The sequence below is a fragment of the Astatotilapia calliptera genome, chromosome 20 (assembly GCF_900246225.1).
Source record: "Astatotilapia calliptera chromosome 20, fAstCal1.2, whole genome shotgun sequence".
Classification (NCBI taxonomy): Eukaryota; Metazoa; Chordata; class Actinopteri; order Cichliformes; family Cichlidae; genus Astatotilapia; species Astatotilapia calliptera.
The window spans coordinates 4886953-4959041 of NC_039321.1; the positions used below are offsets into that span (position 1 = coordinate 4886953).

Here is a 72089-nt window from a genome sequence, read left to right on the forward strand (position 1 = left end):
AATATCTCTAGAAGTAGAAGAAGTATCTCATAATATTTGCAAAGAAATAAATCATAAGAACAGAACAGGCTCAGTGATCCATCACCGTTGGCTTGTGTGTCAACATTAAACAACTCATTAAAAGTCAGGGTCCATCTGCAGATAGGATCGTGTGTGTTATTGTGCCTCCATGAGTGTGGAAAAGGTCCAGTCCTTGTCCTTCAGGTTGCACCAAGAGTAAGGTAAGTTCAGCCTTCACATCTGGAGGTTGGAGAAGTGTCATCATAAAGAACCATCTGAGGGGGGAAATAAATAAATAATTTAGCAGAAGCTGTCAACAGACAGCAGATTTTCACTTCAAGTTGTTTTGTTCATATTTTTTTATCTATCTACTGTATATCTATATATAGTTTTATATTGTATATATATATATTGATTCCTTTTTCTGTGAAAGCTTTCAAAGTTTATGTAGGTTGTGTGGGTATTGTTGAGAGTCCATATCATAGCTGGTATGCTCTTTGCAGGGCCGATATTTAAACTGCCACAGATTTAAGTAGAAATATTTGATTTACAAAACCAGTGGTTCTTCATCATTGTCATTTTTATGTTTTTTTTTTTATTTAGTTTGCCTTTCTATTTGAAATTCAATTTAGTTTTAATTTCCAGGTTGAGTCAGTTCAAGTGTGAATAAAAATTTGTTTTAGTTATACGTAACTGTGATTGCCAGTGACAACACTGTATACAGATATTCTAAAACATTATATTATGAAACAACTTCAGAAGAGCATTCAGCTTTTTAACAGGTTAATTCTTTTATTCAACAGAAAATCACTGACTGTGTCTGTCTGTGCATTGTACTGGGGGTTCACTGAGCTTTGCTCTTTTTTGTACTCAAAAGGCTTAACAAAAGCACAGACTCTAAACCAAAACAAACACCAACACCATGAACAATAAAACCAAAAGACTGCAATCACAGAACTGAACAATTATGAGGTGTAAAAATTCTGATATTACTGGTTTTAACATTACGTAAAGATATTTGATTGACTGTTAATATAATTGCAGATTAGTGAAATTTTCAGTGAAAAGAAAACTTTAAATAGAAACAGATGAATGATTGATCTTGGACTGAAATAATTTTCTCATGAACATTAACCACAAAGATGACCATGAAGTTAATCACTGCCCTTAAAACACGGCTCTGAATTGGTAGCATAATGATGATTTAACTTTATAGTCTTTGTGTTTTTGAATGTAAAATCCTTGACTGCAGTTTTAGTGGATTTAGCAAACCGTGAAATCACTCCTTGGTTCCTTCTTTTTATTAAGTAGTACTTAATACTAAAGTACTTAAACTTACAGAGAGAATAAACAAAGATAAGTCACCTCAGTCTGGTTGTGGTCTGAGCTTCTCCTGTTTAAATCTGTAGAAAACACATTGCCATTGTCTAATCAGTCATGGCACTGTTGAACCACCGAACTACTGTCCCACTTTTTAATAAATTTAATTTGAATAAATTGCTCTTAAGGGTGCAGAAAGAATCGTTTGGACTCACCATTAGAATGAACTGCCCTTTTTTTATAGATGAGCAGCAGAACAACAGGCAGGAGAAACACAGCCAATACCACTATTATAACCACAGGCAAGAGGATACCTGTAGGAAAGAAGATGCAATTAAAGAAGCCAGAATAACCTCCACTATATGCACTGCAGAGTAGTTAGGAAAGGAACTCTGTTCCTGTCCATTCAATTCAATTCAATTCAATTCAATTCAATTTTATTTATATAGCGCCAAATCACAACAAAAGTCGCCTCAAGGCGCTTCATAGATACAGAGAAAAACCCAACAATCATATGACCCCCTATGAGCAAGCACTTTGGCGACAGTGGGAAGGAAAAACTCCCTTTTAACAGGAAGAAACCTCCGGCAGAACCAGGCTCAGGGAGGGGCGGCCATCTGCTGCGACCGGTTGGGGTGAGAGAAGGAAGACAGGATAAAGACATGCTGTGGAAGAGAGACAGAGGTTAATAACAGATATGATTCAATGCAGAGAGGTCTATTAATACATAGTGAGTGAGAAAGGTGACTGGAAAGGAAAAACTCAATGCATCATGGGAATCCCCCGGCAGCCTACATCTATTGCAGCATAACAAAGGGAGGATTCAGGGTCACCTGGTCCAGCCCTAACTATATGCTTTAGAAAAAAGGAAAGTTTTAAGCCTAATCTTAAAAGTAGAGATAGTGTCTGTCTCCCGAATCCAAACTGGAAGCTGGTTCCACAGAAGAGGGGCCTGAAAACTGAAGGCTCTCCCTCCCATTCTACTTTTAAATACTCTAGGAACAACAAGTAGGCCTGCAGAGCGAGAGCGGAGCGCTCTAATAGGGTGATATGGTACTACAAGGTCATTAAGATAAGATGGGGCCTGATTATTTAAGACCTTGTATGTGAGGAGCAGGATTTTGAATTCAATTCTGGATTTAACAGGAAGCCAATGAAGGGAAGCCAAAACAGGAGAAATATGCTCTCTCTTTCTAGTCCCTGTCAGGACTCTTGCTGCAGCATTTTGGATTAGCTGAAGGCTTTTCAGTGAGTTTTTTGGACATCCTGATAATAATGAATTACAGTAGTCCAGCCTGGAAGTAATAAATGCATGAACTAGTTTTTCCGCGTCACTCTGAGACAGGATATTTCTAATTTTAGAGATGTTGCGCAAATGGAAGAAAGCAGTCTTACATATTTGTTTAATATGTGCGTTGAAGGACATGTCCTGGTCAAAAATGACTCCAAGGTTCCTCACCGCGTTACTGGAGGCCAAGGTAATGCCATCCAGAGTAAGAATCTGATTAGATACCATATTTCTAAGATTTTCAGGGCCGAGTACAATAACCTCAGTTTTATCTGAATTAAGAAGCAGAAAGTTAGCGGCCATCCAGGTCTTTATGTCTTTAAGACATTCCTGCAGTTTAACTAATTGGTGTGTGTTATCTGGCTTCATGGACAGATAGAGCTGGGTGTCATCTGCATAGCAGTGAAAATGTATGCTATGTCTTCTAATGATACTGCCTAAGGGAAGCATGTATAGTGTAAACAGAATTGGTCCTAGCACTGAACCCTGTGGAACTCCATAATTAACCTCAGTGTGTGAAGAGGACTCTCCATTTACATGCACAAACTGGAGTCTATTAGATAGATATGATACAAACCACTGCAGCGCAGTACTTGTAATACCTACAGCATGTTCTAATCGCTCTAATAGGATATTATGATCAACAGTATCGAACGCTGCACTGAGGTCTAGCAGGACAAGCACAGAGATGAGTCCACTGTCAGAGGCCATAAGAAGATCATTTGTAACCTTCACTAAAGCTGTTTCTGTGCTGTGCTGAGCTCTGAAACCTGACTGAAACTCTTCAAATAAACCATTCCTCTGCAGATGATCTGTTAGCTGTTTGACAACTACTCTTTCAAGGATTTTTGATATGAAAGGAAGGTTGGAGATTGGCCTATAATTAGCTAAGACTGCTGGGTCTAGAGATGGCTTTTTGAGTAAAGGTTTAACTACAGCCAGCTTGAAGGCCTGTGGTACATAGCCGATTATTAGAGATAGGTTGATCATATTTAAGATCGAAGAATTAATTAATGGCAGGACTTCTTTGAGCAGTTTTGTAGGAATGGGGTCTAAAAGACACGTTGATGGTTTGGAGGAAGTAATTATTGAAGTTAACTCAGAAAGATCAATTGGAGAAAAAGAGTCTAACTTAATATCAATGGTACTAAGAGTAGCTGTAGATAATATTACATCTGTGGGATGATTATTGGTAATTTTTTCTCTAATGATAAAAATTTTATCATTGGCTGAGAGAAAATCTTATAAAATGTAGAATAATGAACCTGTAGAATAATGAACCTGAACTTGCAGGTGATGTTTTAGGCTGCTTGGTGCTTTCACTGAAGGCTGATAAAGGTAAGGTGCTTCCTGAAGTAAAACTCCATGTTAGTGGTCGTGGTGATGAAGGGAGATGTGCTGACGATGAAATAGGTTTCACATGGGATTTAGTCTTGAAAGTTGAAGCTGAGAACAAAGAAACAATCAGAACAACACTTACTGCTCAAAGCAGTCTCTAACCAAAGAAAGTTCACTAATATTCTAACAACACAGTTGTTCTCAATCTACGATAAACTAAATACACATATAATCCTCAGAGACATGAAGGTTTTCGTGACTTTCTGTAGAAACTCACCTTCTGTGACAACAACTTCAAAATCCCAGTTTAAAGATAAGTGATCTGAAGGTGTTCTGTCCAAAGAGCACCTGTACCGCCCTGAGTCCGACTTTTCCAGCTCAGTGATGCTCACATAGACAACTGTATGAATGAGAAAAAATCCTTCTATATATTTAATACTATATCTGCCACTCTGGGCTGAATCATCTGTTGTTTCAATGAGAATATTTCCTTTTTCACATTTTTCTTTACAGAAGAGCTTCCTGCTTCCAGACAGAGTAAATGAGCATCCAACTGTGATGGTTCCTCCTTCCATTCCAGTGCGGATGGGAATGACTGCACCGACAACACCAGTGTTTCCATCCTGCAGAGCCGCTGAAAACACGAAAAATCATTATTTACTGTCTTCATGTAAGACAAGACTGCTTTATATTTAAAGATACACATGTTGCTTTGATTTTAAACTATTTAAAATGTTCTAATCAATTCTGTTTACAGATACTCTACATAAAAAGGTCAATCATGATCGCAAAGATCTAGATTGCTGAGAATTGTTTAAAAAAAACCGACACGAAAAATCATACAACGATTTTTGATACATTAGTTCTGAATTTAAAATTTACCAGTAGCCCAAAGTAAAACTCCATACTGTGTTGCAGTTGTCTTAGAGAATTACTACAACTTACACATATGAAAAAGAATATTTTCACATGACCCTGTGTACTTCTGTGATTGAGTAGCTTGCTGAACCACCATAGCAGTGGTACCCTGAAATCATTGCTTCTAACATAAAAAGTGTTTGTTTTATCAGTCTTTCATATCTTTGTGGACACAAAGATATGGCCCACTCTTATTTACAGTGTAGGCTCAGTTCAGTCGAGGCTTGCAGGTATTCATTTGTGCACTGCTCTCTTAAGTCCCACCAAAGCATTTTAATCAGGTTGAGGTTTGGACTTTAACAGGGCCATTGCAATATCTTTATTCTTATATTCTCCCTCAAAGGGAGGCAGTATCAAATTGGTTCCATTTGTTTGTCTGTTTTTTAGAAATCCATCCATCCATTCATCTTCTTCCGCTTATTGTGGCCGGGTCGCAGGGGCAGCAGCCTAAACAGAGAGAACCCAGACCTCCCTCTCCCCAGCCACCTCCTCCAGTTTCTCCGGGGGGACACTAAGGTGTTCCCAGGCCAGTCAGGAGCGTGTCCTTCGTCTGCCCCGTGGCCTCCTCCCAGTGGGACATGCTTGTTACACTTCACCCAGGAGGCACCAAGGAGGCATCCTTATCAGATGCCCAAACCACCTCAACTGGCTCCTTTCGATGTGGAGGAGTAGCAGCTCCATTGAACTCCTCACCGTATCTCCAAGGAAGAGGCCAGCCACCATTTGGAGGAAGCCCACTTCTGCCACTTGTATCTGCGATTCTTGTATCTTTCGCTCTGTCTTCACCACAGTGGACTGATAGAGTGTCCGCATCACTGCAGCAACAGCACCAATCTGTCTGTCGATCTCCGGCTCCCTTCTCCCGTCACCAAGACCCCGAGATACTTGAACTCCTCCACTATGGGCATGAATTCGTTCCTGACCTGGAGTGGGCACCCCACCCTTTTCTTGCTGAGGACCATTTGCCTCAGAGTTGGAGTGGCTGATTCTCATTCCTACTGCTTCACTCTTGGCTGTGAGTGCTAGTTAGAAATCTATCCTTCAAATTCTTATCATATTCTTAAGATTTAGATTCTTAAGATATCATGTTTTGTGTGAAGACAGACAACAACAACAACTCAAGCTGATTTAAGTTTGGTGAAAATCGGGTCAAGGTCAAGGTCACACCGTTTTGGGGGAGTCTAATTTTTAGGCTTCTGTTGTGATTTAGGTTTTGAGTGCTCAGATGAGTAGAAAAGCGCTATATAAGAACCAGTCCATTTACCATCAGCTCATCACAGCGGTTGATAGGGGGGATAAGGTAATAGCTAAAGCTGATGCTAAAGAGGATGATGAGACAGACAAAGGGTTATTTAACCTCACATTTCAGCCTATCAATCTCAGGCTATGTTGGCTGATTAGTTTTGTCCTAATCATAAAGTGAAGCATCTGATCCACTGATGTCATTTCAGTTGCTGTGTAGAAGATGCTTAAAAAAGATTGTTCTAACTTATTCACAACAATAAAAGGAGACATTGAAGAGAAGCCTGGAGCCTGTGAAACTGCATCAGTGTCAGACAAGCTGCCCACTGTTCATGTCTTTGAGCGTGAAATTAGATTTTTGATGTGTTGCTCAATAAGCAGTTTACTGCCGCACTGCTGTTCCTCTTTAACATTAGTCTAAAAAACAAACAAACATGTTTTTCGTCACCAGCTCTACAAGGCATGTACTATTTACAACACACTTTGTGTAGAATGAAAGGTACACTCTGTGAGTGGGTGGGGATGTTTCAGGCTATTTGTTGATTATAGTTGAATAACCCACAGATCACCTATAAATAAATGAATAAAGCAACAGGAAACAAAGAGGTGGATGTACTTACTGAGGAAGATAAAGGCGATAAAAGTGTGGCAGACTTTCATTTTGATGCTTTGATCGTTTGTCGCTACCTCCTCGTCCTTCTTCACTGGCAAACCCGAAGCGTCTCGTTCTTTTTATGTTTGGGTTCTTCTTCTAAACACAGGACACACTCAGCCCTACTCTCCTCCCCATCTCTCTTTACTCAAGGTTCAAGGTTCAAGGTTCTTTATTTGTCACATGCATAGTTATACAAGTATAACACACAGTGAAATGTAGCCTGACACGCTCCTCGACATGTGCAAATTTGGGGGGGGGGGGGGGGGGGGGGGTGTAGAGGAAGAACATTATATATATATATACATATACATACATATAGTATGTACATTGGGTGAATGTGCAGTAGTAGCAGCAAGCAGGTGAATTCTGTACATTAATATGAATAGACATCTGACTATTTTACAGGATAGACAATATAAACATATTTAAAATTAAAGGAATTGAAATGTACATTGTGCCTTGGTTTAGTGTCTGGAAGAGAGTCCTGTCTCAGTCAATTATAGATGATGTGAGAGGGCGGGTGTGTGTGTTTAGGGCACGGATGGCTTGGGGATAGAAGCTCCTCTTGAGTCTCTTTGTCCTTGCCCGGAAGATGCGGAACCTTCTACCAGATTGCAGAAGTTGGAACAGTTTGTTGCCAGGATGGGACGGGTCCTTCAGTATCTGCGCTGCTCTAGTCCGGCATCTCCTGGTGTAGGTGTCCTGAAGCGGGGGGAGAGCAAACCTGCAACAGCGTTCTCCTGCATGTGGGATTTTTTTTTTTTTTTTGAGGGGGGGGGGGGGTGTAGAAATGACTGAAAGATTAATAGGCTCTGTTTTGAGTTTTGTTCAAAAAAGAATGACTTCATATAGGGAAATATATATATCACACATGCAGGACACCTTAAACTAGTTTTTTAATTGAGCAGCAAGACAGAACGAAGTCGGGGCTGTATCAAGACACAGGGACTAAACCCCAATTCAACCAGACCCAGAACTGATCCAGAATTAAAACAGGACTACAACAGTTCAAAAGCAGGATTACTGAGGACTTAACCAAGACAGAACCAGAATCAGAACTAGATGATAGTAGCACTAAAAATCATCATAGACCTGCACTACACTTATTTATTTAATTCTACCAAAGTACAATATTTAGATTGAGAAAAGTTTATATAATTATTTAGCCTTGTTGTGCAAACAAGCCTGCAGAACTTAATAAATATAGAATTTGAAAAATAGCAAACCTAAAAAGAAACACTAGGTACGAGATACATGAGTACCTATGATACAGTGATACTTTTGGTAAGCAACCATTTGACTAACATGTGTGTCTCACCTGCTCTTGTTCATCTCTGTTCTGTCCTCATTCTCCATCTCAATCTCTGCTCCTCTCTCTCCCTCTTTGTGCTGACAATCATCAAATATACAGTTGAAACCAGATATTTACAAACTCTTCAGATCAAAACACAAACACTTTTTTAATTGTAACATCAAATCAGACTAAATGTTTATTTTTTTAGATTGATAAATATAAAAACATATTTGTTAACTTTAAGAGTAAAGAGAGAAACTGTCTGTGTTTTTTAATTGCAAATGGCACCAAATTGTATTCAAATTGAGCCACACTTATGGAGCTCCACGATTCTTTTCCTGGTGTTTTGGTTGATATCTCTTGATTTTCCCATGTCAAAGAAACAGGCTCTGTGTTTTGCCTTATATGCATCCACAGCTGTGCCACCAATTTACTCACATGGACTCTACTAACCTATCAGAAGCTTCTTCAGCTCAGAATGGAATCGTCTGGAGTTTTCTTATTAATTAACAATAAACTTAGTGTACATGTACTCCTAAATTTAATGAAAGTGATAAAAAATAGACAGCTCTGTCTCTCTTTATTCTGACATTTAACTAATTCAAAATATATTTCAATATTTATCTAAAACAAAAGTTTACTCTAAATTGATGTTGTACAGTAAAAATGTTTTATGTTTTCTCCCTAAAGTGTAAATATCTGGTTACAAATGTGAATATCCTGCTGTGTACTGAAATCCCTCTTGTTTTGCATAGAAATATACTGAACAACATACAAAGCATAATATATAAAATAACATTTACCTGAGTTTTTTCTTTGAAAGAACCCTCTAATGTCCATTCTTATATTTCAGTACATAACTGAAACCGAATTAGTCGGGGAGGGTAAGAAAACGTAAGCTAAGACTCTCTAAAAAATAGCATTTGTTCGGCTTTTCATTTCGCCATTTGTTGATTCACTTGAAGAGCAAGTAAAATAATATTGGTCAAGTGATCAGTTTCATATCAATCTTTCGTGATTCACCGTCATATTTACATTATTTGTACGGTACGAATGATTTTCTTTGGTACCTGCTCAAACTTAAGCTCTCCTTAGTATGGCTGGCTCCGTCTCTCCAACAGCGCACTCACGGGCAGCAGCTCCCCCCGCCCCCTCGCTCAGTCGCTTAGTGCCTGAGCTTGGATCATACCAATATCAGGGGGGGATTCACGCACAGTCGTAAATTCCCACAGTGTGCACTATGTGCTTCGAATATTGTGTGTACTTTTTGTTTTATACAGTTGTCAGCCAGGCATCAAACTATGAAAAAATTACACTCCAAAATACCCCGGGCTTCTGACAAAACAACCCGGGCTTAAGCCCCGTAAGCCACCCCCCACGCTCCGCCCCTGTCCTTCACACAGCTGTTCCCAAACCACGATGTCATGTCCTGTGTGAGGATGCTCTCCACAGCGCCTGTATAGAAAATCCTGAGGATCTTTGGAGAGACCCTGAACTTCCTCAGTTGTCGTAGGTGGTACAGGCGCTGCCTAGCCTTTTTGGTCTGGACCTGAATGTGGGCAGACCATGTCAGGTCTGAGGAGATGTGGACACCAAGATACTTGAAGGACTGCACCCTCTCCACTGGAGCTCCATTGATGATGATGGGCTTGTAGTCTCTGTGCTGACCCCTTCTGAAGTCCACCACCAGCTCCTTGGTCTTGCTGACGTTCAGCTGGAGGTGGTTGTCCTGGCACCACGATGCCAGATTCTTCACTTCATCCATGTAGGCCGCCTCATCGTTGTTGGAGATGGCACCCAACACCACTGTGTCGTCAGCAAACTTCACAATGGTGTTGGAGCCGTGGGTGGCCACACAGTCTGAAGTGTAGAGGGAGTAGAGCAGTGGCGAGAGGACACATCCCTGAGGTGCTCCTGTGTTGATGGTGATGCTGTTGGAGAAGCACCTGCCCACCCTCACCACCTGAGTCCCTGCATTTGATCGTATTAACTGATATAATACAATGAAAGGATAAAAAATTAAAGCCCCATCTAAATGTTCAAATATGTAGAATTCATGTGGTGACAAATGATCCAGTATAATTCCTGGAGCAATTTCTTCACAAATTTCAGAAGTGGAGTTTTTGGTGTAAATTCGGATCTTTTACTCAGTAAAATCATTTTTTTTAGTAGTAATGAAAGACTTACAAGAGCTTAAAACCATTAACAACAACCAATTAACTAAAGAAGAAGTTAAACATAAAGAAAAAGAAAATAATGTTTAAATACAGTTTTTGTCATGGATCCTGTGTTAGCACATGATACAGAATATAGCGGTGCTTCAAAAACAGATGTCAAGTCATGATTCTGCCTAAATCTTTTTATGAAGTTTTGTCTTCTGCTGGGAGTCATTCCACAGCAACATCAGACATATTTACTTTATTAAAAAGTCAGACCAGATTTTGGGGCAATTTTATACTTCTCTTTTCGACCCATTATCACAGATCAAAAATAAATAAATAAACATAACTAAAAATCCCCCCTCCATGAATCGGGGTTTGTGTCTCCCACAGGTTCCAGGGTGTGTGCTGACAGTTAGCTTTTGTTCCCTGGTAGGGTCTCCCATGGCAAATTGGTCTGGGTGAAGGACCCGACAAAGGCACTTATCAGTGTAAGCTCAAGGGAACAGTTCACCCTGCCTGGGATAGGGTTACCAGGGCCCTGCCCAGGAGACAGGCCTGGAAGAGGGGGGGGCCAAGGGAGAGATCTTGGTGGCCAGGTTGGACCGGAAGAAAATGGGTGGATGACAAAAAAAAAAAATCCCCCCAAATAAATAAATGAAATTGCAATTATTTTTTCTTTTTCTGTTGTAACCATCTCCAAGTAGGTTATGTTTCTGGTAGTTTTAACATGCATGTGTGTCATTCTTTCTGTGTGTAAACACAATAACTCAAAAAGGTTTGTGTGAATTCTAATAAAACTTTGGTGGATGTTTGCACTCTCAGAGTGCTTCGTGGTTTTTAGGGTAGGAGGGTTTGTTTTCCCCTCTGGTTCTCAGATGTTCTCAGAGTTTGGAAAACCTGTTTGGAAAGAAGACATACCAATATACAAATGTTTATTATTGCTTTGCAACTTTACAGATCAGTTTGATGAGCTGTTATTTAATCCTGATATTTGTCACTACTCCTACAGCACCCCCAGGTGGTGCCTTTGAATATAAGATGAGCTCTAATTTTGCACCAGAATGAGAAGAGAAATTATTTTAAACCAAAATATTATAATGATCATAATGCTCAATCTGTAAAATCGTTATCTTTTAGTAAAGTGAAGAATAAAGAAGTGTTTAAAGATGTTGTCTGTTGTATCAATCTGTGTCTGTTGTGACACATAAATTCAGGCCTGAATGCTGGATTATTTGTGCTTTCATGTCTGTTTAAGTGTAAGGTACACTTGGTCTTCATCCCTGCTGGCTGGATCCAGGCTCTGGTATACTGACTCTTCAGGTGGCAACGTCAGAAGATTGTCATAGAGAACAATCTGGAAAAGACAGAATGATGAAAGTAACCCTGTTAAATCAGAAGCTCTTGAGGTTTGAGATAAGCACCTTTAGGTGGGGGAACTCCAGGCCTCAAGGGCTGATGTCCTATCTCCTCAACATGTCTTGAAGTTCTCCAGAGGCATGGTAATGAACTAATCATTTGATTCAGGTGCGTTAACTCACGGTGATATCAGAATCAGAATCAGAATACTTTATTCATCCCGAGGGAAATTAGGGTTACAGCAGGCAGCACACTAATGGCGCATGCGCACTTACAATGTCAGAACGATACCGGTACCCATCCCTAATTAGGAATAGTGCCATCATTATTGTTGTTCTGGCTGAGTATAAAACTTTTGGGCCAAGTCAGTGTACTATAAGCGCTGCTCTATGCTGTTCATAAAAGATGCAAAACAAGATTCCTCCCCCTGCCTTCATTGGTATTCGTCATGTTGACATCATAAACAATAGATTCTGTACAAATTACCTCGCTCTTTTCATAATTCATAATTTTCTGTTTCTTCAAACCTGAAAACGGTAAAACACAGAAAAGTATTAGACAAACATGAAATATTCTTAGATGTAAGGCTGGTTGGAGACTGTACACTCTGTGCGCTCCACAAATGTCAGCAGTCGGTTACAGGGTTAAAAATCCACACATTAGAATCACTAATCAGCTTATCATAAAGGTGCCAAAGAGGTGAAACATAACTCACAAGAGTCCGTAGTCTTCTTTTTGCAGATGAGATGCACAACAACAAACAACACCAAAAACACCATGACTACAGCTATAACCACAGGCCAGAGAAAACCTGCAGAGAGAAAAGAGAAGACCAAAATATGGGAGAATATAATCTTTGTATAAAAACTACTGTTCTTATATATGTATGTACGTATGTATTTATGTATAGAAAAACTACCCCTTCATGTTTCTGGATTGAGAGAAATAACTTGTGAAATATATTTCACTGCACCTGAATTTACAAATGTTATTTCAGGCTGTTTAGTGATTGCTGTGGAAGTTGAAAAAGATTGCGGGCCCAATGCTGGTGTTGAAGCTGTTGATGCTGCAAACAGGGACACAATCAGAAACATTACTGATGTAAAGAAGTTATCAGTGAGCAATGAAAATATTGCATGTTAATGATGACTAGTAAAAACTCACCTTCTGTCACCGTGAGCTGAAAGCTATCAAACAAATATGGATCCAAGTCTCTGTCCAAATAGCACCGGTACAGCCCCGAGTCAGATTTTTCCAGCTGTGTGATGCTGACATAAAAAACTGCATGACGTGTTGGAAACTCTTCTTCTTTGTATTTAATAAAGTATCTGCCTCTTTGAGCTACAAGGTCGGCTGTTTCAATGAGAATGTTTCCCCTTTCACATTGGTCCTTACATAAGAGCTTCCACTTTCCAAAGATATAAAATGAACATTTAACTGTGATGTTTCCTCCTTCCACTCCTGTGTGCATGGCAATCTTTGCATTGTAAGGAACAGTGTTTCCATCCTGCAGTGCTATGGAAAAGATTAGTAAATCATTACTATCACTCAAATAGATATTCGGGTCTGATGATAATTTGAAGATCAACAAATTGATTTAACAATAATTCTCTGTACAAATATCCACATTTCCTAACACCTGAAATACTATATTAACGTTTTATCAGCTGTAATTAATATTTAGAATCTCTCTATGTTCACCTAGGTTGATTTTCTTGCTTAATTTTATCCTTTAACCATCAACTAAATGCTGATGTTCTTTCAGTGGATACTGAAGCTGAAGACGTACTTACTTGTGAAAGTCTGCTTTGTTTTCACAAGTATTTAAGCCTCAGCTCCACCAAGAGACTCATTCTGCTTTTATGAACTTTATAAAGTGCATTGGCAAAATTCAAGTGGCGCTGTGGGAGTGTTGAGGGTGCCACAGCACCCCCTGTGTAAAGCTAAGATCACTGCATTCCCAGTCAAGTGCAAAAATAAATAAATAAATGCACAATGTAATAATTTAGTAAAATAAACAAAGGTGTTAAAACACTTAAAATATTATTTATCTAAGAAATACATGAGTTGGACAGCTGTGGTAAATAAATCAGTAAGGATTTTTCAAACATATGGTCTTATGATTTTACACGTAGCCTCTTCGTCACCATTAACACGAAATTATGCAAAATGAGCTGACAGATCATTTTGCATAATTTCCGGCTGGTTCAAATGGGCTGGTATCTGATAATTACCACAGCTGTGGTAACGAGCTTGCAGCTGCTGCTGTGTTTACCCATGTCAGTGGCCTCATCCAAGTGAGCATTACTGACAGACCACCATAATGCAAAAGTGACTCACGCACTGTTGTTTTATTAATGTCTTCACAGACATTTTGAACACATCAGTGCCCCTCATGAAGAAATTTATCACCAAGTCACATTATAAGTCACAATATCATAACTGTGCACCCAAATCAAGGTAAGTCTTTGGCTAATTATGAGCAGCACAAGACCCGTTTAACATTAAGCAGTAGTTCACCACTGCTGCGAAAGGGTGTTTGATTATGTTATAATATGTTGATTATGTTACTCAACCTCACGACTATTCCTGAGGCTCTGAATGCAAGTTAACAAAAAAAAGTTTGGTTTAGAAAATGCTAATATAGTTGGAAAAGGCTCTTTGGTTAATCAGAATAAATGTGTTCCTGTGTTGATGTATAAACTATTCTGAGAAATACATGAAATGCAAGAAAGAGACAAGTGGTGTCAGAATGATGAAGGTAAATTCTACATAGTGACTAATGAATCTTAAAAATTAAATCAAATAACAAAAAACTTTAGAAATAATACAGGTAAATGTACTTACTGAGGAAGATGAAGCAGATAACAATGTGACGGACTTTCATGTTGAGACTTTATCACTCGAATCCTTGAATTTCACTGTCATATCAGAAACTCCTTATTTCTAAATGAAGAAGTTGTTCTGCTAAACAAACAGTCAGCCCTACTCTCCACCCAAATTTTTGCATCATTTCTCTTAATACAGTCACAGCAGGACACTTGATTTAGCTAAGTCACGGTCAGATGACTTTGAAAGAAAGCTGTTATTGGTATTTTTTTCTTATAAAGATATGAAATAAGAACGTTTTTTTTTTGTTTAGTTTTTTTTTAATTATAAGATTAACTGTATGCTCTTTCATGAACCCTCACTGACCTTTAAGGTGTTGTAATTACTTTAAGATTTCACAAGAGAGATTGCAGGAAAACAGCTGCTATGAGGAAGCACGCTCAATGAGTATATCATTTTGAAATTTCTAAAAATGCAAGAACATGAACATGCTGGTGGCAGAACTGCATTTTTCTTTTTCAAAAAAAGAGGGGGAAAGGACATATTTTTCTCTTCCGGGTACTGGTTGTTTTTTCATTTGTTTGTTTTGAAATAGAAATGAATACCTAAATTTAAAAATGTGCATTCTGAAACTAGATGAAAAAGTAGCTGATATAAACGCATCTGAAGCGCTATTATTTTGAAATCCAAAGTTCCATAAAGTAACGCTGAGTGTGTACCCTGTCATCTACTCTTCCACTGGTCTGTGGAAACAAAAACTTTCCTTGCAATAGATTCTGAATTCACACACAAACAAGATCATGGTAGCGATTTCACAAGGCTATTATTATGAAATCCAAAATCAGACTGACGTGTGATATTGACTGAGTAACAATATGAGGGCGTATTCTGTTGATCTACGTATAAACTGGTCTGTGGAAACAGGAAGTTTCCTTATAACAGCCTTCTAGTTTCAGAGAAAAATTGCGCATATAAGACATTTCTGAGGGCTTTCAATTTGAAATTAAAATTCATGTTTCTTTTTTTACAAACAAAATATGATATTGGCACAATAAAGGATTTTCTTTTTACCACACAAATACAAAATTAATTGGTATTTTGTAATGAAATCGAAATTCAACTGTAGACAGGCTCATTTGTGTTATTGTGTCTGTGTGTGTTAAAACAGAATGATAATGATATTTATTATGACACTGATGTTTACACTCTGTGAAACAAAGTAAGCATAAACAGACCGGTGGAAGTTTGGAAAGTTTCCTTAAACGTTTTTCTTCCACTTTCTCTTTGAGAAACCTGTCACGCTGTCACTTTTTTTAATGTGTAAATAACTTTGAGACTATGGGGTAAATAGTTTAATTTTATCAGAAGCATAATGACCATGCTGAGGCAAAATCAGGTTTGAAAACTGTAACAAACTCTAATCAATAAAGATGTGCCTATCCTCACCTATGGTCACAAGCTGTGGGTAGTGACCAAAAGATCAAGATCGCGGATACAAGCGGCAGAAATGATCTATCATGTAGATCGACTTCTTTCCATAGTAGAACTTTTGGAAGTATTAGAAGCAGGTGTTACTGGTAGGGACTCAAGCCAATACCATCATTTGCAATAGTTAATATCATTGTATGTATTATGTAGAGACAAAAGTAGTAGTTTTCATCAGGAACGGGTTCTTTAAAGTGTAAAAGAAGGTTCTGGAGAGCTGCTAAGTCTGCAAAGTTTTTGAAAACTTTATTGAGTTGAATGAACTCATTAAGTAAAAAGAAGACAGAGTCATTCAAATGAAAAGACTGAAAATGCTGAGATCAATTAATTAATAAAACTTCCATACTTAGTAAGGAAAAAACAGGTAATTTCAATTTCAATAAATGTAGTGAAGGAATAATAGCGGTGCTATATTAGGCTTAAATGTGGCTCAGCAGTGCACATTCTTGACTCACTACTTCCTCATTTTAAAATGCACTAAACGTACAAATAATTGTTTTCTATATTTATCTATATTGTTTTGGGTTTCAGACATTTTTAAGACATGTACCACAGCTATTTAAATGCAAGTATATCCTTTATAATATTACTGACTGCATCTCATTTTCACTGTATTTTATTTCATTTTTACAGCTCAGTATCCAGAGAAAAGCAAAGAGCTGCCTGAGGTGTCAACACCTGAAGACACAAGCGATCCAATTTCAGGTAAAACACACCTTACAAAGTAAGTCTCCCACTTCTATGGGAGTTTCCCTGTGTGAGATTCAGGGAGTGTAAGTGTGAATATGTTAAGGCAACATTGAGTCAGTTCAGTTCGACTTTCTATGACTATTTCATACAGTTTCATCTCCTGTGTTTAATAAAACAAAATTAAGAAAAAGCTAAAGTGACTGTGGAAAATTACAGTATGTAATTTTCACTGTTCACAGCGTCAACCACGTTCCCTACAACCACCAAACTGTATGAACGGGAGCTGGCTGAGAAATCAACTACAGGTATTAATCCACCTTCTTGGCTTTAATTACCTTGCAGTCCTACAGCTGATCATTTTATTAAAGATGAAAGACTTTAGACAGTTTTTCAACTCTCAGTAATGCCATAGTGATCGTTTGATATATGGACCTGCAGCGGAGTTTAGGTCCAGACACGGCTAGTGACGTCAGACTGAACAACCGGATATACGCGGAATTCTGAGGACTCTCCTTATCAATCTTGCACCTTCCGCAATGGGTGGCTCGCGTATACGGACAGGACATGGCTGCGACAGACTTCCCAAATCCACCTTCGCTTTTATAGCCGTGGTCTCTCATCTTGCTTACATGAAGTAATTTACTATTACTACTCTGAACTGTGAATTACATCTGAAATAATCAAATACATGAAATAGAATGATTAATAGTACATTTCCCTTTTTTTAGGAAATGACCTGTATGTATCTGTATGAAATCAATAAAAGGATCAAGTGCTGCATTATCTTTAGTTACATTGATAATATTTATTTATGGTGAAACAGTGGTAAAATATCGCTGTTGCTTTCGTATAAATGAAGCGGACATACCTGAGTGGCCGCGATCTAATCTTGTTTACATAAAGTAAACCTGCTCCCGAGCAGGTTTACGCTTACGGATCTGTTGCTATGACAGCAAGTCCCGGATGAGCTTCGGAGAACCGAACGATCCAAGATCACGCGAAATCATCAGCAATCAAATCCAGCTAACTTACTTAGCGAGGTACGAAGAACGGACCCCAGGTTATTCTCCTGCTTGTCTTTTTAGTAGACCACATATTGTAGTTATGGCTACAATATGTAATAATACATATGATTTATGTACTACATATTGTCGTATGTAGTACATAAATCAGTTGACACCAAATACTGTACTCAGACCACTTAACCACCTGCAGTATTTAAGTGTTCATGATCTTTTCAACTTTTTAGCGTCCATCAACAGAGTCTGAACAAAACAAGAACAATCAGTAGCAACTTGGATACTTTAATTGGATTGAGAGAGAAAGCATTGTATTGTGCTTAAACAGCACAGCTGCTTTGAAAAGTTCAATAGGTAAACGCTCTACAGCAGGGGTGCCCAATCCCGGTCCTTGAGAGCTACCGTCCTGCAGCTTTTAGATGCATCCTTGTTCCCACACACCCGAATCAAATGAATGGCTTGTTATCAGGCCTTTGCCAAACATGATGGCATGCTGAAGAGGTAATCAAACCATTTGATTCAGCTGTGTTGGAGTAGGGATGCATCTAAAAGTGTTCCGTTATTTGAGGTTATGGATGTTATTTGACTGGAGGCATAACTCACAGACACACGAGACGCGCCATTACTCCAATGAGTGTCCTTTATTATTTTTCATCCCCCCCCACAACAACAACCCAGCAGAAACGTTCCTACCACTTAACATTTACCTGATACTACAAAAAGCTGCAGGATAGTAGCTCTTGAGGACAGGGATTGGGCAGCCCTGCTCTACAGTATTTAATGAAAATTATTACCACAAGGGGGCAGTGTTTTCATCAGGTTTTAGTCAGGCAGCCGCAGTGGATTCAGCTCTGTTCTTCTGTACTGTTATTTTCATGAATGACTTTCCAACGATTCTAGTGCTTCTGTGCTCTTCTAGCTACCAAAATAACTGTGAAATTATTTCTGATCAAAAGTTGAGCTAAAAGTAGCTTTAGGGATTGTAGAACAGCTCATGTTGGGCAGATTTTACTTTACTTTTTAAAAAAAAAAATCATCCAAAACCTACATTAAATGAATAAAATGAAGAGATAAGGTGCTATGTGGAATGGCAGAGCTTGGTCACTGTCTTAAATAGACACTACCGGTATGAAGAAAAGTGTATTTATCATGTTTATTCAACACCAAATCTTGCAGGTATTCGTTAAAATGCAAACCACACCTGATCAACTTCCTAATTTCTTGCTTTGTCTCTTATAGTTTACACCCTGATTGTCATATTTACTGCGGTTTGTGCTACGATGGTTGTCATTGTGGTGCAGGTGGTTTTACTACTACTGTTTTATAAATGGAAGTCAAAGGTGGAAACTGCTGGTGAGTTACCTGCTCAGGATTTTATTTATTTATTTATTTATTTATTTTTAGTTTATTTAAATATACCACTGGGGATGGGAACTGATAAGATAAGTTCTCATTGGCTCATTGTCACCTTGATCTCTAATCAGCATACCAAAGACATTACATTCATGCAAATGAATCACATGCTACTAAGTCAAATGTTTGTGAATGTTGGCGGTATTGGCCGTCTTTGTTGTGATTGGTGTTGAATTCATTGCTCAAAAAAAGTAAAGTAAAAAAAGTTATTACACATATTGCACACAACACTTTTCTTAAAAGTAATGGAGTACTTTATATAATTACACCCAGTAGAAAGACATTCATTATACTACTTGTTACATTACTTTCATGTCAACAATACAACCCTACAGGCTACAGCCCTGCACACCAACACACACCAGCACAAAGAGACTTTAAAGCATCACTGTGATTCTACTGCAGAAACATAAACAGGTAGAAACGGAGGCAGCAGCATAACTGCTCATCAGTTTGATACCTGTTAAAGTGACTTCTTGACTAGCTTATTGTTAGCATACTGTCTGTGCAGGTGCTTGCTAAGAGCCGAAGTTGCGTTAACAGTATAATGCAGTTGTTTCTGTCTTTGAGCATTGTCCACTTTACCATTTGTGCAACAAAAATAAACGTAATGTCCATAGTAGGGTTGCCAACTATCCGGCTTAGTCCCTTATGAAATGTCCCGCATATTGACCGGTACCTGCAATGTCCCTTTCTGACCAACAGATGGCACTGTGATACATACCAAATCTGATTTGATCGTGATTATATCAGATAAGCGCTTGTGTCCAGTCAGTGATGGCCCATCATGCACACCAGATGTAAGGTGTGATACGTGATTCGTAAAAATATGGCGAGGTTTGGTCTGCGTAGCATAATAACATGAGTCATTAAAGCCGGTATTTACAGTATTTTAAAATTTTTGTCTTGCTTATTTTTCAAAGGAAATGCCCAGATATGACGCAAATAACAAGAAACTGCATGCAGTCATGACGCAGTCTGACCCAAGACAGTACAAATTTCCTGCGAGTAATTCTTCCTCCCTGTGTTTATTTCAGGAGTTAGAGCTCGATATAAGGGTTGAGTCTAAAGTCTGCACATTTAACCTCATTGCATAATACTCACCACGTTATCATTTACAATTTTTGATGTCATAAAAAGCATTTATATAATAAAACAAGTGAACAGATGTTTTTTCACATTTTTACACCTGTAATTTTCTGTTCAATAAACGAACGTTTTGATCTCATATTGCTGGAATTTGCTCACTTGGGAAAAAATATAAACTGATTAAAAATAAAAACCACATCCTAAAATTGTTGCACTTTAAATGTTTTTATTTTAATGAACACATTCTTCAATCTAAATGAAGCAGCCATCTGATGCTAATAAGAAAAAGAATACAGCAATAAATGCGAAATATGCTGTCACAGCTTCATAAGTTAAATTACACACACAAATAAAAAGCAATTTTATGTGGCAAAATGTGATTATTATTCTTACTACTCATCTGAATCACCTAATTAATCTAGTTACTAATTGATCTAGTTACTTGTCCTCTGAAATGTGCCAGGACAAAATGTATAGAAGTAGTACAAAATAAGCTACAGCCAGATTTCCAACCACTTGATTGGTCTGTTTTTAATAAATCAGCATGGACTAACAATGCCATATGTGAAAAATAATCAGATAAACTGAAGACACGTATGTGAGGATGCTGTTTGTAGATTACAGCTCAGCATTCAATACCATCGTTCCCTCGAAGCTGGACAGGAAACTGCAGGATCTAGGACTGAGCAGCTCCCTCTGCAGCTGGATCCTTAGCTTCCTGTCTGACAGACGCCAGGTGGTCAGACTGGGCAGCATCACCTCATCCCCCATCACACTGAACACTGGTGCTCCACAGGGGTGTGTACTGAGCCCTCTCCTGTACTCACTCTACACCTACGACTGCACAGCCACTAACAGCTCCAACATCATTGTGAAGTTTGCGGACGACACTACAGTGGTGGGTCTTATCACCAACGGTGATGAGACGGCTTACAGGGAGGAGGTCAGCGCCCTGACCCACTGGTGTCAAGACAACCATCTCACCCTCAACGTCGCAAAGACAAAGGAGTTGATAGTGGACTTCCGGAGGTGCAGAGAAGTACACACCCCCATCACCATCAACGGCGCTGCTGTGGAGAGAGTGAGCAGCTTCCGGTTCCTTGGAGTACATCTGGCTGAGGATCTTACGTGGTCAGTACACACAAACAAAACAGTGAAGAAGGCGCAGCAGCGCCTCTTCTTTCTCAGGAGACTGAAAAGATTCGGCATGAGCCCCCGCATCCTCAGGACCTTCTATCACTGTGCCATTGAGAGCATCCTCACTGGATGCATCACCACCTGGTATGGCAACAGCACCGCCTACAACTGCAAAGCTCTCCAGCGAGTAGTGCGGTGCTCTGAACGGATAATTGGAGGTGAGCTTCCCTCCCTCCAAGACATCTACAGGAAGCGCTGCCTGAGGAAAGCGGGGAGGATCATCAAGGACTCCAGTCACCCCAGCCATAAACTGTTCAGACTACTTCCATCAGGAAAGAGGTTCTGCAGCATCCGGTCCCGAACCAGCAGACTGAGAGACAGCTTCTTCCATCAGGCCATCAGACTGCTGAACACTTCATAGACACCTCAGCTTCACTACTGGAACTTTAACATTATGCACTCCACACTGTATATAAATGCCACTTGTTTTGCACATATTCAACTCTGTATATTTTATATATTTTATTATTATTATTATTATTATTATTTTATTTTATTTTTTTACTATTTAATTTGTAAAAATGTGTGTATACACACACACACACACACACACACACACACACACGTAGGAAAATATTTAGTATACACATCCAGAAATGCATACACTATTATATATTGTACATATATTTATTAGTTTCAGGTTGGCCATTCTTGTATTTTGCTCGTTTGTGTTGTTGTGTTTGCACATCTCTGTTGCTTGTGGGGCTCGCACACAAGAATTTCACTCGCATGTGCTGTGCCAGTGTGCCTGCACATGTGATGTGACAATAAAAAGTGATTTGATTTGATTTGATTTGATTTGATGTCCAATGCATCTCACCTGTTAACCAGTACCACCACAAAGAGATCAACAGCCTCATGTATGAAAACTTTTTGCACCTGAATTTGTTTGTACTTTATGAACAAATAGGCCAGTAGCATATTTACTGAAAACAAGTAAGAAAAATTCTGTATCTGATAAAACTAGACAAATGTTTACAGACGTTTTTTCCTTTAAGACACTTTGCCAACAGAAATTCTGTATTTTAACTAGCATCATTAAAAGAAGATAATCCCTGTTAGCTAAAATCAGAGGTTTCAAACTCCTCTGTCTCTGGTTTAAACAGTTCTCTCTACGAGGCTCCATAAGGGGTCAAAGGAACTAGAGATCCTTAATATGGTCTACCCACCAACCAACTGTTCCAAACATCTGTTTACAAGAGATAGCCAATTAGAGAAAAAATAGCTTAAAAGAGGTTAGCTTTAATGCTACAGAAGCTGATTTCAAAAAGAAGATTAACTACAGGGCTGCACCAAGAACCAGTATAAGATAAAGGAGGATTACCTTGCTGACTGAGGTTAGCGAAACGAGATTAGCATAGCAGATTCAGGTGGGGGATTCAAAACATTATTTGATTTAAAAAATTTATGTCATTGTCATTAAATTCATTTTCAATGTGAGATCTTTATATTTAGAATCTTAACACTTTCTTTAACAGTATATTACTTGAGCTAATTCATACTCTTTGAACCATCAAATATACAATATAATCAAAGTTGTTCTATTTTTTCCTACTAGATACATGTTAAGAAATTTCTGTTTAATTCTATTCTTTTTTTTGATGATCACTTCCACTTTCATTTATATCAATTTAAGAAATCTGTATTACCACAGGCTTTCGGACCCCTGAGGAGAAAGGGACTCTTGAGATGCAGATATCTCTAAATATCACAACCTGTTATGTACGGAAATAGACACAATATATTATCTAATGTGACTCCACAAAGTACTGATTAATTCTGATCATTTTTATTTTTTACAGAAAATCTAATCGGTCTTTCTCAGATCTGTCTCCACCACAATAAGGAAGTAGTCACTTCCTTATTGTGGCACCTGGCATCTATTATTATGTTTAAATTATGCTGCATACCTTCTATGAGTAACAGCCAATCGAATTCAACTGAAATTTGTCAGATGTCCTATAAAATAGAAATTGTATGTTTGGAGGTTAAACTGAGACATGTGTTTATACAAAAAGAGAAATTTCAGGGTGGCACATTTTTCTCAGTTTAGAATCTAAAGTGAAACTTGAAATAAGTTTTTTCTTTTTCTTTGTCATATATAATCCCTGTAAATACAATTCAGAGGGACCAGGGGCTTTAGAGACTCATAAGACTTTATCATTGCATTGACTAAACAAGTCAAATTTATATAGCTCAGTTTAAACCACCAATATACAAATCATTTCAAAATTATTTAATAAACAGACTTCAGTTTGAATTAAGTTCTGGAGGTGGAAGTTTAAAATAGACTTTGGTAAAAGAACGATAATCATAAAAACAAGTGTGCAAAAATTACTGAGGATGCAAGAGTGTGTGGGTGCAGGAAAATATGTTGTAATGAAAACTTTTCAGAAAAGGGAACTAGAAAAAGAATGTATGTGTCACACAGGCAGAAACAGAAAGTGTTTTTTCCTTTACACTTAAAAGAAATGTCCAATCTGTCTCATGTGCTGAATGCTGGGTGGGGACTCATCACCTTAATTTATCTTAAATGCTTTTCTTTGTGTAACATTTGTTCTTTAGTTGTGCTCAGATGGAAAGTTCTGACTACTCTAATTATTATCACCATAGTCTTCCTGAACATGCTCTTCATCATCATCCACACAATCATCATCATGTTTATTAATATAAATCCTTAATTTATAAAACCTGGAGTGTTTCTGTGGACGTAAGATCTAGGCGTAACCAGGTGGTGGAGTGTGTCCACTTTGGTGGCCTCAGGATTTCATGTTTGCTTTTTGACAGACAGATTGAGGAGATGTCCGCAGTGATGTGGAAGCTTTACTAATATGTTGTGTTAGAGAGAGACCTGAGCATAAAAGTGAAGCTGTCGATTTATCAGTCAGTCTATCTTCCTACCCTCACCTATGGTCACGAGCTCTGAGTAGTACCCGAAAGAATGAAGTCGTGGATACAAGCAGCAGAAATTAGTTTCCTCTAAGGAAGAGTGGCTGGGCTGTCCCTTGGAGATAGGGCAAGGAGCTGGGTCATTCAAGAGGGACTCAAAATAAAGCCACTGCTCCTCCACATCAAAAGAAGCCAGCTGAGGTGGTTTGGGCACCTGACAAGGATTCTTCCTGGGCGCCTTCACGGTGAGGAAGTCCAGGCATGTTGTACCGGGAGTTGCCCCGGAGCAGACCCAGGAGTTGCCTTGGAGATTATGTCTCCCGGCTGGCTGTCTCAGTGTCCCCCTGGATGAGCTGGAAGAGGATGCTGGGGTGAGGGAAGACTGCGTTTCTCTGCTCAGACTGTTACCCCCGTGACCTGAACCCTGTTAGGCACAAAAATCACACAGAAGTGTAAGAATCAGTCTCAGCACTTAAAAAATGATGCTGCAGTTTTTTTTGACACATCTGCCAGTTTGACCTTTTCAAGAAAAGAATATGTTTAAATATCTAAGGTGTTTGTTTAGTCAGTTTGTAGAGAATCATCCTTGTCAGTTGTATTCAACCGGGAGAAAGATCTGTCAACACCTGAGACGTAAATGCCAAATAGATACCAGTGAGGAAGAGTGAAGTGGTTTAACTGGAGGAAAGGGGTGACAGGCATCATCTAAAAATGTTCAACATTTATCTCAGGTTATTATTTCCAAATGAGGTCACAGTCAAAACAAAAATAAGGAAGACTGAGTGGGAAATTGAGTAAAAGCTCAGTTTTGGAGAAGGCGGCAGGGGGGTGACATAACAGTTTAGTGGAGTAACTTAACTCAGGAAGTTGGTAAAGGTTAAACTGAGAAGTTGCAAGGATTTATTTAAACACCAGACAGAGGCAGTTCTCCAGCCATTTGTTGATTGTCTGACTGTCAAACCAACAGGCTCAAGATTCAGAATGAATATCCACCATGTTCTGTTCTTCTGTGTCTTATCAGGTGAGTATCCGTCACCAGAATGACTCTTAAATACAGCAGCTCACATTTTGTGAAGTTTTCATTATCATTATTACCAGTTTCTGGGCAAAAAAAGTTAAATTCATACTAATTTATCTCTGAACACACAGAGACTATGAATTTGCAAATTTTGAATGTTTTTTTATTGATATTGATATCATTGTTTGTCAATAAAATAGTCCAAAATATTTCTTACTGTCCAGGGTTTAAATCCAAAACCCAGAAATGTCAAATTTGGATGACAAAAGCAAGAAAAACACACCTGCAAATTTCATAAATTAGAGACATTAGAGAAAATAATCAAAATACAAGAAGGTATTAAATTAGCTAAATACTCACAACTCTTGAGTTGAGTCACAAACAAGAGTTTTATATTGACCAAGGGTGTTGTTCTTTATATCACAGCAGGACTATTTGACAAAAATACTCATCTCATCAACGCACAAACAAACCTTTATACAAAAGTGGAAGGCGAAGACTTCAGAATTGAACTTGACCATGAAGTGCCTGCAGGAAGTAGAAAATATATCTGCAGGAATGATACTGAAAAGGAAGACATCCTCATTGAAACTACTGAAAACAGAGCTGAGAGTGGCAGATACATAATACGATATGACATAAGTGACAAGAGAGTGCATGCAGTCATCAAAGAGCTGACCCAGTCTGACTCTGGACGGTACAAAATTGGTGTGAGCAATTCTTCATCCCTGAATTTATTTCAGGTAGTAGAGCTCAAAGTTAGAGGTGAGTTTCTTCCAAAGTCAAGGATTTTATATTGATTGCTTCAGGTAGTTCTCTATGTCAATCTATATTTTTATATCTCAACAGAACTCTGTGAAGAAGATATCACCAATGGTAAACCCAAAGTCTACAGTGCTACTGTGGGAGGGGAGGTTACAATCAGATGCCTCTTGCCTTTACATTCACGAAACATAAAGTTCCTCTGTAAAGATGAATGTAAAACAACGATCATCAACACAAATAATCTCACAATTATGAATGGCAGACATGAAATTGAGTATTGGAGTAACACGGTGTTTAACGTGACCATCACAAACCTAATCAAGTCGGACTCTGGGCGGTACAAGTGTGGCGTGCGAAAAAAAGATGCAAAAAATACATGCCTGGAATTTGAGATCTCAGTAACAGATGGTGAGTTTCTACTGGAAAATGTACCTGCATGTCTCCGGGTCTGATGAACGACTTTACTGATACATGCAATGGTCCATAGTAGTCCTTCCATTTGCTTTCATTGTGTTTTCAAGATGAAGAATGAACTTTTCCAGTCCAACTTGATGCAGTCTGCAGAAACCCTGTGTCAACTTACATCCCTTAATCAAAGAGTAGCAGGTTATAATCAAGCTTATATCTCATTTTAAAATGGGAGAATATGTGAGGCATCTTTTAGAGCCCTTATCACAAATAAAGTTCAGTATAACCAGAAAATCCTTTCCTTATCTGATTAAGTTTACTTCAATATCAGGAATCACACAAAGACGGTTACCACCTCAATAAGTTGATCCAGGGTTTCAGGCAGTTTGTTAAATTATTTTAATGTGCATAAAACTCTTTTCTCCTCAGTCGTTTAGTCCTCTTCTTTCAGCTGCAGTCCCAGGAGTGTTAAAAGTGAGATCATGCAATGAACAAGTATGAAAACAAGAATTAAAACCAGCAGGAATGAAGTTTGTAAGAGTCAGTGTTTATACAACTACTACTTTGGATCTTATTAAGCAGACTCCAATCCTGCTTCATCATACAGACCTTGAAGGTGTACTATATGAGAGAAAATTACAAGCTAATTTGCCCGAGGTCATCTGCAATTCTCATGTGCAAATGGTTTAATTTGTTCAATCGTTCCCACTCTCCCCCGCCTCTCAATCAGGTAACATCCTGCTGCTGGCTGTATGCGTGACTGTGGTTGTGGTGCTACTCGCTGTTTTTGTTCTGCTCTTCTACAAACTGAAGATAAAGCGTAAGCGTGTTCAGTGTAAGTTACTTTTATTGTTTATTAAGTTTCTATTAACTCATTCACTGCCAGCCATTGGCAGTGAATTGACGGCTATAGACGTCAATTGCAGTGAATGAGTTAAAAGGAAAGAAAAAAACACGTTTCTGCTATATCTTACAGATGTGAACACGAGAGGTAATGGAAGAAATATGGAGGTATTTCTCTCTGAAATCAGTTATTTCAGCTATCACTCCTTGTCATCCCAATAATTTGTTTGTAGGTCTGTCTGTTTGCTTGATCGATTGTTTGTTTGTTTTAGGTTGCTGTCTATGATGATGTTGCTGAAGTCTACCAAAGTGCCACTGACGGGTCAACATACCAGGAGCTCAGCAGCAGGGAAGAAGCGCTGTACTCTTTATTTGAGCCTCCACCAAATGCAAATCTGCACTGATAATCAATAGGTTATGTTTGGGGGGGTTTCTTTCTGGTAGAATGTGTCTTTTCCTTTTCCTCACATTGTTTATAAATTTAGTTAGAAAAGAAGAAGAAAGGCAAAAGGTGTGGATTTACTTTGGTAAATCTTTTATTCAGTTAAAAGTAAGTGTTACCTGGTTAGTTATGGAGTATTCAGTAAAGATGTAGTAGTTTCTCGTGGTATTTTTGCTGCATGTGACAATAAAGCTTAAACAGTACGAACAATTTGGAGAGTTTTACTTTTTTTCATGTCTACATAATGAAATAAAGAGAAAAAACATAAAATCAACATTAGCCTTCACTGGTTTATTGCTAGGCAAGGAATGTCTCAAGTCAATGAGCGTGAAGTTAAATTTCAATGTTTAAATGATATCTGATCCCCTTAAATGCGGCCCTGTGAATGTAATTTATTGGTAATGTCACATGAATCATAATTATTCTTTTGTCTGCTAGATACATGTCAAGAACTTCCGTTTATTTCTATTCTTTTTCATGATGACTTCCACTTTCATTACTATTATTATAAGAAATCTGCATTGCTGTAATTTTTACGGCCCTGAGGAGGAACTCAGGTTACCTCAGGTTATATCTCAATATATATATATATATATACAAACACAATATGCTATCCAGCCTCAATCTGACTCCACAGAATACTGATCACTTCTGACAGGAGATGTAGATGATCTATTTTTTTCTTACATCTGTCTTCACCACAATAAGGAAGCGACTACTTGTCAGAGAGGCACCTGGTGTCTATTTTTAATCTCTTTGAAATTATGCTGCAGAGTTTTCAGGAGGAGCTTATCAAATGTAACTAACTTTGATGTTCATATATTTACTCTTTGTAGAGTAAATATGTATATTTTAGAGACATTATCACGTAAACAGAGGATATGACTTACAAAATATATCCACTTCGTGTTGTATTAGGCACATGGCAACTTAGAACAAGACAAAAAGAGCATTTTCCTTCTGCTGCCTTCATCAAAAATGGGCACTGATGTACATGAAATACATAAACTGTAAATAATTAAACAATGTGGTCAGACATACTGTGACCATTAAATTTCAGACAGTCAACATCCCAACAAAAAATACTCAGGTTGAAAAAGTTATTGTAGGAAGGAAGATGTGGCGTTAAAGTTCACTCCAGGTGAACCTCAGCGGGGGTTCAGTTAAAGTGTTTTTGTTTTTAAGATTTTATTTTCTGCAGCGTTAGCGGGGAGGGTAACCTTTGTGTTTTCAAAACAAAGAAAACAATCTTTAAATCCTATATTTTACTGGTAACCAGTGAAGATAGGCCTTTACTGGGCAAGTATTACTGGTGAATTCTGAACCAGCTGCAGGTCAATAGGACTGACTGATTCCTAACACAATTAAATGGTGGGTGTAGAAGAAAAGTTCAAAGCAAAATGAGGAAGCGAGACACTGAAGTGTGTAGCTTCAGCTTCCCGACTGCTCAGATATTTAGAGACTAGAAGCAGTGAAGTGATCTCCTGCAGTTTATTCTCCTACTGAATTAACTTCAGAATGAACATCCACTGTCTCCTCTTCTACTGGTCCTTCTTCTTCTCAGGTGAGAACTCATTGTCCTTCTCATCATATTGATTCAAGCAGTTTAAAGCAGCTATAGGTTCACTCAGGCGCTTTACTTTATAGTGCATTTCAGTGTTTCAGTATTAATCATATGCATCTGTTTCAATATATTTTTGTAATCTAATTTAGTAAGAACTAAAAGGAGTGTAAAAAAAAAAAAAAACCTATCTAAACCTAACTGGCCCAATGCTAAAAGAAAGGAAACCACGCAAATTGTGATTAATACTTATTTCCTTTTGTTTTCTGTCATAGTGCTATTTAATTTATGTTTTTATTTATTGTTACGTTTCGGTGTTGTCAGTTTTTTGTTTTTTGCGTGACTGTCATGTATTTCCTGCTTTACTTTGAAAGTCTGTGTTATCTTAGTGTGTTCAGTTTACGTTTCCTTGTCTCGTCAGGTCGAATTTGCCCCAGCTGTGTTTCCCTCCTGTGGTCCATTCCCTGATTGCTCCTTCTATGTATTTAAGCCTTGTGTTTCAGTATGTCATGGTCGCGATCTCCCCCTGTGTTGTAAATAAATAGTTTGTTGTAAATAGCTGTAAATGGGTTTTGTCAATACTTTCGTTTTGAGACACTTCCGTTTTGGGAATTTGGTGGAGAGCCTTAGTGGGTTTTTTTGTCGTGTGTTTTTTCCTTATTTTTATTTTCCTGCGTTGCACGCCGGTTGCCTAGGCCGGGGTGTAACATAATAAACATTATTTTGACAATTTTCCAGCCAAAAATTAACATTTGTATATATATTTGGTTTCCTTTGACGAAGTAGTAAAACCTTGTGCAAAGAAAGAAGGGAAACATATTTAATGAGAATGACATAAGGTAAAAAGAAAAAGAGTTTTAAAATTTTAACTTAGCAGTTAACTGACTGGACCTTTTAACCCAGAGTAAAATTTCCACACTGTAAGATTTGACAAATATAGAGTTAATTATATGAAAGAGAGACGAATGCAGACGTAAATCTTGATTGTCGGTAATAAACTAGATGAATTAAACAGAATCAGAGATATGCTGAACGTTCTCAGCCTGATGCTGGATTCTGTTCAACAATTAACGTTTAACAGAAAAGAGTAATCACTATCATTATGTATGTTTTCCACAGCGCTGTGTAGCTGTGGGCTCATCAGTGCAAAAACAATCATCCACACAGAAGGAGGCAGTATCACAGTGGAGTGCTCCTTCTCCTTATCTGGAAGAAAAAAGTTTCTCTGTAAGGATAAATGCGAAGAAGGAGACGTTCTCATTGAAACTGAAGGTGACACAGCTCAAAGGGGCCGATATAGCATCCAGTATGAAGAGGGATCCTTTCCAGTATCGTCTACAGTTCTGTATGTGAGCTTCACAGAGCTCACAAAGTCCGACTCTGGACGATACTCGTGTGGTTTGGAACGGCCTCTCTTACCAGACTCATATCAGGAGTTTGAAGTCAGAGTTATAGATGGTGAGTTTCTTCGTCATTTATAAATAAGGACAAATCAAAATCCTCAGTCATAATCCTCACAATGCATTGCATTTTTATGGATCAGCCATAAAGTTTTCACCATTTCGTTTCATCTGTTTTGTGTAATACAAGTGCCGCACCTGCAGATTTACCTGCAAGAACAGTCAAGACATGTTTTACTTTACAATCCGATATTGAGCCAGTATTGATAATATTAAAACTTTACAATTTTAACATGAGGTTAAAAAAAAACTAAACAAAAAAAAACAACCTTTTACTGTTAAAGTCTGATGTGAGCCTTTGTTTCAGACATGAAGGTCACAAATAAGAAAAATGACCTCACATAGACATTGAACAATCCCACTTAATTCTTAAGTCATGCCTTAAACCAAGTAATGGTTTAAGAAATCAATGGTTCTACTTTTTATTATCAAGATTTCTGCAAATGTTAGCTTATTGTGTTCCCGGGTAACATGTATAAAAAAATACTCTGGTCCAAAAATACAGTAATTGGTGGCGACAGTCGATGTTGCCAAAACCCTCGTTTCATTTTTTTTATAGATTACAGACAGCTGCTGATCTTTTAAATGTCATATTATTATATTTAAATCAATAAACTTAGTTGTTGGTCATAAAGTATTGCATGCATCATGCAGCTACATTAATTAACTGGTTTATTTTGTTATTCACAGCCTTGAAGACTTTCCCTGAGACACTGAGGCAGCTTGAACAGCAGCAGACTGACGAAACCGCTCAGGCTCTTAGTTTCAAAGGTACGAGTGTGCGCAGCTACCTCTCTCATATCTACAGAATATTTTGTTATTTATAACAAAATGTAAAGACTACTTCAAGTTTTTAAAACCTTGTTTTAGGAGTCAGTCAGAAAGCTTGACTAGTGACTCTCTGGAGTGTTTTTATTGTCTGGTCTGAGTGAAATAAAGTTGATGCCTTGGACTTGGGAGCTGAGAAAGCACAAATAAGCATGTTGAGCAAAAATAAGCAAAAAGAACTCCCTGTATTTTCCTTGTCCTTGAAAATATTTGTCATCTGACTGCTCTTGTATATACAGATTCATGACTATATACACAAAATGCAAATTTTTCACCTTTAAGCTGTTAAAAGTACATTTTTGAAGGCAGAAGTGGTTGGAAGTAGCATAAATAAACTTTATATACTGTCTATATATTCTACATCAAAAGGTATTTAAGTGGGTAAAGTATTCACTTAAATAATGATTTAATTATTATTCATTTAATTTTTCTGATGTTTTCTTTTACTCCTCTGTCTCTTCTTCCCTGCTCAGCTCATGTCCTGCCTCTGGTCACATGTGTCTCTGTGCTGTTTGCTGCTGTTGTGTTGCTCTTCTACAAATGGATCAGAATAAGGGAGACTGACGGTGAGTGTCCCTCTAGCTCAATATTAATAATATTTTAACTAAACAGAAAAAGAAAAGAAAAGCTTTTGTATTTGTGCTCCACAGGTTTGACCACCAGGAGGCAGTCAGACACAAAGAACAACACAAGCAGAAACCTGGAGGTGAATCATCTCTGTTTATGTCTAAATTCAGAGGCTGGATCACCGAGTATATGAATGTAGAACTAATACTTTACACTGTGTTGTCAGTTTTCCACATGCAGGAAGTGCTCTCCAGTCTCTAGATGTGCAGACTTCACCCCCCCAGTGGATGAAACCTGCAGCAGTCATAATAAAATCTACTGTAACCTCTGAACCTTTGTTTCACCTTCTCACCATCAGAACTAATGCAACTAAAACGATCTAATCACTCACCAAACAATTTATTAGGAACATCTTGCTTTTACCAGGTTGGGGCCACTTGTCCCATGCTGGAAGCACCTGCCGTGTGGTCATCAGGTGTTGTACATGTTTAGCAACAATACTCATGAAGGCTGTGGCACTTAAACAATGCACAGTTGGCACTAAAGCCCCTTTTCCATTAGTACCTATTCGACTCGCCACAACTCTACTTGTATGTGTGCGCTTGTCGTCAAACGCATCTCTTATGACTCGAGTGACGCTCTTAAAGGGAGCAGCTAAAAGAAAAAGAACATTAAGATCAGAAAAACATCTTGAATCCCCAAAAGACTGTTTATATGTGATATAGTGTTTGTTCAGTTTGCTTATAAATGTTATAATTGTGCCAAAAAGGACCTCCCAAGGTGTATAACCTAATAAACAAACCAGTCTTTATTTAGGTGAAAAACTGAAGTCCATAAAAATCCACAAAGAAAACTCAGAAAAGACTCCAAAATCTTCCTGAGCTCCAGAAGCACACATGAATAGGCAAAATAAGCAAACTACAGATAAGGAGAACAGCACAGGGTTGAAATTCAGGCCAAAGTTTGATTAAAATCAAAACGGTAGCTTTTATTGCTGGAAAAAACTAACATCAAATGCAAAACTAAACTAGAAACAGGAAACAAGAAACTTCAACAAGAAAACAAACCAGCATCTGTCAACTTGGCATAATGAGGGTACAACACAACAAAGAATAAGGGAAAACCCAGGGCTTATATAAACAGTGGGATAACAAGGGAATGAGACACAGGAGGAGAAAACAGCTGGGAGTAATCAGACTCAATAAGACAAAAAAAAGCAAAGCAGAATCCAATGACTAAAAACAGACTGTCAAAATAAAAGAGGAAGTATAAAACAGAGAAGCGGACTCTACACTGAGGCAGAGGATTGAACCATGGGACGGGAAAAAAGCACAGAGTAGATATAACATGGACACAGGGAAGGCACACTGACTGAAACTATAAGCTAGAGCAACACAATATAACCTCAAAACAACTAAAACCACGAATAACAAATAATGAAGAAATATTAATTAAACACAAAACACTGGGTCACACCCAGGACCATGACATTGAGAATTACACACAGCTGAACAAGATCAGATAATGAGATTTGAGAAAATAAAATAAAAACAAGGCACAAAAGACAAAGACTGTCAACTTAAAACAGAAAGTAAACATGGCAGAGAAACAAGAAACAAAGTATACAAGGGAAGCTTAAGTAAACTTAAAGTAAAAATCATTACAACAACATGATGTCACAGCCCTGGGCCTCGGAGGGAGTGAGACCTCCCTTTGCTTCAAGCAAATCCAAGAGTGCAAGGACTCGTTGACAATTGGTTAATTGGAGTCCTGTGCCTCCCTCTCGTAGGCAGATTGAAGTGTGACAGCCCACGCAGATGATTGGCTGCCTGGGGATCCCATGGTAATCCAAGAGGCAATGAGTGGCTGATTGTGTGCACTGCAGTTATAAAAGGCTGAAGCGCCTTCACTCTATTCACTTCTTTCTAATCAATGATTTTAGATGTTATTTTTTTCTCTTTTTATATAAGCAAATATGTGTTTTTGTGCTTGAGTAAATTAAAGCCCAATTTAAAAAATATAAGATGTACTATGTTTCATATTATAATCATGATGATTTTCTTTTGCGTGTACGCCAAAAATCCTGTCAAGTGGAATCAAAACATTCTTGTATGCATAAAAAATTCCTGCAACACATTTTGGAAAACTTTATACATGTAATATGAGACAGAAAATTGCATCATATTTTTATTTGAAAATCTTGTTTTCTGTAACATGCTTTGCTGACTTTTGAGTTGTCTAGTTTAGAGTTAATAAAATCAAAAAAAAGAGTTAATAAAATCATACATACACTAGAAATCAGAGTAGAATCAGTCTTCATCTGTATAAGTGCACCCTATTTGCTACTGTCTTGCAGCCACTCACGGAAAATACTTGCTCCAGTTTGGGGTAATAGACTAAACTTCTGGCCACCTGGTCTGCCACATTTTCATCTGGCTGAAGACCTTTGTCTCTCATCGCAGCCATCGCACACTGTACAACATGTTTGTACTCCAGAGGCAGGAATGGGATGAAAACATCAACCAGACAACTGTCAATAAAAGTTGACTTTGAAAAACCGCCTACAAAGAGAGATTTTCAGTAAGAAAGATGATCATCGTAAGTGGTGAATGATAAAGACATAAGGATACACTCACTTTGATCACTGTTGAAAACTATAGGAGAAATGAAACTTTCAAAATCTTTGAGCATCATCTCTTCTCGATCTTTTCCATTTTTCCAGAAATCTACAGCTGTTTTTGTAATTTGATCTGCTCCTGTATTGCTGTGAGAAAGAAAAAAGAAATAGTAAAAACATAAGAAGTGTCATAATGTGAATGAGCAACTGGTCCGTTTTCAAATATTTTGTATTTTATAATAGGTGCTAACAAATATAACTATATATAACTATAATATATTTTATAGATAGTAGATGCTAAGATAGCATCTTAGTTAGTTTGTTAGTTATCACTTTTCTAATCACATGCCTGTTATCATCCAGATTTCGGTGCCATGTCCTCCAGTTAAACCTCTTTTACCTGCGCATGAATTCTGCATCATCACTCCTGCTACTGCTGGACATTTCTCGGCTGTTTATCAGAATATTGGTGTCCCTTCCTTGGACAATTGTTCCCTTAAACCGCATGCTGATCATTTGCTCACTTTGTTCAATACCACTTGTTCAAATGTTCTTGATATTGTTGCTCCTTTTAAATAAAACAAGTTTAATAGGTCTAAAATGATCCTTGGTTAAACTATGTCACTCGGGCTGTCAGAAGGACGTGTAGAAAAGCGGAAAGAAAATGGAAAAAGATAAACTCCAGATTTCCTTTGATTTGTTAAGGGAAGCCCTATTTCTTTATCAGGATGCTATTCAAAAAGTATTTATCAGATATAATCTCTAACCACAGCTACAGGCCCCGTGTCTTATTCAACACCATTAATTCTGTTATCAACCCTCAACCCACCTCACACCTACCAGGGTCTCCAGCCACCTGTGAAAACATTTTTATGTTTTTCTGTCGATAAGGTTGATACTATCAGGTCTCATATCTCTCCTCCAGGTTATGATCCCTTTGTTCCCCTGATTTCCTCAGTTGTGTTTGATCACTTTGAGCCTTTTTCAGTGAGCACTCTGCCCGAAATAGTCTCCCATCTTAAACCCTCTATGTGTCACTTTGACTTTTTTTTTTTTTCTTTCTCACCAAATGGACCATCCCAGCCTTGCCATATTGGTCTATTTGATTCACCTTTGATTTAATTGATTATTTTATTTTATTTTCACTTGCTGAACACAGGACAGACTTGACTGGGGAAAAGAAAAGGGAGAAAGAAAGAGGGAAAGAAAAATAGCGGGGAAGAGGAACGGTGATAAAGGGCAAAAAACAAAAACCAACAAAACAAACTGACAAAAAATACATAAATCAATCACCTGTTGAGAAAGAAAAAAGAGAAAACAAGCAAAAAAAGAGCAATATAATAAACAACATCATTGCGATGATCTATGCAAATATAACAGTAAATACTAAATATTGAATGTTGTTGTGCAGCATGCAGGACCGACAGCGCACAGTGTGCTTTGAGCCAAAAAGGGTGTAATTTGTGTGTGTGAGCACCCGTGTGTACACCTGTGAGCATGAGCGCGCTTGTATTTAAAAGGTTCCTTCATGCAATGATCTGGTAGAGGGTGTGAGGGGGGCCATAGCCCCATCCTCCTGGGCATGAAGCAGGTATGGGGGAGATCCAGGCTCCAGACATCCAGAGGCCCTCAGAGCACAAGAGACCAAGGAAGACCAACGGAGGGGCAGCTGCCACTATCCCAGAAAGAGCTGAGGAGAGCCCCAGATGAGGGGTCACTCAGCAGCCGCGGAGCAGAAGCCAGGGGGAGTTGCAGTGACGTGCCCGTGAGCTCCGCCGGCAGCCAGCTGTGCCAGAGTGACTGAGCCCCAGGCCAAGAGCCCGGGGGCACCCCACCTCCGAAGGGGCCCGAGCGAGCCCCAGGCTCCAGGCCCCGACAAGCAGCCACCAGGAGTGAGCTGGTGCGTACCTGGACGCCCATCCCCGAACACAAAGAACCACCAATGCACCGATGTCTGAGAGCGTCTGCCACTGGCAGGGGGAGTGGTGGGGGGAGATAGGCCTCCATACCTTGGATGGCCTGAGATGTCCCTAGAGAGGTGGCATCTGATACCCGACCTGACATATATTGTAACAAATTAAGTTATTTTACCAGTCCCTAACAAAGTGGAAGCATTAAACTTACCTCTGGAAAGGCTTCCAGATTTTTACCTGAGAAAGATGATGATCGATCTTTGAAAAAAAACTCCTTCCACTTTTCCATAGTCCAAATATGGCTTTATGCTGTCAATCACACCAGGAGGAATTTTGTCCATCTCATCAAATATGAACATTGAGCGTTCACAGTTTGTAACGCTGTTTTTGATGGACTCCTGTAACTGAGACTGAGGAGAGAGCAGCAAATAGAATTAATACAGACAGAACAGACAAACCAACCAGAACAAATAAACTGAGTTTCACTTGAAACACATGATACTCCATACTTTATAGGTAACAATTTCACTTCGATGGGGGAAGTGATGTGTAGCTGAGAACACGTGAACAAACTTGCTGTGATATCCCTTCTTGTAAACATTGTCTGCAATCAGCTGGCTAACAAAGTTCTTCCCTGTGCCAGTTGGTCCGTGCAGAGAGAGCACCAGAGGCTTCTTCGGGTTATTATCTTTCATAAATCCACTCACAGATTTAAAAATGGTATTTGAAGCAATATGTTGTCCAAAGAGTTTGTTTCCCAGGTCAGCCTTCAGACCTATAGAGTGGAAGAATACAGAAAGTCACCAGGATCCGTTGCTAAAAAGTGACTGAAATTACACTAATCCAGTAAAATTCTACTTCCTGTGGTAACCTAACATGTCAAGTCAGCCTTCAGACCTTGAGAATACATAGCAGAAAGTCAGCAGGATTAGTGACTGAAAATGTGACTGACGTGAGAGGAGGTTTAAAAGAAAAGCTATTTGAGCAAGGGTGGACTTAGCAGATCTACCCACGCAAAAATTGAGACAAAATTAATTTTTTGTTCAGTGAATGGAGAAATTGCATAGACTGCACAAGAGCCCTGTCTACTTTCCAAAGGGGTGGGCAGGCTGCAGGCCGACAAAAATGTGTAGATCTTCACTCCTACAGCAATGACTGTTGCTCTGAGAAACCATCACAAAACTTGTGTACATGTGTAGTTTAGTGGAGTTGTCTACAGTGCTAACTTTTGTTAAGTATCATATACAAAACTGCCATCTCAAAAATGCCAGGATCTCAATATGGACTCAAAACAGAAGCCTGCTACTAATAAATACTGCTTTTTAGTGCCTAGCCTGATCAAGTATCTCCATAAAGATTTTTAACGCTCAACAACTGCTGTCTTTTCAGCCAGTCGTGGTTCATGTCATGAAGTCATTACAGTTAAAGTTAAAGAAACAGAGCAACAGAACTGACTTTTTGTCAGCCTGACTACAGTGCTGAAGAGAAATGTAGGGTTGTTCTTATTTTCTTCAATCAGTGATGAATAGTAAAATGATCTAGCTTTATAGAGGGCTTTTTTATAAAGCAGTAAACTACTTTTCCAGACTAAAAGATGATCTTCTAAATTAGTGCACGCCATTCCTTCTCAGGCTTTAACCTCCTAGGACCTGGCGTCCACATATGTGGACATCACATTTTGGGTTATTTAGACCAAAATACTCAATTTTGCTCTGCAAGGGCCTGATATCCACTGACGAGGACTTTATAATGCTACTGTTCAATTGAAATTTTAAACGAATATCCTCATATGTGGCTCTCATTTTCTTAGAAACAAAAATTAGGTTAAAAATAATCTGGTAATTCTTTGTTTTTACATTCATCGGGTCCCAATCAGTCCAAATATCAAAGAGAAATTAAAAATGCATGCTGTGGAAGAGTTTGGGACTTAGGAGGTTAAGGTGAGTTTTTGAGAGTTATACCAGGAAATCAAATACTTCTGATTTAAGGCTCTCTGTTTCTGAGAAGCTACAGTATCCAGTCATCCACAGTGAAGATGTAAAACCATTAACAGTATAATCGACCTCTGTTGGATTTGCGTTCATGTAGCTGCTCTCCACTGTGTTGGTACAGGGCATTGAAGATGATAACAGTGGGTGAATTATATTTTTCAACTTAGTTACAGTGTTTTCAGAAAGATATCTACTGTGATGAAATCTACTACCCAGTGCTGTGTAACCAAAATGTAAATGTTTTTAGGAAATGATCAGAAAAAAGAGGTATTTCAGGAAATAATGTTAAATGTTACGTTTCTATGCCATATGTCAGAGCAAGATCTAGAGTGTGATTAAAGTGCTGGGGGGCTCTTTTACATTTAGAATTAATTTAATTCAGTCTAATAACAGATTAAATGCTATGCTGAGGCTGTCATTGTTAGCATCTAAACATATATTAAAGTCTGACCACTAAATCAGATTAAATAAAAGCCCTGAGAAATCAGACAAAAACTTTGTGTAAGGCCCAGGTGGACGATAGATAATAACAAATAAAACAGGTTTTTGAGTTTTCCAGTTAGAGTGGACAAGGCTAAGCATCAGACTTCAAATGAATCAAAACTCTGTCTGGGTCTTTGGTTAATTGAGAGTGGAAGACTGCTGCCACACACCTTCCTCAGCCTGCGCTTCAAGGATTCTGATAGTATGACTCGGGGGTGTTGATTTATTTAAACTAACATAGAAACATCAAGGATGATCCAGAAGCAATCTTATCTGGGGCAAAGCTAATTTAAAATAAACTGAAGCAAAGTGCAAAACTGTTCTGTGGTCAGATTTGATCAAATCTGTTGGGGTTTTTTTGTTTTTGTTTTTTGGGGTTGTTTTTACCAGCACTCAGTTCAAAGCCTGCATTTGCTGATAGGATGTTCGTGCATTATTACCTATGGAACTGGCAGCTTGAACAGCTGGAAAGATTTTTAGAGTGACATATGCTATCATTTCTTTTTCTGCAGGGAAAGCTTTGCATACTTCAGGAAGACTGTGTTAAATCATACACTACATCTATTGGAGATTATGTATCTGAATTTCAGGAGCGGGACCACGCCTCCAAACACACTCCTTCTGGTTGCATCTATATAGGTTCCCCCCAGTTCCACAAACTGTTCATTCTCGTTTACGTGCCCCATCCACCCTCCCTCCTTGTTCTCAGTTCTTTAACTTCTTCACTTCTATTTAATACATGGGGATCTGCCAGGCCCGGGAGCCGTCGCCAGTCCCCTTCGAGGCCTTCCCCACACCGCAGCTCAATTCATGTCCAAGCATTCACCTTTACCTACTAAAACGCTGTAAATCCTAAAATGAAGACGTGGGCCCAGCCAGTGAATTACAACAGCATGACTTTGTAGAAGACTCTGGATGCTTTACATTGAGCTCTTTGCCCAGTAGATTTATATTTAAAAAACATAACATAATAATTATCAATTGAAATAATATCAATATCTGTACTGTATATCTATGGAGCTATTTTTTTAATCATACTAGAATACTAGTTCTAGTAAAGCAGAGATCACAAGCATTTCAGAAGCAGTCAAGTAAGCTAGGACTTTTGCGCCCCACCCTGAAAGCAGGTTAAACCAGCACGGCTGCTTCTTGGGTTTTGTTTTAAGAGACAAAAGACACTTTGATATCTAGACTGTGTAGAATCACAAAGACTCAAGGTTACACAGTTCTCCCTTTTCTACATGGCAAATGTATGAATAATAATAATGATAATAATACACAGTGGATCACCCAAACTGTGTGACCATGTTTGCTTCTGTATTAATCTTTTATATTGTTTTGTATTTTTTTCATGTAGATTATTTAATATACAGTAGTTTTCAGTAACCACAAGGACTTATAATTTGGAAATACAATAAATATTTGTGTTGTATTATTTTGTTATATGGACTTTTGTTTTCAAGGCAGATGCACCCCAGTTGATTTAGGGGGTGGACTTCAGCCCACTACCAAGATCCAACCTGTAAAGGTGCTGTATCTGTGTCATTTATAAACTATATTCTTGTCATCGGTCTTTTTTCTAAACTCAATTTAAATCATGGAAATTGGTTACCTTCCCAAGTAAAGTTAAAAATTAATAATTAGACCTTTACTGTTTAGATTTCACAAGCTGTTTGCTGGGTGTGTTACCTGTCTTGTTGAAGGAAATCCAGTATGAATTACAGCTCTCGCCCCAAATAGAATTCCATGTCTCTTTGATATTAGGGAATTTGAAACTGCTGAAGGGCTCAGTTTCCTTGATCACAGTGGAGGAAAGTAGAATCCACAGCAGCAGGACATGTTGCTTCCTTGGTTTCATTTTGCAAGTATTGCACCTTAAACTAGCCCAAAGAACAAACTGACTAAGAGTTAACATCATGTAACTTCAGGGCGTTTCATCGTGAAATCTAAAAATAGACATCAGTTCAAACATACAAAAGGAAAGCAGTCTGTCCTCTCAAACAGTGTTGTCTCACTTATAGTATCGAATAGTCCCTCTTTTCATTAACCCTGTAATGTAGCGCCATCTTGTGGCCATAGTTGGCCATTGTCTTTGTAACGTGTGTGAACATTCATTCATCATTTTATACTTTACACTTTATTCTACACTTTACTAAGTACACAGTTAAACTGCTTATTATTGCAAATATCTAATCAGCCAATCACATGAAGGCAGTGTTAAAATGTACCTTGAAAGACAAACACCGAAATACCATTAGCTCAACATTTTTTTGTTTGTAACAGCGTGGCAATGAACATTTAGATGTCCACTGCTGTTCTAGCAGAAGGGTATCATTTGCAATGGTAACTGATTTAGTTTTACACACTTGAGTTTCATAATAAGACTGCCAGCCAGTTTCCCCTGTACCCGAATAATTTCCTGAATGTTACTCTAGCAAACTCTTAAAAATAACATTTATTGGTTTACAGTTTTAAAAACATTACACACCAATAAATGATCAACCATTTGTTGTCCTGTAATAAGTCATAGTGATGTAAAAATATTAATATTAATGTTCTTTTTTACTGAAAGAAGGTTGGAAGACAATCTAGTGGTTCACACTATTTTATTATCAAACAATTCGAGATGCACAGCTGTGCACACAAAGTACAATTTGTTATTAAAGACAGACAATACATGTGATTGGCCATTGATGGAGAGAGTCTGTGGTTTAAACTTGATTCTGATTTGTCCTCCTTGTGCTCTTTCCGCATGCCAATTGTTGGTGTTGGTGTCAGCTTTAACCCGACACCTTAAAGTTTCTGTGCCTTGCCCCACCATCACCAGTGCAGGAACACCATTCTATCATAACCCCCCACTCATTTCTAAGGCAGCTCTCGCTGATAGTGATCTGTATTGGTGTCAGTGTGAGCCAGTCTACCTTCAACACGCCCCTTCATACCATGAAGTTAAATACATGCAACTTTCTAATAAGAAGTTAATCAACTCTATTATGAACATACATTACAATTATTATTAAAAAGGTTATTAAAACTTATTTCTAACATATTTACAGGCTCTTGATGATGTGAATAAGCTGGTTGTGACTGCTACACCTCTGGAACACTAAAGCGTGGTCCTTCAGATGTTCATTCCCACTCTACCGTTCAACAAATTTGTCTCATAAGGGAAACAACTAGGTCGTGTAAGAAAAAGCTAATGTTCTGTCATATTAACAACTGCATTTCCTGCTGGTGCTATAACTTTAAAACCACTCCCTTCATAATCAAGCTTTAAAAGTCCTAGATAGCAAACCAGTTTTATCACTGCAATGTTCTTGGTAAATATAAAATTATGCTTTGTTAAGTTCTTTATTCATATGCGTGACTATGTGTCATTTTATTAAGACTTGGGCATTGTTTGTGATTTTGACATATCAGCTTGGGTGTTTTATTTGTCCCTTAATTTATTGATTTTGTTATTAAATATTATTAAATATTTACAATTCGGTTGTTATCTTATTATCGTTTACATTTTCATCTTGTATTTCCTTAATATTTTGAGTCTTTAGTTAAACTGGAATTAGTTGAATTTCATAGAGTTGATTAGTTCCTTTTGTTTTACCCTCTTTGCTTTATTGTCTTTCTCCCATCACGTTTACTACTGTCTGTGTTTTCCTATTTGTTGGTGGCGGTGAATTTTTTATTTATTTATTTTTTAAACCAATGTCTGGTGATAAAGTGGTTTTTTTAAAATTAATTTCTCTTTTTTGGGGGGGGTTGACAGTGCTACCACTTAATTTGCTGTTTTCTTTGCCACAGGTCCATATTTTCAGTTATTTTGTTTAATAAAATTATGTAAATTGATTTGCCATGCCTCTGCCTTTGTTAATAATGAGCCTGTGTGCCTTTGCAAGTAGTAAAACCTTTGCGCTGGTTTATGGCAGTTCATGAGATTTTAGATTTTTTTATTCTTTATTTCTAGACACCAATTCCTGTTGTTTGTCCATTTGAAAAACAAAAAATCTATTTCTTCAAATTAGAGCCCGACTGAAAAACCAATGGGAGGTGAAATGTTTTGGGGTTTTCTTTGTGATTTGTTTTGTTTTCAAATGTATAAGAAATCCTTATAACCTGTATTAAAACATGTCTTGCAAAAGTTGCTTTCAATATGATTTATTAGCAGTACAGTTTTTTGATTCATATCTGTGCAAATGCCCATTTCTGTAACACATTTGCTGTGATGACCTGTGTACGGTAAACATATGCATAAAAAATCAAATAAAGACAGTGTTTATTGTTTATCTACTCACATTAACTAAACAAAGCTGGGCCATTTCAGACCAATGCAAAAAAGTAAAATCAGGAGCAAATACACAGATTTAAAAAAAAAACAAAAAAAAAAAAAACAGTGACAGTTTAAAAGGAAACCAACACTCATTCACATATGACAGCGTTAATCTTGAGGTACCCATTTGTTACCTGAAAAAACAGAAAACTCCTCAGGCTCTTTATTCAGTATAAATGAGACAGGTGAAGGCTTCCTGATATCAAAGCTCAGACACAGAGACAGACCTCCACACAGACAACAGTGAAATATTTGAAATAACCGAAATATATTTAATTGTGAAGGAAAATAGCACAGCTTTCAACAGTGCAGAAAGTGTATGGATTACGATGGATTTTTGGTTCATGGATCTAAACCATAAACCAAACATATTCCTGATTACTGGGGAAAATTCAGTGTTGGCACACATAGACCCCTTGTACAGCAATCTGAGAAGTTAGTTAAGGAATGACTCCTCTTTGGACCCACCTCTAACAACCTCAAACCAGGATAACAGACAAAGGGAGAGAGTGAGCAGTCATCACAAGTGAACTTTACCTCCTTAGATGCTGACATTAAATGTACAAGTACAACCTGCTTGCTACAGTCATACAGCCACTCTTGACAAACACATTCTCAGAGACGTGAACAAACTGCAAAAGTAGACTTAGTCAACATCATGGGTGTTCCCTGAGGGCATGCAGAAGTGCTGAGTGAAGTCCATTAAAGTACAGGGTGGGCCATTTATATGCATACACTGTAATAAAATGGGAATGGTTGGTGATATTAAAGTCCTGTTTGTGGCACATTAGTATATGTGAGGGGGCAAACTCCTCAAGATGGGTAGTAACCATGGTGGCCATTTAGAAGTCAGCCATCTTGGATACAACTGTTGTTTTTTGAATAGGAAGAGGGCCATGTGACACATCAAACTTATTGGTAATGTCACAAGAAAAACAATGGTGTGCTTGGTTTCAACGTAACTTTATTCTTTCATGAGTTATTTAAAAGTTTCTCTTTGTTCACAGCCATTGACATGTTGAAGAGGTTAACACGTGAGGAGCGGATTGAAATCGTGTTGATATCTGGTGAACGCAGTAACCGGGTCATTGCAGCAGATTTCAATGCAAGACACCCTACGAGACCACCCATCTCCCATGCTACAGTTAGCAAACTGCTTGCTAAGTTTCGTGAAACTGGTTCAGTGTTGCCAAAATGTGGACGCAAGAAAACTGTCATTAATGAAGAAACATCAGTGGCTGTCCTAGCTTCATTCAGCAAGAGCCCACAGTGTAGCACTCGCCGCATGTCACTGGAGAGTGGCATTAGTCGAACATCCCTTCGGCAGATGCAGAAGATTTTGTTCAGTGATGAGGCAAACTTTTATGTGAATGGTGAAGTTAACAAACAAAAGTGATGGTTTGGTGTGGTATATGGGGTACAACGATAGTGGGTCCATTCTTCATCAATGGAAACCTCAAGGCCACTGGATATTTGAAATTGCTACATGATGATGCGTTTCCCTCTTTATGCACTGAAGCTGGCACGTTCCCTGAGTTTTTCCAGCAAGATGGTGCACCACCACATTATGGGTGCCAGGTCCAAGCATTCCTAGATTAACAGTTTCCTGGAAAGTGGATTGGTTGTCGTGGGCCAGTTCAATGGCCCCCAAGGTCTCCCGATTTGACCCCCTGAGACTTTTATCTTTGGGGTCATCTGAAGGCAATTGTCTATGGTGTGAAGATACGAGATGTGCAGCATCTGAAACTACGGATACTGGATGCCTGTGCTGGCATTTCTCCTGCGGTGTTGCTATCAGTGAGTGAAGAGTGGGAGAAGAGGGTTGCATTGACAATCCAACACAATGGGCAGCACATTGAACACATTTTATAAGTGGTCAGAAACTTGTAAATAACTCATGAAAGAATAAAGTTACATTGAAACCAAGCACACCATTGTTGTTCTTGTGACATTACCAATAAGTTTGATGTGTCACATGGCCCTCTTCCTATTGAAAAAACAACAGTTGTATCCAAGATGGCCGACTTCTAAATGGCCGCCATGGTCATCACCCATCTTGAGGAGTTTGCCCCCTCACATATACTAATGTGCCACAAACAGGACTTTAATATCACCAACCATTCCCATTTTATTACAGTGTATCCATATAAATGGCCCACCCTGTATACCAAAGTGATCTCTATCCACACATTTCAAACAGTAGTGTTCTGTACCACAGAGATGCTAACATTGTCTTTTTGCATCAAGCCTGTAAATTCCTACCACCTTGTGGTTGTAATTGGCTGTCATCTTTGTAAGGTAACTTGACTACCAGCAACAGGAATAAGTGTATAGTTGGTGTAGCAGTCCTGTTAACAACTACTGTGAGTAAAAAACTTCTTCTTTTTTTTTGTGACTTATTACAGTCATGATAATTTTCCTTAAGGACCTGAATCCTGAGTTCGAATTTTGGTTGGTGCACAGTGTTTAATATTGATTGGCTAGTAAATAACTTTGAAAAGTAACTTTTTATTTACTGAAAATGCAAAAGATTTCAGGGCTGGGGAACGCCCCCATTGTTTCCCTATCCTAACAATGCCTCTGGTGATCATCAAAGAATGCAATAACATTTCCGACCATTATTCTATGTTTAGAAAGTTGTTTATCCTCTACTGAGGGGGTATCAGTTTCATTCTGACTCACATAAGTTTCATTTTGAGTCTCTGCTCAACAGAAAACAAAAGTTAAAAAGTTCAGACCAACTAAGGCTACTCGTGGGTGCACTCAGCAGAAACGCACACACTACACTCTTTGTTGAGCAAGAGTAGGTGCTCCTGGTTCAGTGTTTATACTCAGTTTTGGATTGTGTAACACCTATGCCAGTCAGTCTTATCTGGCGGTGCTCTCTGAGTTACTCAGCTCCACCTCTCCTCCTTGCAGTTGAGCTAAAACCATGAGCTAAATCCTGTGTGTTTGTTTCCATTCAGAATTCTGTACAGTACCTACACCCCCCTGCTGAGAAAAACAAAGCCCCAGACAAAGACAATAAAAACCTGGCCTGAAGGAGCCCTTTCTCAACTGCAGGACTGCTTCTCAACAACTGTATGGGATTTGTTCTCCAGCCACAACCTCCAGGAGTACACGGACACTGTACTCTCGTACATCAGGAACTGTGTTGACAATGTCACCGTCAACAAAGGGTCAGGGTGTTTCCAAATCAAAAACCCTGGATGAATAGCGAAGTGCAATCCCTCCTAAAAAGCCGCAACACTGCCTTCAAGTCAGGGGACAGGGCTGCGTATAGGGCGGCCAGGGCAGACCTGAGTAGAGGCATCAGGAAAGCTAAGGCCGCCTATAGGAGGAGGATTGAAGATCACTTTGCTGACAACGACCCCAGAAAAATGTGGCAGGGGATCAATCACATTACCAACTACAGAAGCAATAACCAGGAAACATCTAGGACTGATGCCTCACTGGCTGAGGATCTAAACTGTTTCTTCGCCCGCTTTGAGACGACCAGGCCCTCAGCTGCCACACCACTTCCACCCGCCCCCAGCACTGGCACACTAACACTCAGGGAGCATCAAGTGAGGTGTGTTCTAAGGTCAGTGAATCCCAGGAAGGCGGCAGGTCCTGATGGAATACATGGAAAGGTTCTCAGAGCATGTGCTGACGAAATGACCGGAGTCTTCACTAAAATCTTCAACCTTTCCTTGTCATCAAACACCGTCCCGCCCTGCCTCAAAACCTCCACCATCATCCCCATCGCCAAGAAGACAGCTGTGGCCAGCCCAAATGACTACAGGCCTGTTGCACTTACGCCTGTAGTGATGAAGTGCTTTGAGAGACTGGTCTGTCAGCACATCAGGGCCGATCTGCCTCCCACTCTGGACCCCCACCAATTTGCCTACAGGACAAACCGATCCACCGAGGACGCTATCACCATAGCGCTCCACACTGCGCTGAGTCACCTGGAGCACCGAGGAAGCTATGTGAGAATGCTCTTTCTGGACTTCAGCTCAGCATTCAATCATATCATCCCGGAGATCCTGGTCCAGAAACTGTCTCACCTGGGACTCTCCACCCCCATCTGCCTCTGGATCAAGGACTTCCTGACAAATAGACCACAGTCTGTCAGACTCGACCCCCACCGGTCCAGCACCATCACACTCAGCACCGGGTCTCCACAAGGATGTGTTTTGAGTCCCCTCCTGTTTACGCTCTACACATCCGACTGCTCCCCTACCCATCTCTCAAACACCATCATAAGGTTCGCGGATGACACCACAGTGGTTGGACTCATCTCAAAGGGGGATGAGTCGGACTACAGAGATGAGGTCAACAGACTGACTGAGTGGTGTTCAGTTAACAACCTCCAACTGAACACCACGAAAACTAGAGTGCTCAGGAGGAACAACCTGGAGGAGAGGCTGCTGGTGACATTTTACAGAGCCACCATAGAGAGCATCCTAACGTACGGCATAACAACATGGTATGCAGGGTGCTCAGCTGTGGACAGGAAAGTACTGCAGAGGATCATCAACACAGCCCAGAAGATCACTGGCTGCTCTCTGCCCAGCCTGGAGGTCACTGCAAACTCTCGGTACCTCAGCAGAGCTGGCAATATCATCAAGGACTACTCTCACCCCAGCAACCAACTGTTTGAACTATTACCGTCAGGCCGACGGTACAGGTCACATAAAACCAGGACAAACAGATTCAGGGATAGCTTCTTTCCCAGAGCTATCACCGTAGTAAATAAGCACAAAAACAATTGAACCTATTCCATACCGTCACTGTCATTATATTAATGCTGCTATTCGTACTGTCATTATATTAATGCTGCTATCCTGTATATATTGTACATACTATTGTTTGAGTACTTACGATTGTTTTTTTTGTACTTTTTATATTTTACATTTATATTTATTATTGAAACTTGCACCAAGGGAGTGGCACTCCAATTTCGTTGTACTCTGTACAATGACAATAAAGGCTATTCTATTCTATTCTATTCTATTCTAGTTGAGAATTAAAAAATGTATGATACAGGTGATGAATGCTGTAATGATTTTCCAAACATCATAGTAACATAAAAGTTGTATAAATGGCGGGAATACATCTTCAATGTTAAGCCAAGCTTCAGTGTTGCAGTTAAGATGGCGCGGCCATGTCCAGATGCCTTCCGACTATGCACGTTTTTAGTTTTTCACTTATTTTTTGCTCTGGTTTACATTCCAAAATCCTCTAGTTTTATAGTCTACGACAGCAGATCACTTGTAAACATTGGTGACAAGGTTGCACATTTAATCTTGGACACTTTTAAACCCGACCCATCCTGGCCACCAGCGATACTACTTGGCACGGAGAACAACAACGGACGGGCCGCTCATCCAAGGCGTAGAACAAAGAAGCGCGCTGGCATTCGGGACAGACTGAGACAGCAGGCGCATCGCTCACCGCTGGCTGCCCAGCATTCTACTGGCCAACGTACAATCACTGGAGAACAAGCTCGATGACCAAAGAGCAAGAGTCACCTTCCAACGTGACATGAGGGACTGCAACATTCTGTGCTTCATGGAGACATGGCTGACCCCCACCGTGCCGGACCAGGCCGTAACTCCGTCGGATTCATTCTTTGTGCTCCGCGTGGACAGAACAGTAGAGTCAAACAAAACCAAAGGTGGAGGAGTGTGTTTCATGGTAAACAGAAAGTGGTGTGATGCCGGGAGCATTTCTACTCTTTCCAGCGGCTGCTCGCCACATCTGGAATTCCTGAGCATTAAGTGCCGCCCTTTCTATCTGCCCCGTGAGTTCACCTCGGTCATCGCCACGGTGGTCTACATCCCACCCCAAGCGGACACAGGTATGGCTTTGTCCGAACTACATGATGTGCTGAGTTCGCTTCAAAACCAGGACCCGGGCACAGCCCTCATTGTAGCAGGAGACTTTAATAAAGCGAACCTTGGACAAGTCATGCCAAATTTCTACCAGCATGTCTCGTGTCTGACGAGGGGGGAATCGAATTTTGGACCACTGCTATACGCCATACAAGCAGTGCTACAAAGCTGTCTCACACCCGGCTTTTGGGAAGTCTGACCACAACACCATCTTCCTCATTTCCCAGTATAAACAAAACATACGGAGGGAAGAAGTAACCACGAGGGACGTGAAACGTTGGTTTGCCCAATCAGAAGCTACACTACAGGACACACTCAACAACATGTTCAGAGCATGCACAGTCGACATCAACGAGTTTACGGAAGTAGTAGTATGCTTCGGCAATATGCTAGCGGAGGCGATTATCCTCACTGCGAGAGTCACCACATTCCCGAACCAAAAACCGTGGGTGGACAGATCGATCCGCACTGCAGTGAATGCCAGGACCGCCACCTACAACGCGGGTCTCGCCACTGGCGATATGAGCTCCTACAAAGCAGCCTCATACGGCGGTGAGAGATGCCAAGTGCCGGTACCGGGAGCTACGCACCATTATGGACTACAAAGCAAGGGACACTGCACTGATCAACGCCGACTCTGCATTCACCAACAAGCTGAACCAGTTCTACGCCCGTTTCGAGGTTAGCCAGGCAGCTAATGCTAACTATCGCCTGACTACCGAGGACAGTGACGTCATCAGCGAGAGACCGGCGATCAGCATCGCGGATCACGATGTCCGAGCGGCACTGAGGAGAGTGAACACAAGGAAAGTGGCGGGGCCAGACGGCATCACCGGCCATCTGCTGCGCTGCTGTGCTGACCAGCTAGCAGGTGTGTTCACTTCCATCTTCAACGAGTCCCTGGCAAATTCTCTGGTCCCCACATGCTTCAAAAGATCCACCATCATCCCTGTGCCCAAGAACAGCAAATCCTCATCCCAGAACGATTACCGGCCAGTTGCACTGACCTCAGTAGCAATGAAGGTGTTCGAGAGGCTGCTGAAAAACATCATCTCCTCCTCCATCCCACACACCATAGAGCCGCTCCAGTGCGCCTACCGACCCAACAGATCCACAGAGGACACCATCGCCCACGTCCTGCACACCACCCTTAGCCACATGGACAAGAAACAGGGTAACTATGTGAGAATGCTGTTTGTTGATTACAGTTCAGCGTTTAACACAATAGTGCCCAGCAGACTGTTCACAAAGCTGATGGATCTGGGACTCAGCAGCCGTTTGTGTGCATGGGTGTTGGACTTCCTCACTGGCAGAACTCAGGTGGTGAGGGTGGGCAGGTGCTTCTCCAACAGCATCACCATCAACACAGGAGCACCTCAGGGATGTGTCCTCTCGCCCCTGCTCTACTCTACACTTCAGACTGTGTGGCCACCCACGGCTCCAACACCATTGTGAAGTTTGCTGACGACACAGTGGTGTTGGGCGCCATCTCCAACAACGATGAGACAGCCTACATGGATAAAGTGAAGAATCTGGCATCATGTTGCCAGGACAACCATCTCCAGCTGAACGTTGGCAAGACCAAGGAGCTGGTGGTGGACTTCAGAAGGAGTCAGTACAGTGACTACAAGCCCATTATCATCAATGGAGCTCCAGTGGAGAGGGTGCAGTCCTTCAAGTATCTCGGTATCCACATGTCCTCAGACCTGACATGGTCTGCCCACATTCAGGTCCAGACCAAAATGGCCAGGCACCGCCTGTACCACCTACGACAACTGAGGAAGTTCAGGGTCTCTCCAGAGATCCTCAGGATTTTCTATACAGGCGCTGTGGAGAGCATCCTCACACAGAATTATGGTTTGGGAACAGCTGTGTTAAGGACCAAAAAGCTCTTCAGAGAGTGATCCGTACAGGAGAACGCTGCTGCAGGTTTGCTCTCCCCCGGCTTCAGGACATCTACACCAGGAGATGCCAGACTAGATCAGCGCAGATACTGAAGGACCCGTCCCATCCTGGCAACAAACTGTTCCAACTTCTGCAATCCGGTAGAAGGTTCCGCATCATCCGGGCAAGGACAGAGAGACTCAAGAGGAGCTTCTATCCCGCCCCACCCCACCCCTTTTTGCACAAGTCGAGGAGCATGTCAGGTTACATTTCACTGTGTGTTATACCTGTATAACTATGCATGTGACGAATAAAGAACCTTGAATCTTGAACCTTGAAGCCAGAACACTGAGGATGGGTCACAAATGGGTCCAAATCATAACACCGATGCAGCAAAAAGAATGGCTAAAAAAGAAGCATATTAGGGTAATGAAGTGGACTAGCCTAGTCTGCTGCAAAAACAGACAAAACCCATCATTTCCATGGTGAAGAGAAACCAAGTGAACAACACTCTCCAAGAGGTGGGCACATCGATATCCAAGTCTACCCTAAAGAGAAGACTGCATGACAGTAAATACAGATGCCACTGTCATTTTCGTTCATAGCCTTGTTACCTCTCAGATCTACTGTAATTTACTCTTATTTGGCCTTACACAATAATCCTTTAATAAGCTTCAACGTGTCCAGAACTCAGCCACCCGTATTGTCACTAGGACTCCCTCTACCCACCACATCACCCCTATTCTGAAGCAGCTTCACTGGCTCCTGGTCAAATCTCACATTATATACATTTAAGGCTATTCATTCTCTCTCCCCACCATACCTTTCTGACTTGGTTCAGATCGCCATCCCATCCCAGTGCCTCAGATCATCCTCTTCCCTTTCTCTTTCTGTTCCTTCCTCTCCTCTTGTTTCTATGGTGTGGCAGGGCTTTTAGTCGCTCTGCCTCTTGACTTTGGAATTCCCTACCCACTTACCTCAGAAACATCACTTCATTCCCTCTTTCGAAGTCCAACCTGAAAACCCACCTTTTTAAAACTGCCTACTCCATATAAATTATCCATGATCTTAGACTTTCTATTTGCTACTCTAATTATTGTGTATATTTCATGTTTTTATCACTTTTTTATTTTGCTGTACAGTGTCCTTGAGTGTTTTGAAAGGCACTTTTAAAAAAAATGTATTATTATTATTATTATTATTATCGTTAATATTACAGAGGGTTCACTGCAAATGCAAGCCACTATAAGCTTCAAGGATAGAAAGGATAGATTGGACTAGATTGACACTAAGACACTCCCAAACCAAGACATTCTCCTTTGGGATTTTTGGTAAGGGGGAGAATTCATAGCTCCATCAAGTACGTTCAGGTCCTGAAGCAGCAAAGCAGCCCCGGACCAGAGACACACTACCACCACAAGGTTTGACTGTTTGTATGATGTTCTGTGTTGTTTTTACAGCAGACATAACGAGACTTCAGGACGAAAAAAACAAACAAACAAAAAAAAACAGCAGCAATTTTTACCTTGAAACTCTCCCGTGATTCCATTTTCACCCAGTCTCTTTCTTATGGTTGAATTACAAACTCTGATCTTAACTGAGGCAAGTAAGGCCTGCAGTTCTTGAAATGTTGTTCTAAGTTCTTTTGTGATCTCCTGCATGACTATTGTCAGTGTGCACTTGGTTGGTCGTCCCAAAGTCATAGAAATGGATTTGCAACCCTTGTCACACCAAATTTGTTGACATCTGTCAGTTGCATAGTTATCTGTCAAAATCATCTGAGGAAGTCATCTGACAAAGTAATCTGTCAACAATGCCATCAACTTTATTTCTGATCTTGAGGTTTTTAGACTGTGGCATAACGTGATGCTTTTTTAAAAATCTGTTAGCCTGATTGTTCAGACAGGTTAAATTTAAGCGATTTCTCACTTCAACATGGAAGTAATCAGGGTGTTGTAAATTAAATCAACTCAGATGATCCTGTTTCATTATCATTGTGTGCAGTGATACAGCTTGTTTTAAGTTCGTCCTTCCTGATGCTTGCAGAGTTCAGTAAACTCTGTGACTAGATTTTACAATGTTCCTGTCTGATATTTGTCATCAGTTCTTAAGCACTACATCACTGTGAAAACTGTACCTCCAAAAACAAAAGTTTTTGTCTGTGCAAACTGATATAAATCAAAAGATGCAAAAAACCCAACCTATCTCATAGATATTAGATGACTTTAGTTTCATTTGGAATCACAAGTTTTTAGTATGTTAAACAGAAAGCAATTAAAATAATTGTTTTTCTTCTAATGGTCTTCTATTATGCACTTGTCATAGTATTTGAAAAAAGCGGAAGCTTTTTTTCTTAACAGTTTTTAAGATTTTTAAGTTTTGAAAGACTTTGATAAACTTATGCATACATTTATCACCACTAGACTGGACTACTGCAACTCTCTACCTCTGCCTCCAGCACTCTTCTCTCCATCGTTTGCAGTTATTTAAAAATGCTGCTGCACGCCTTTTAACTGGTACTAGAATGTATGATCACATCAATCCAGTTTTAGCTAACTTGCACTGGCTCCATGTCAAATATCACATTGATTTTAAAATTCTCTTGCTTACTTTTAAAATTTTAAACAACTTGGCACCTAGCTATCTATCTGAACTCCTACAACCCCCAAAAAAGAACAAAGATCTTCTAGTCAGATGCTCTTAGTTCAACCAAGGTCTCGGCTGAAGTCCAGAGGTGATCGTGCCTTTGCAACTGCAGCACCTAGACTCTGGAGTAAACTTCCTGTTGATATTCATACTTCTGAGTCTATTCAGTCTTTTTAATCACTTCTTAAAATTCACTTTTTTACTTTGGCTTTTAAATCAAAGTAGTTTCACTATCATTCGGCTTGCTTTTTATGTTTGTCATCTGTGTTGTTTGTTGTTCTGTTTTGTTTGTTGATGTTTTGTATTTAATTTTTTATTCTCTTTTTTGCTGATTGTGAAACATTTTGGTCAACACTGTTGTTTTTAAAATGTGCTATAGAAATACATTTTGATTTGATTTAATTTGATTTGATTTAAAGAATCACCGACATTGCAAAAATCAGTGGCTATGTATTGTTATTATTATTATTATTATCATTATTGTTATTAATAATAATAATAATAATAATAATAATAATAATAATAATAATAATAATAATAACAATAATAATAATAATAAACATTGACTTACCCTTAGCATCTGGATTTGAAGGAAAGAAAAAATGTTATTTAGACAAGATTTTTAGTCCTTTTTAAAAATCAGATCAAACTTGTTGAACTCAAAATTACTTTTTTACTTTTTTTCTAGTCATGTTTACTCCATTCGAGATGGAAGCAAATGAAAAAACATACATATCATATCAGAAACTTTTAAGGTTTACGAAAAGGTGATAGCGTTGGTTAAAATATATTTCTTGTATTTCTGTACAGTAAACAAGAAAATATGTTTGTTTGCATACCAGGCATCTTCACATGATTTTTAGTCTCTCTTTACTCTGAAATGAAATGTTAACCCATGATTAAATTATTAGACTAGTAATTTAGTAAATTATAGATTATATAATATTAATTATTGAATCCAGAGAAAATGATTTCTGTATGAATGTTCAACAAGTATTTAAAATTAGTTTTAAAAGTCACAAAAAGCTGATTCACAGTCCTCTGCAAGTCAGCTTTAAAAGTAACAAAATATCAGAAATCAGACAAACTATAACTTCCACTAAAACATGCCACACCATTTATATTATAACACACTCACACACATAGGGTTTTTTTTTAACTCAATAGTTACATCATCCCATGATTACTTCCTTAGAGAAGTTGCTCAGATTATAGGAAATGGTCTTGTGCTGGATGCACCGAGGCGGAGGGGAACAAATACCAGACCAAAAATAGAAGAGCCCTCCCACCCAGTTACTGTGTGTGTGTGTGTGTGTGTGTGTGTGTGTGTGTGTGTGTGTGTGTGTGTGTGTGTGTGTGTGTGTGTGTGTGTGTGTGTGTGTGTGTGTGTGAGTTTGACAGTAATATAGTGCACGTAAGAAAGAAAATGAGAAGAGACTAATACAATTAATAAAATATAGTAAAGGGCTCATACAGTGTTGTGTACAAGCCCTGACCATCTTTATGCTTTACTTAGCTGACAAACTAGTATTGAAATAAGTTGAAAGATAAAAATTTAAAAATTCAGCTATTAGTAGGTAGAAGACTGACCATTCTAAATTAAATACCGCACGTGTTTATTATTCATCATTCTATTATTCTTCATTTCTCTAATAAGTCTTTATTATTCTTATTTTACCATTTCACACATCAAGGCCAGTGAAACTGCTATATAACTTACCATGTGGTTAGGGTTAGGGTCTTAGAGGGTTAGATGCCTTGATATCTCGCTCTGTGACTTTGCACTTGTGCTGGATGCACAAGGGCGACCGTGCTGTACAAACTCTAGCACCAAAGCTGTGGAACAGTTTACCTCCCCCTCTACATACCATTAACTCTGTGGCTTCTTTTAAAAGCTGGTTTTTATATTCCCCGTAAAGCACTTTTTAATAGAATCCTGTTTTTAAAAGTGCTATATAAATCAGTTTTACTTACATAGCCTGATTCTCTGACCTCACCTGCAGCTCAAGTGTTATGTAACCCTCCATGGCGTCAAGGCTCTAACATCAGCATGTGTAGTAGGCTATCCACAGAAACCTTAGAATCTCAGCTAAATTCTCATACAAACCTTTTGTACAACCACCACATGTAAACGGCTAAAGAAAGGCTAGTTCGCTTCTAGAGCTATCACCAATTCCAAACACCAAGTTTCACCATGCTCCAACTAAAATTCAGTGAACGAGCCGCAAAAGAAGACCACAAAAACGCGTAGTGGCACAAATGAAACTGAGTTTTTAATTGCAGAGAAATGCTCCACTGCTTTTGGGCATTTCATTTTCAAGCAGGAAGCTCAGAAAACCCCTAGGGGCTTAACAGTGACCAAATATATGGGTCCATCTCTCTGTTAGCACTGCGTCAGACTGACCAGGGTGTTTTTTTGTGAAGTACTTTGTGACTCAAAAGGCGGTATATAAAAACTTACTTACTTGTTTATTTGGTGTCAAAACCAAAAGGATGAGAGAAAAAACAAAGACTACTGTATGATACACAGTCAGTCTTAAACCTTGTGAAGTAGTATTGACCTCCAGCTCCAGTCCATCATTTACATAACCAGGAGGCACTCTGAAGGGCACCTCTTAGCCAAACAATGGACTGCTACCCAACTTCTGGAAAAGGTGCAGCAGACTGTTTTTCTAAACCAGCTTCTGTCTCCAAAAGTCTTCACATGTACTCTGTAGATGTGTATATTACGTACATGCAGTACCTACATGCATGTATTGATATAGATATGGGTAGATGAACATTGGTGTGTATATACTGAAACCAGGCTGGAGGGTTCCTGTTTTCTTATTGCTAAAGGGATGTAGTGGAGTGTGGTCTGTGACTCGGCTGCAGGGAGGGGTAGTGCATTGGGTTTAGGGGGCAGTGCCAGGGGAGGCTGGCCAACGCAGCTGGCAATGACCATCTAATCATGCCTTTCCTATTTCAGTGGCACGTGGAGACCTGGAAGGGAGAGGAGAGAAGCGGGAAGTGGACAGCAGCAGAGAGCAAAACACAAACAGAAACTCTCTATGAGCTAGTTGATGACATCATCCTGAGCCATCCTGTAAATCAAAGACTGTAGAGCACTGAAACGGTTGTCCTGGTCAGGAATAGCACAGAATCATGTTACAATCCCTGTGGGATGGAGTTTTTCCAATCCCACATTAGCAAAGAGCTTGCTCATGGGGGTCATTTGATTGTTGGCGTTTTCTCTGTATTACATTGTGTAGTCTTTACATTATAATAAAAAGTGCCTTAAAGAAAGCAAAGCAAATCAGTTCTGTCAGTTTGACAGCTTTATACTCCATAAAATGTTACCATTGTTTCATTTAAGTCTGTAAGTCATGACAGAATATTGAAATTGTCAAAAACTTTTATACAAGTATTTTAAAATGTATTTAGCACGGTTCAGCATAACAGAATAAAAAAAAAACAGTCAGTTAAGGCCACGTGTTTTTTGGGCAATGATAATTACTAATTTGGTAATTTTGGATAGGTATACCATTACAGCACATTTTAAGCAAACAGCTGAGATGAGATTAAAGTGCAGAGTTTCAGCTTTAATTCAAGGGCTTCAACAAAAAATGCATTAACAGTGGATTAACTGTTAAGGAGTTAGAGCCAGTTTATATACGGTACCTAATCCATTCTATTGCCTATCCAATTCAGAGTTGAAGGGTGGTGACCTTTAACAGAGTGTAGACTGAAAATGAAACTGTCAGTTGGGTTAAGGATAAAAAACTTTCTAAACAGAATCTATCAACAGGAAATACACTGTGTATTTACCACATTTTACTTTCTATTTAAACCAGTCAACTTTTCACTGCTGCTGTCGGTGTATAAGTTTGTGTGTGTTTTGGTGGATTGCCTCTAAAACTACCTAACTGTTCTTTACGGCTTTTGTCTTGTCTTTCACTTTTTCTTTCTGTTTACTTCAAGAATATCCAGTGCTTTATGGTACCTTAATCATGTTTATACAAATCATATCGTGTGATAGAGTATACTAATACATCTTGTCGCATAGCTTTACTCTGTGACAAGATGTTTCTAATTTAAAAGATGTTGCAGAAATGCAAGAAAGCAGTCCTAGATATTTGTTAAATATGGAGATTAAAGTACATAACCTGGTCAAAAGGGATTCTAAGATTCTTCACAACCAAGGTAATAACATCCAGAGTAAGTCTGGCTAGACAGCTCGACTTACCAGAATTATAACCATTAAAATTTCACTATTTATTTTAGTGCTATGAAGCACAAACAAACTGCACCTTCCATCTACTAAACCAATTCAAACGATTTAAATAAAAAGACGACTGCCTAACGTGAAGTAAAAAAAACACCTTCAGCTGCACAATGTTGTTAATTCTCACCTACTGTACAGATGTCTCAAAAAACATTTCTAATTTCCTTTTCTTGTTTTCTGTTTGATAGGCTTCTCACTCAAAATTTAAATGAAAGCCTTCTAACTACCCCTAGCTCAAATTAATGACACCCCCTTTTCCTGTCAGTTGTCCTTTTACCTTTTTCACATCTTGTAGCTATTTTTGGCTGCTAGGACACACACACAGACAGAGGGTGGACTTTTGATCTAGTATTTAGTCCTCTTCCCCACAGTGGACACACCATAAGAGCATTTCTTATAACCCAAGCAACTTCAAGTAATTGAAGTAAGTAATCATGGGATTTTTTACATATGCGATTTTTTTCCTTCTAAAGTGTATACATTAATTGTCAGTGTGCGCATTTTGAGTGTCTTTTGTATTTTTGATTTCTTTTTGCTGTTTGGGGAAAATGTTTTAGTTCTAGTGTTTACAGTTAGAACCTAACCAAGACTAAACTCCATACCAAGTGTAAGTGTAGTTAGTCTTATGCTCTGTTTTCTTGTTGATGTGTCTTTCCCTGTTTCCTGTATGAGCCTGTATGTCTCTTAAGTTATGCCCGTGTCTCCCTCTGTCTAAAAACTATGTAAACTCTTTCGGTTTACATATTCCCCTCATTATATTACTCTGTGTCTCCCCAGCATGTCTCCTCCCATCGTTGTGTGAAATAGTCTGCGTCTTATTGTTTCCTGTTTTACTTTGACAGTGTCGTGTCCTGTGTTCAGTGTGTATAGTTTGCTTCCTCTTGTTGTCAGTCCAACTTGCTCCAGTTTTGTTCCCTGTGTGTTTCCACTCTCCCTAATTACCCTTGTGCACTTATATTGTGTCTTTTTTCCTCTTTCCTTTGTCAGATTGTCTCTATTTCCTCTGTGTCCTTTGTGTTATGGTCCAGTTCGCTCATTCGATTTTCCCTGTGTTTTACTTTTGCTTTTGTTTTTCAAGTTTAGTCAGTTAGCCTGGTCTCGGTTTCATGTTTTGCCTTTTATGTTAACATTGCAGCTTCAATAAACGGCTCGCTTTCTGTTCAGCTTTATTAATTTAAAATGTCTGTAGAACATTAATCAATAATTAATAAATTGTTTAACAACTTGTGTCAGAGTGGAAATATATATGGGCCTGACTGTAGTTACATATATATTGGTTGGGATTATTTGAAGTTAAATAAGGCCAAGCGTGAATCTGACAAACATTTTTGCAATTTTGAAAAAATAATACTTAAGCTAATGAAATTTCTCTTGTTTTTTCAGATATGGAGGCTGAGGGTAAGTGATGTAATGTGGCAGTCCTACAGTCATTTTCAGAATGTCTTTTAAAACTAAAATAGTGGTAAGGTGTGCGGTGAGATGAGAGATGAGAGAAAATGGGAGTAGAGAGATACGAGAAGAAAATACAAAGTAAGGAAGCTGTTTGAGAGGAGTAGATTAATAAGCTGGAGCCTGTAGCGTAAGAGGCAGGCTACATCCTGGACAGGTCACCTGTGGGCTAACACTTAGAGACAGACAACCATTTGTACTCACATTCACACCTACGGACTCACACCTAATCTAGAATGACCATTTAACCTAACCTCACTAAATGTCATGGTCCTGGGTCATTTGACCCAATGTTTTGTTTTAATTATTATTATCTTATGCTTTAGGTTATTCTGGTTATGTCTTTTGTTATGATTTCTCGTTCCTAGGTTTTGGTTCCCATGCTCCCTCTGTTCCAGTTCAGTCAGGTCTTTGTGTAAAGCCCGTGTCTCTTAGTCTGTGTCTTTGCATGTGTTTTTTGAGTTTCCTGTTTTATTGTGAAGGTCTTTGTCTTATGTCAGTGTGTTCAGTTTTGCCTGTCTCGTCTTGCTTATTAGGTTCAGCTGTGTCTCCCTCCTGTGTGCGGTTTCCTCATTTCCCTTTGTGTATATTAGTGTGTGTTCTCCAGTCAGTAGTGGTTTTTGAGATGGGCGACTGGTAGTGGTGTGCGGATCGATACTGAAGTATCGATTCTTCTGTCAAAGCATTTCAGGCTGTTTGTCCAAAGTTTGTCCATTCTGCGCTCCAGATGGGTTGATTGCATTACAAATTTTATTCGCGATAATCATGATGACAGCGTTAACGCATTAACATTGACAGGCCTACAACAAACACAAAAACTGAAGACATTATGATATAGACTTATAATTTGCACCGATGTGTTTTCTAAATTCTATCACACACATATACGCGAAAATGTTCGCCCAGGGCAACAAACAGGCTGTTGGTCCATCTGTGTTACCTACGTTTCTCTGCTCACCGTGTCCCGTGTTTCTCCCTGTGTGCTTATACAGTGGGATGCAAAAGTTTGGGTAACCTTGTTAATAGTCATTATTTTCCTTTATAAATCGTTGGTTGTTACAATAAAAAATGTCAGTTAAATATATCATATAGGAGACACACACAGTGATATTTGAGAAGTGAAATGAAGTTTATTGGATGTACAGAAAGTGTGCAATAATTGTTTAAACAAAATCAGGCAGGTGCATAAATTTGGGCACTGTTGTCATTTTATTGATTCCAAAAGCTTTGAAACTAATTATTGGAACGGAAATTGGCTTGGTAAGCTCAGTGACCCCTGACCTACATACACAGGTGAATCCAATAATGAGAAAGAGTATTTAAGGGAGTCAATTGTAAGCTTCCCTCCTCTTTTTATTTTCCCTGAAGAGTAGCAACATGAGGGTCTGAAAACAACTGTCAAATGACCTGAAGACAAAGATTGTTCACCATCGTGATGATACAGAAAGCTGCCTCAGAGATTTAAGCTGTCTGTCTCCACAGTTAGGAACATATTGAGAACATGGAAGACCACAGGCTCAGTTCAAGTTAAGGCTCGAAGTGTCAGGCCAAGAAAAATCTCGGATAGACAGAAGCGACGAATGGAGAGAACAGTCAGAGTCGACCCACAGACCAGCACCAAAGACATACAACATCATCTTGCAGCATATGGAGTCACTGTGCATCGTTCAACCATTTGGCGCACTTTACACAAGGAGATGCTGTATGTGAGAGTGATGCAGAGGAAGCCTTTTCTCCGCCCACAGCACAAACAGGGCCACTTGAGGTTTGCTAAAGCACATTTGGAAAAACCAGCTTCATTCTGGAATAAGGTGCTGTGGACTGATGAAACTAAAATTGAGTTATTTGGGCATAACAAGGGGTGTTATGCATGGAGGAAAAAGAACACAGCATTCCAAGAAAAACACCTGCTACCTACATGGTGGTGGTTCCATCATGCTGTGGGGCTGTGTGGCCAGTGCAGGGACTGGGAATCTTGTCAAAGTTGAGGGACATATGGATTCTACTCAGTATCAGCAGATTCTGGAGACCAATGTCCAGGAATCAGTGACAAAGCTGAAGCTGCGCCGGGGCTGGATCTTTCAACAAGACAACGACCTGAAACACTGCTCAAAATCCACTAAGGCTTTCATGCAAAGGAACAAGTACAACGTTCTGGAACGGCCATCTCAGTCCCAGACCTTAATATTGTTGAAAATCTGTGGTGTGAGTTAAAGAGAGCTGTCCATGCTCGGAAGCCATCAAACCCAAAATACCTTCAACCACAATCTAGACTCTCATTGGAATCTACAGGAAGCGTTTAGAGGCTGTAATTTCTGCAAAAGGTGGATCTGCTAAATATTGATTTTCTTTCTTTTTTTGTGGTGCCCAAATTTATGCACCTGCCTGATTTTGTTTAACAATTATTGCACACTTTCTGTACATCCAATAAACTTCATTTCACTTCTCAAATATCACTGTGTGTGTCTCGTATATGATATATTTAACTGACATTTTATTTTTTATTGTAACAACCAACGATTTATTCAGGAAAATAATGACTATTAACAAGGATGCCCAAACTTTTGCATCCCACTGTATAAGCACACAGGGAGAAACACGGGACACGGTGAGCAGAGAAACGTAGGTAACACAGATGGACCAACAGCCTGTTTGGTGCCCTGGGCGAACATTTTCGCGTATATGTGTGTGATAGAATTTAGAAAACACATCGGTGCAAATTATAAGTCTATATCATAATGTCTTCAGTTTTTGTGTTTGTTGTAGGCCTGTCAATGTTAATGCGTTAACGCTGTCATCATGATTATCGCGAATAAAATTTGTAATGCAATCAACCCATCTGGAGCGCAGAATGGACAAACTTTGGACAAACAGCCTGAAATGCTTTGACAGAAACATTTCAGGGATTTTGAGTAATTCTGCGCCACAGATGGATTAATTGCGTTAAAATTTTTAATCGCGTTAATTGTGATGACAGCGTAAAACGTTGACAGCCCTAGTTTGTTGGTTTGTTTTTGTGTAGTTTTGTTTTTCGAGCTGGTTATTAGGTGCCACTCCGTTTATGCTCAGCCATTGTTGTGAGTGCGCATGCCAGGGGCTGCGACACATTTATTCAGCCGTATTTCGCACATGACTATGAAAGGCGTAAGGGGAAGTAGTTCCTTACAATCCAGATGATCCGAATGAGTTTCTTTCCACTGTGTTCCTGTTAATGATAAACTACAAATTTACCCCAAAGTACTAAAATATCGATATTTTAATATGAGAATCAATTCTAGAACATAAATTACTGGTATCAGAAGAATCGATACTTCAGTATCGATCTGCACACCACTACCAGTCGCCCATCTCAAAAACCACTACTGACTGGAGAACACACACTAATATACACAAAGGGAAATGAGGAAACCGCACACAGGAGGGAGACACAGCTGAACCTAATAGGCAAAACTGAACACACTGACATAAGACAAAGACCTTCACAATAAAACAGGAAACTCAAAAAACACATGCAAAGACACAGACTAAGAGACACGGGCTTTACACAAAGACCTGACTGAACTGGAACAGAGGGAGCATGGGAACCAAAACCTAGGAACGAGAAATCATAACAAAAGACATAACCAGAATAACCTAAAGCATAAGATAATAATAATTAAAACAAAACATTGGGTCAAATGACCCAGGACCATGACATTTAGTGAGGTTAGGTTAAATGGTCATTCTAGATTAGGTGTGAGTCCGTAGGTGTGAATGTGAGTACAAATGGTTGTCTGTCTCTAAGTGTTAGCCCACAGGTGACCTGTCCAGGATGTAGCCTGCCTCTTACGCTACAGGCTCCAGCTTATTAATACTTATTATTAAGTACTTCAAATAGTGTAGTGGTTAATACATTAAAAACTGTAAGGCTGCACATTTAATTCCAGCTGGAGATATTAGCTTTTAATAGTAATAAAATTCTGGAGCTTACCACCAGCACATTGTTATTATCCATCATTAAGATGGTATATTTCCTTCTGTGTAGCCCATGCAGATATCTGAGGACCTTATGTTGGGTTATTTGGCAGACTGGAGGTGATCGACACTTTTCTCTTTTCTCTTTATATCTCTGTATTTGCAGCGCATGCAGTTCTGCAAGGAGGTGCAGAAATTACTGTTAATATGGCCGGGATAGTGGAGATGATCGACACCTTTGATCGGCCCGGTAAAGCTTTTGCTGCTGTTACCTACGCAGGAGCAGATGCATTTGCAGATGGATTTGAGGACAAACCTGGAAAGCGTGTTCCAAAGGCAGGAGTGTATGCTGCTGCAGGAGTGGGCTACGCTCGTGCTGAGTGGAGCGTTTTTGACGCGGAAGCCAAAGGTCCAAATGCCAGTGCAGGAGCCGGAGCTTCTCTATCTTCTCTCAGTGCACGAGCTTTTGCCAGAGCAGAAGTAGCCAGTGCTTCAGCCTCTGCTGGTCCATTGAAAGCTAAAGTCGGCCTGGCAGTAGATACAGGAGTTGGAATTGGTGCCAGTGGACTAGAAGCACAAGTTCTAGGAACTGGTTTCACTATTGGCCCTAGAGTGAAGATTTCCCTGTTAGGCAACAGTTTTGAACTTAACCTTGTATAGATGTCGGCTTTATACCAAGAAACCATCATCTATTTATGGCTTCTTGGTGAAACTGATTACTAACTAATAAATAAATAAAATAACTAATTATTTATTAGTTCTTTTAGTTATTTTAAACAATCTGTTGGGTAATGAACTTACAATGAAATTCAGAATCCACTTTAAAACTCTGTTATTAACATATTAAGTTGTAGATTACAGGTCCCTGCTTATATATCACAGCTTCTGAGACCTTATCAATGAAGCTGGCATCTCCAGTTCTCTAACCAGGGTTTCCTAACTTTGCCTCGCACTGATTTTAAAAGCAGGGCTGATGGTGCTTTTGAGGTTGGTGCGCCCAAGCTGCTTACTGCTGAAAACACATTTTTATTCATTAGCTTTTCTTTAATGTTCACCTTACAGCCATAGTTGGCAACTATTTGCAGGTATGTGTGTTTGTTGGAATGAATGTCTGAATGCTACGGTTGATTATGTGTCTGTAAATTTGAACATGTTTACATAGCTTCAGTCTGTGGCTTTTGTTTTAATTCAATCTTTTGCTTCAATCTGTTTTGAAAAGTGCTATACAAGAGTATACAAATAAAGGTATTATTATTATTATTGTTACTACTACTATTATTGTTATTATTATTGTTGTTGTTGTTGTTGTTATGGCAAAAAATTATAATCATGACTACTTTAGTCAGTATTGTAAATATTTTTCCTAATTATTCAGAAAATAAAAATAATGCCATTGCTGGAGTTGTGTTTTTGCAGGAAGTTGCTGTTGTTGAAAAACATGCAAAAAAAAAAAATTAGAACAAAAAAGAGAAAAAAATAAATAAATGATGAGGTGGTGCAGGACGCAAGTTCATCCACTAGGTACAGTTTGGCACTTTTTCACCTGTAAATCTTGTGAATAGGATGAGCAACTGTAAGAGCTTGTCACCACTGTAGGATTTTGAAGGCATAGATGAGGCTGAATAGATGCCTGGGTGGCAGTAGACTCTCCTCATGTCTTAGATCTAAGGAGAGAGGATTTGAGGCAACATGTAGTTAGTAGAATGAGACATCCTTACCTCACAGCCTCATTTTGATTGAGTGATTGATGACAATTGAATACACTGTGCAACAGAGCTACATCATAAATAATTTCGTTTAATTAATTGTCCTCCTTTCTTCTATGGTTTGTATATTTGACCTGTGTGCCTCTTTTATATGTTGAAATCACTTCTAACGGATACACCTGTGTGTCATCCAGCAGGCTTCTATTCATCACATACACTTTAAGAAGAAAGACATCTATCAACATGGCTTTCTGAGATCAGATTCTGGGTCACAGACAGGAAGACAGGACACAGGAAGGCACAAATTATAGAAATTAAAAATGAATTAGGTTTAGCTTGGGATGAGAAACAGAAATCCAACAGCTAGCTCTCCCAGGCTAACAAGCACCTTGTATGCAAACAATGGATACAGTCTCTGTGATGTCACCTACTGGTTGTGTTGCACTGTATTGCGTTGTGTTAGTTGGCTAACTCTATCCAGACATTTGTTGGTCAAAGTGGCCACACGTGTCTAGCAAGCTGGTGCTCTTTGGTGGTGGAGGAGGGAAAATATCCACAAAGGCCCAAACACTCTTTTAAAATATTTGTTTATTCTCACCCACTGTACATAAATCTGAAGAAAAGTTGTGTATTATTTTACTACAGCAGTTCTCACAGTGAAATTCCAGGACTAATCAGCTTTCATTCAGGGTAAAGCTGAAGTCAGAAAATAGGCAAAAACAATTTCAAAGTATACTTCTTTACTTAACTCAAATAACTATAGTTTATTAAGGATTCTAAATAAAAGAGATTCACTTTGATTAACCTTTAGTTCTGACTTAGATATCTGTGGAAACAAATTAACCTTTTTATGTTGATAGATTTGAGCTGGGCATCAGTGATATTTTGCGCAGTTTTCACCTCTCGCTATGAACACTTGCTGTCAGCTGCACACAGTGATAAGCTGGTTTAATGTTGTGACTGACTTTTGTAATACCATGGCCATAAAGGCTGCCACAAGCACAGTCAAAAGTTTCACAAGGTGTGCAAACAAATTGACAAAATGACATGTAGATGCAGGGTTTGTGTTCTTTGTTCCCCTTCAAATCTTAGTGTAACAGATGCATGCCAGAACCGACCACATATTCACACTTTCGAACACTTTATTTGCTGTCTCTTGTAACGTGCGGTGGAGATGAAGTGACAAGTGTCAATGCAGTTTATTTCCAAATCATTAAGCCCATTCCCATATCCGGATCTGGCCCACACATGGGCCAGCACAAGGCCAGTTGCAGACACACTGGTGGTCCTGTCCTGGCGCATGTGTGGATTACCGCTGGCAAACCTGGTCTGGGCCACCAAAGGGCCATCATTCTTTGCGGTATGTGGGCCATGTGCAAGTTTTGTGCAGCCACAGGGCCAGTTGCAGACACACTGCTGGCCCTGTTCTGGCCCAGAACAGTTTCAGCTCTGGCCCCAGATGTCAGCCTAATGTGTACCTTAATCAAGCCATGTAATAACAACATGTGCATAATAGTGCAAACGTAACATGACAAAACTCTGTTCAGACAGTGAATTAACTTATTCTTATATAGGGCTTTTGTACTCTCCCATATTACTCAATATGCTCTATACAACATTCAGCCAATTTCTCTACACTGAATGCCCCCTAACTACATTCATACACATTCACACTTGACATGGTGGAATCAGGGATTGAACCACTAACCTTCCGATCCATAGGTGACCTGCTCTACCTCCTGAGACACAGCCCCCCAGTGGTAAACATGAGTAAGCCCTCACTAGGTTTTCGATAAAGTGTACGATAAAGTGACTTTAATATCGCCAACCATTCCCATTTTATTACGGTGTATCCATATAAATGGCCCACCCTGTATACTTTTACTTTTTTTTTTTTTAAATAAACGTCGATTCTTGTCTACTGTGCAGATATCTAAAAACAATCAAGTTATTTGAACTTGAAGCCAAACAGCAACACTGTAAAATCTAGAGCAGATTTTCGTTACTTGAATATTCTCACTTTGACAACTTTAGCTTATCGTACAGTACAGATATCTGGGGTGGTTTTGATCCCTCCCTGTTCATATTTCCTGCCTTCACAGTGCAAGCTGGAACAAGTGCTCCCCCACAATAACAGTCTATGCCGCTTTTAGTTTAACTTCTGCATTTTAACAGAATCTTGTGAGTCACTTGTAAACCCCCCCCCCCCCCCCCCCTCCCAAGGCCTCCACCCTCCTGCTCTGCTATTTATTCCTCTCACCCTCAGTGCTTAGAGCAAAGGCGTGCAAACATTTCCTGTAACCCAAGCGACATTATTCAAGTAAGTAATCATCGGATTATTATCTGATTCTTACATTCTACAGTCCATATCAAATGTTGTAGTATATATTAATCTATGATATTTTAATTGACCTGTTCTTGCAAGTTATTGTTTTAATGAGAAAACTTAACCCTTTCTCACAGATGATGACACATAATCTATTATCAGTGTGTAACTGATAATTTTCTATATTAATTTTTTACAGCAGCTCTCCCAGTTTTCTTAACAATAACTGACCAAAAGATGCCTCGCAGGCAAACTTTTTTTTTTCCAGGCTTTTCCAAGAAACAGATTAACTTATTAACTTACTCGTACTTTGTTCTGAAAAACAAATCAAAACAATAAAAAAAAAAATACTGCATGTTTAAGCACCTTTGTGTTTAAATGTTTATATATTCAAGTATTTCAGAAGTAACTTTTTTCTTTCCAGGACATATCCAAACAAGAAGCAGCTCAACAGCAGCAAATATGGGAGGTAGGTTTCACCCACAGGCTTCTAACATAATTTTAAGGGTGTAATTTAACCAAAGTTACTAATTTCTCCCAACAATGAAAAAGTACGTGTGATGCAGTGCTGCCAAATTAGCGACTTTTCCGCTATGTTTAGTCAGTTTCCAGACCCCCTGAGATCATTTGCAAGTCCCAAGCCCGAGTAAAGGAGGAGAGTTGGAATTCAAAGATTGAGAGGGGAAAAAACCCAATAATTGCTAAAAGAAATTTAATTTGTAGTTCTAAATACACACACACATATATAAATACAGAGACAAATATAAATAAAATATACAAAGGGGATAAATAGAATAAATAGGAATAAAAAATAAAAATACAAGTGAATTGCACATTTCAAGTATTGAGTCTATTGCACTGTTGACTATTATGAACACAATAATACTATTATAACACTATTATGACATTATGAACACAATGAAACATTTTACAGTCCACAGAGCAAAGTAGCATACATGATAAATAGATACACATAACACGGTCAGTGAGAAGTAAAACTCATCGTCTTACCACGTGTTATATTCTGTAAACTTAAAATAAACCACAGAAATTAGTGTTTAGTGTTTTAAAGTCATTATTAAAAAACATGAGTCAACATTACTGAAGTGACACTTTAACGATGCTTCATATCACAGTCTTTATGATGATAAAACATAATCTCTCGTTAGCACATGTCTGCGCTGACACTTGTCATGAAAATGTCCTGAGCCAGGGTTCAAGCTTCCTCTTCAATTACCATTAATCATTAATAGGACGCACAAAAGATTTGTCGCATTATCCCCATAAACAACATGCTTTTATAGAAATCATTGTGACACAAATATTTAGATTCTTGTTTCACAATGTGCCTGAACTCAAAATCTTTAGAGTTTCATATTTATAAAGTATCGCAAAGAATACATTTATACCATTGTATGAGCTACACTTCTTGTAAAAAATAAACTGATTGGTAATGCGTTTGAGAAAACCTCCTGCTGTGACCTTCCTTCTGTGAGGGCACACACACTCATACAGCGAGAGAGGGGGGAGATCATTAATACAACGGCTTGGAACCGGTTTTTGGATTTTCACTTGTTGTTGGCTTTAATATGAACAGTCACATAAAATTCATTCCAATTTTTTGCCTTTGCTTCAATTAAGATGTTTCTTTAAATCTACAACAGCTTCCTTCCTTCCTTCCTAAATTTATTAATAAAAATGTATTGATCACAAAAAACAAACAAACTGTACCTTCCATCTACTAAACCAATTCAAACTATTTAAATAAAAAGACGACTGCTAAACATGGAGTAAAAAACACCTTCAGCTGCACAACGTTGTTAATTCTCACCTACTGTACTAATTTCCTTTTCTTGCTTTCTCTTTGATAGGTTTGTGTCTCAAAATTGAACTGAAAGCCTTCTAACTGCCACTAGCTCAAATTACTGACACACCCTTTTCCTGTTGGGTGTCTTATCATTTGTTTCACATCTTCGAGCTATCTTTCAGTCCTTATTTGGTCCTTATATCCTTCTGATCATTATTCCTCTTAGCCACAGTGGACACACCATAGGAGCATTTCTTATAACCCAAGCAAATTCAAGTAATTGAAGTAAGTAAACATGGGATTATTGAAATATGGGATACATACACCATGCATTAATTATCAGGGTGCTGAGATGTTGACCCAGCATTTTGAGTGTTTTTTTGTTTTTTTTTTTTGTATTTTTTATTTCTTTTTGCTGTTTGGGGTAAATTTTTAAGATCTAGTGTTTACAGTTAGTATGGAGTTCAGTCCTGGTTAGATTTTAAGTGTAGTTATTCTTATGATCTGTGTTTTCTTGTTGATGTCTCATTCCCCATTTCCTGTATGAAGCTTTCATGTCCTCTGCTTATGTCTCCTAAGTTATGCCTGTCTCCCTCTGTCTAAAAAATACAATATGTAAACTCTGTCGGTTTACATATTCCCCTCATGTTATTACTCCGAGTCTCCCCTGTCAGTATTTTGTTTTGTGTATGTTCTACCGAGTCCGCCATGTGTGTCTCCTCCGTTGTTGTGTGACTTAGCCTGTGCCTTAATATTTCCTGTTTTAATTTGATTTTGTGGTTGTGTGCTTATATTGTGTCTGTCCTTTGTCAGGTTCTCTGGATCTCTCGTTTTGTGGTCCAGTTATATATATATATATATATATATATATATATATATATATATATATATATATATATATATATATATATATATATATATATATATATAAATATATATATATACATATACACACACATGTGTATATATGTGTGTGTGTGTGTGTGTGTGTGTGTGTGTGTGTGTGTGTGTGTGTGTGTGTGTGTGTGTGTGTGTGTATGGAACGCCAGGACTGCCATAATATATATATGGACCTGACCGTATTTACATATAAATTTGTTGGGATTGTTTGAGGTTAGATCAGGCAAAGCATGAATCTGACAAGCTTTTGGAATTTTGAAAATACAATATTTAAGCTAATGAAATTTCTCTTTTTTTCAGATATGGATGTTGAGGGTAAGTAATGTAATGTGGCAGTGCAACAGCATTTTGAGAATATCTTTTAAAACTAAAATAGTGATAAGGTTGAGGGTGAGGAGGAAGAGAAGAGAGAAAATAGGACTAGAGAGACACAAGAAGAAAACACAAAGTACAGAAGCTGTTTCAGAGGAGTACAAGTTACATGTATAACGTGTACAAGGTATAATTACATTAATTATACCCATACAAGAATAGTACTTCAATGAAATACTTAAGTAAATAACCTACTAGAGTACTTGTTTTTTTATTATTATTATTATTATTTAATTAATATTAATATGGGTTAGCACAGTGAGTCGTGAGTTCGACTCCACCAGCGGGGTCTTTCTGTGTGGAGTTTTCATGTTTACCTAGCATTTGTGTGGGTTCTCACTGGGTACTCCAGTTTCCTCCCACAGTCCAAAGACATGGAGTTAGTGGGGTTAGTTAGACAGGCGCAGGGCCATGCAAAGATGTTTGAAGGGGCGGGGTCTCAAAGTTAAAAAAGGGGCACATAGAACCAGGCTGAATAACAACAACCGATGACACGAAGTACCATCATGTGGTGGCCTTGCTGGATCCGCTGTCCACTCGTCGTGTGATGACCCTCATCCGGGATCCCCCCACCCAAGGGAACAACCAATCAATGAGTCGGTGGCCCCTGGGAGATTTGGTGGGGACGCGGGAGATGCCATCGGATGCCGAAGCTCCTAGTAGCCGGGAGAATGTGATCCGGTTCTTCTGTGAGTGAGTGGTAATCCTTCGCGGCCAGCAGCAGGAAGTTGGCAAGGCCAGCTGGCATTAGAGCCAGCAACTGTTGAAGGAAGAGGTGAGTGAAGAGGAATCCGCCATTATCCATTCCTGGCAAGGACAGCATGCTCTCCATGAACTCGAGAGCGGTACCATCACCCAGGCCTGAGTGAGAGAGGAGTTTCTCAGCCCGCTCTGCATCAGAGAGGGAGTAGTGCCGCAGCAGTGCCTTCAGAGTGGTGTATTTACCTTGGGTTCAAGGTTCTTTATTTGTCACATGCATAGTTATACAAGTATAACACACAGTGAAATGTAGCCTGACACGCTCCTCAACATGTGCAAAGAAATTGGGGGGGTGTAGAGGAAGAACATTATATATATATATATATAGTATATACATTGGGCGAATGTGCAGTAGTAGCAGCAAGCAGGTGAATTCTGTACATTAATATGAATAGACATCTGACTATTTTACAGGATAGACAATATAAACATATTTAAAATTAAAGGAATTGAAATGTACATTGTGCCTTGGTTTAGTGTCTGGAAGAGTCCTGTCTCAGTCAATTATAGATGATGTGAGCGGGCGGGTGTGTGTGTTTAGGGCACGGATGGCTTGGGGATAGAAGCTCCTCTTGAGTCTCTCTGTCCTTGCCCGGAAGATGCGGAACCTTCTACCAGATTGCAGAAGTTGGAACAGTTTGTTGCCAGGATGGGACGGGTCCTTCAGTATCTGCGCTGCTCTAGTCCGGCATCTCCTGGTGTAGGTGTCCTGAAGCGGGGGGAGAGCAATCCTGCA

General features: G+C 39.2%; 4 protein-coding genes across 4 annotated transcripts; 2 read left to right on the top strand and 2 right to left on the bottom strand.

Moving 5' to 3' along the window:
• Positions 1 to 11135: 11135 nt before the first annotated feature.
• LOC113013530 (uncharacterized) lies at positions 11136 to 14489 on the bottom strand. The gene is made up of 6 exons (XM_026154527.1): positions 14421 to 14489; positions 12738 to 13088; positions 12547 to 12639; positions 12289 to 12384; positions 12060 to 12100; positions 11136 to 11571 (listed from the first exon to the last, which is right to left on the bottom strand). Exons 1-6 carry the CDS (start codon positions 14458 to 14460, stop codon positions 11458 to 11460), a joined length of 735 nt encoding a protein of 244 aa, XP_026010312.1. The 5' UTR covers positions 14461 to 14489; the 3' UTR covers positions 11136 to 11457.
• LOC113013529 (CXADR-like membrane protein) lies at positions 13877 to 27837 on the top strand. Its single transcript, XM_026154526.1, has 9 exons — positions 13877 to 14033; positions 16521 to 16592; positions 16817 to 16882; positions 25152 to 25205; positions 25629 to 25967; positions 26052 to 26375; positions 27106 to 27210; positions 27352 to 27386; positions 27491 to 27837. Exons 4-9 carry the CDS (start codon positions 25166 to 25168, stop codon positions 27620 to 27622), a joined length of 975 nt encoding a protein of 324 aa, XP_026010311.1. The 5' UTR covers positions 13877 to 14033; positions 16521 to 16592; positions 16817 to 16882; positions 25152 to 25165; the 3' UTR covers positions 27623 to 27837.
• A 1296-nt stretch (positions 27838 to 29133) lies between these two features.
• Positions 29134 to 32408, top strand: LOC113013962 (uncharacterized). Its single transcript, XM_026155223.1, has 6 exons — positions 29134 to 29224; positions 30341 to 30679; positions 31372 to 31452; positions 31983 to 32075; positions 32160 to 32215; positions 32303 to 32408. The coding sequence occupies exons 1-6, from the start codon at positions 29179 to 29181 to the stop codon at positions 32405 to 32407; spliced, it is 720 nt and encodes a 239-aa protein (XP_026011008.1). The 5' UTR covers positions 29134 to 29178; the 3' UTR covers position 32408.
• An 886-nt stretch (positions 32409 to 33294) lies between these two features.
• LOC113013963 (torsin-1A-like) lies at positions 33295 to 41008 on the bottom strand. Its single transcript, XM_026155224.1, has 5 exons — positions 40770 to 41008; positions 37116 to 37381; positions 36844 to 37016; positions 34713 to 34840; positions 33295 to 34637 (listed from the first exon to the last, which is right to left on the bottom strand). The coding sequence occupies exons 1-5, from the start codon at positions 40996 to 40998 to the stop codon at positions 34393 to 34395; spliced, it is 1041 nt and encodes a 346-aa protein (XP_026011009.1). The 5' UTR covers positions 40999 to 41008; the 3' UTR covers positions 33295 to 34392.
• Between the last annotated feature and the right edge of the window lie 31081 nt (positions 41009 to 72089).

Excerpts from the sequence above, each read along its gene's own strand:
- LOC113013530 (XM_026154527.1), bottom strand. The coding sequence starts at position 14,460 with ATGAAAGTCCGTCACATTGTTATCTGCTTCATCTTCCTCA. Across the intron at positions 13,089-14,420 it reads TATCTGCTTCATCTTCCTCA|CACTGCAGGATGGAAACACT; the intron begins GTAAGTACATTT and ends TCTTTTCCATAG. Across the intron at positions 12,101-12,288 it reads AAAGAAGACTACGGACTCTT|GTTTGAAGAAACAGAAAATT; the intron begins GTGAGTTATGTT and ends TACCGTTTTCAG.
- LOC113013529 (XM_026154526.1), top strand. The coding sequence starts at position 25,166 with ATGAATATCCACCATGTTCTGTTCTTCTGTGTCTTATCAG. Across the intron at positions 26,376-27,105 it reads TGAGATCTCAGTAACAGATG|GTAACATCCTGCTGCTGGCT; the intron begins GTGAGTTTCTAC and ends CCTCTCAATCAG. Across the intron at positions 27,211-27,351 it reads AAAGCGTAAGCGTGTTCAGT|ATGTGAACACGAGAGGTAAT; the intron begins GTAAGTTACTTT and ends TATATCTTACAG.
- LOC113013962 (XM_026155223.1), top strand. The coding sequence starts at position 29,179 with ATGAACATCCACTGTCTCCTCTTCTACTGGTCCTTCTTCTTCTCAG. Across the intron at positions 31,453-31,982 it reads TCAGGCTCTTAGTTTCAAAG|CTCATGTCCTGCCTCTGGTC; the intron begins GTACGAGTGTGC and ends TTCCCTGCTCAG. Across the intron at positions 32,216-32,302 it reads ACACAAGCAGAAACCTGGAG|TTTTCCACATGCAGGAAGTG; the intron begins GTGAATCATCTC and ends CTGTGTTGTCAG.
- LOC113013963 (XM_026155224.1), bottom strand. The coding sequence starts at position 40,998 with ATGATGTTAACTCTTAGTCAGTTTGTTCTTTGGGCTAGTTTAAGGTGC. Across the intron at positions 37,382-40,769 it reads GATTTCCTTCAACAAGACAG|GTCTGAAGGCTGACCTGGGA; the intron begins GTAACACACCCA and ends TCCACTCTATAG. Across the intron at positions 37,017-37,115 it reads GTGAAATTGTTACCTATAAA|TCTCAGTTACAGGAGTCCAT; the intron begins GTATGGAGTATC and ends CTCTCTCCTCAG.